Source organism: Mus musculus, chromosome 12, assembly GCF_000001635.26.
Source record: "Mus musculus strain C57BL/6J chromosome 12, GRCm38.p6 C57BL/6J".
Classification (NCBI taxonomy): domain Eukaryota; kingdom Metazoa; phylum Chordata; class Mammalia; order Rodentia; family Muridae; genus Mus; species Mus musculus.
The window spans coordinates 109,908,128-109,979,850 of NC_000078.6; the positions used below are offsets into that span (position 1 = coordinate 109,908,128).

The 71,723-nt window shown below is 49.9% G+C and overlaps 1 long non-coding RNA gene across 1 annotated transcript, besides 1 other annotated feature; it reads left to right on the plus strand.

The window, feature by feature from the left end:
• Positions 1-13,773: 13,773 nt before the first annotated feature.
• On the plus strand, positions 13,774-39,351 carry Gm34554. Its single transcript, XR_381936.1, has 3 exons — positions 13,774-13,866; positions 34,282-34,465; positions 39,236-39,351. It is a non-coding gene; the product is annotated as a predicted gene, 34554 (long non-coding RNA).
• Positions 38,377-42,167: an enhancer, noted in NCBI's record as "VISTA enhancer mm1456". NCBI's record gives its function as "enhancer in: neural tube[5/6] | hindbrain (rhombencephalon)[6/6] | midbrain (mesencephalon)[6/6] | forebrain[6/6]" and the evidence as "EXISTENCE:transgenic organism evidence [ECO:0001131][PMID:17130149]".

Sequence of the window (71,723 nt, forward strand, 5' to 3'; positions counted from 1 at the left end):
TCAGCATTTTCTTTCTTTAAAAAATGGGTGGGATTAATATTATTTGGAGATACACTTTGCTGTGGATTAGTGTTGCTTCTTTGATTGGTCTGTAAGCTTAAGGCCCAAACTAGGAGAGACAAGGTGGTTATTGCCCAGGCGCTTGCAGGACTAGAACATGGAGCTTCCCCTGATATATCTATGCTTAGGCAATAGGTCGCTGGCCACTCAGCTCTTATATCCCATGAGGCTAGTCTCATTGCACGGGATAGAGTGAGTGTGCTTCAGCAGCCCGAGAGAGTTGCACGGCTAAGCACTGCAATGGAAAGGCTCTGCGGCATATATGAGCCTATTCTAGGGAGACATGTCATCTTTCATGAAGGTTCAGTGTCCTAGTTCCCTTCCCCCAGGCAAAACGACACGGGAGCAGGTCAGGGTTGCTCTGGGTAAAAGCCTGTGAGCCTAAGAGCTAATCCTGTACATGGCTCCTTTACCTACACACTGGGGATTTGACCTCTATCTCCACTCTCATTAATATGGGTGGCCTATTTGCTCTTATTAAAAGGAAAAGGGGGAGATGTTGGGAGCCGCGCCCACATTCGCCGTTACAAGATGGCGCTGACAGCTGTGTTCTAAGTGGTAAACAAATAATCTGCGCATGTGCCGAGGGTGGTTCTTCACTCCATGTGCTCTGCCTTCCCCGTGACGTCAACTCGGCCGATGGGCTGCAGCCAATCAGGGAGTGACACGTCCTAGGCGAAGGAGAATTCTCTTTAATAGGGACGGGGTTTCGTTTTCTCTCTCTCTTGCTTCTTGCTCTCTTGCTTCTTGCACTCTGGCTCCTGAAGATGTAAGCAATAAAGCTTTGCCGCAGAAGATTCTGGTCTGTGGTGTTCTTCCTGGCCGGTCGTGAGAACGCGTCTAATAACACATTATGAAGGGGGTGTCATTTTGCAGGATCTCGGGTGAGACCTATGAGGTGGCCTGAGAGTTTAAGACATGTGATGGTGGGAGCAAAATGTCCCTTGTCATGCCAGGCCCACTGGGACACACATTACCGATCAATCATTCCAGATGGGCGCACAGGTCCCTATGGCTCACACAGTTGATAGCCCTGGGCGCTGTCGAAGAAGAACTTTTGGGCCATGTCACTGGCCCAAAGAACTCTGTGTCTCATGGTTTCGTTCTGTTACAAATCCCCCCCCCACCCCGAGGATCTTCAGATGTTACTGCTCTTTCTGCTCCTCCAGGAATTGCCTGTTCAGAACCATCTGTTTTCCCACAGAGTGCTATTTCCATTCAGTTTTAACAGGTCTGTTTGGTGAGGGTCTCATTCCTTTGCCAATCATAAGCACTTGGAGTGTCTCCTCCTGTCTCCCAGGCACCCTTGTACTCTAATCTCCTGTCTCCCCATGCTCAGAATACCTCTGTCTGCTAAAACCCAAGCTGTGTGTCCCCCACATCTTTAATCCAGATAAGATGAACATAATCTGAAGGACCAACCTACAGTGGGCAAGAGAACTTGAGATATCTTGGTTGGCTGATCCTTCAATGACAATGGTGTGCAGAAGGCCATCTCCCCAGTCCTCACTGTATCTGACTGGCAGCCAGACCCTGCACATGTACAAAGATAGGTTTTAGAACTCTTGGCAACTTTTGAGCAATTTAAACGTGACACTATGCAGACCTTTAGGACAAAGGTTCTAGGAACACCGGGGAGGAGGCACCGTGGCTCTGTCTTCCACTGGGCAGGACATCTTTTGGTACAAAGTTAGAAGAAGATGAATATAATTTATACAGTGCTAGGAGCTCCAGGGTATCCAGAGGGTCACATATCCACGAGAGGAGGAAGAGAGTCTGTGATGCTCTCTAGGGATCCAGGGACAGTGTGGGACCCACGGGAAACAGTCTAAGTGGGAGTCTCTGAGGGTCTGAAGAGCTTTCCTGATGCTTTCTTCTTTTGAAGTGAGAGTCGAAAGTAAGGTACCAAACACAGGGGCTGCATAGACGGCTCAGTTGGTACAGTGTTCAACACACAGGTGTGACAGCCCGAGTTTGCTCCCCAGAACCCACATAAAAGGCTGCCTAGTGGCACGCGCCAGTAAGCCCAGCACTGGAGGATGGAGCCAGGAGGGCCCATGGGGGCTCTCTGAGCAACTAGCTGAGCCTGGCTGGAGAGTCCTAGGTCCCAGAGAGAAACCTTGTCTTAGAGACTAACTCCTGAGGAAGCTCCTGACCATTGTTGACACAAGCCTCCACATTGCTAATGTATACACACACACACACACACACACACACACACACACACACACACACACACCATACAAATGCTCACCTGTGCACACAACCTGCATGCACAGTAAAAAAAAAAAAAAAAGATTTTTAAGTGCAAAATCTGATTTTAAAAAGTATAAAATGAGGCACAGTAGTAGGCTCCTGTAACCCAACACTCAAGAGGCTCCAAGCAGGAGGGCTTAAAGGGAGAGGCAAGCCTAGGTTCTGTGTAAGATCCTGCCTGCTGTGAAAGAGCGATGGGCGGGCGGCCCTGAGCAGGTACTGCTCCTCATTCCAGGATCTGGAGGCAGTACATGTGATGGTGATTCGGTGGATGCTATTACCTCTGCCTCCCCCGCGTAGGTGCTCTCGTTGAATGGGGAGTTGAAGCCTGGGCAGCTGTGGGTCAGGGGACAGGAGTATTGGACATGTAGTAGAGGTATCGTGATCTCCCAGCAGCAGGGATCTATCAGCTGCAGTAACTGGTGAACAGAGCTAGATGAAAATACGAAACACATGATGGATGGACAGATGGATGCATGGATGGATGCATGAATGGAGATGGTGGCCACTGACTGCTCAGAGCTCATGCTAAGGAGGTGGGGGCGGGGAGTGATTCAACCCTTCCTGGAAACCCTGCTGTGGGGCCTTCATTAACCAACAAAGAGAGAAATGAAACACTTTTGCAGGCCTGGTCCATGACTTCTCTAAGGATGGGAAGTCAAAGGTTATGCGACTGAAGGCCAGTAGCAATCTGATTAATTCCCTTGGACAAAGCCTTTAATCTAACACAACAGCAAATTCTTGTTTTTTCCATTAAAAACAATACCCGACCCCACGCCGGTTGCCAGGGCCTTAATGAGATCCCTTGCCCCCCGGGAGGCTGAATTGGACCTTTGTTCTTCGCAGCACGGGGCTCAGAACATTCCCAGTTTGGCAAGCAGAGCCAATTGGGGGCCTGAGCTCTGATGAGGATTGTGAGTCTGGATGTGACATAAAGTCCCATGGAGTTCACAGTGACCTCGGTTGAACTGAAGATTAGTACAACTTCTTGGGAGAAGGTTGTGGGGTTTGCCCAGGCTGCACCTGGGCACAGTGCCCTGTGGTAAAAGCCCTGGGGTGGGAGAGAAGAGGCCCGGGCTCCAGCTAGCAATTGTGATGGCACCTCTCTCACAGGGAGCTCTCAGGCAACCTGAACTTTCCCGGGTCTGCTGTGTAAGGACTAGCTTCTTAGGAAGGCGAGTTAATCAATCAAGTCCCTGGGTACAAGTACCCAAGCTGGGAAGATCGCTGCGAGTGGCTGTGTGACACGGCGGTCTGGGAGAGGAGGTGCAGGAGAGCATGCCCCATGCACAGAAGCAACCAAGGGGAACATTAACAACGTTACACAGGAAGTGCTCTGGCATCACGTGATCCACAACATGGGCCAACCTCCAGCAGAAAACAGATCCCAGTAACAGAGACATCAGCTGAGCCTGCTTCCTTGTTGGCCAGAAACTTCCCTAGTTTTAGCTGGGAGAGTCCCCACATCCTGGAAAAGCCTTCCATCCTAGACAGGTTGGGCCCGCAATCCCACCTCTCTGGGGTTCGATAAACAGTGCTCATGGTGAAGTTGAAACTGGGTACAAGGTCGAACAGCAGCACTCAGAGGCTGGGGCACCCCGCACAGGGCTCTCCACAGGCTTGGGCACAGTGTACCTTCTTAGATAGCCTGAGAGGATGATCCGGAAGGTTTTTTTTTGTTTTGTTTTTGTTTTTTTCAGAATCTACTGAGAACGGAGTGGTGTTCAGGCGGAGAGGAACCACGACCGGAGAGTGCAGTACAGAAAGCCATCAAAGATACCATGAGAGAAGCCAGTTAGTTGAAAGACTGGAAACCGCTCACACAGGGGACATGTGGGACACAGAGAAAGCCTGGAAAAAAGCACGTCTATCCAAATGTGTCACAAGGCTGAGATGGTGTGAATGGCCTGTGAAGGGTCACGAGGTCCCAGTCCTTAGCTGCTCTCCAGCCCATTTCCATCCTTGGGAGTACCTTTGCTTTCTAAATGAGCAGCTTCTGTTTCTGTCCCTATCCATGTGTCCCTAGTCCCATTCGTTGTCTCTGCATATAATAAGCACCTTAAAATCTCTGAGGTGCCCTCTGAACTCAGAGCCATGCATGTAAACCTCCCATGGCCTCTGATTGCCCCTGGCTGGGAAGTTTGCTTTGGTGGCTCAGCTGGGCCACTGCCCTTTCTGGATTGTGGGTACCCTCATCCACACCAAATTCCCTTCTGGTCACCAGAGGTCCCTGAGGTAATATTATGTACTCCACTAAGAGCCAAAGCGAGCCTACCTGACCGCATGACCCCACCTGACTTCTGCAGGCCACAGAGGCCAAGCCAGGTAAATACCCCCCACTCCTGGCTCTGCTGTTCAGCTTCGTGCCCACTGGACATATGCCAGTCATGACCTCGAGGGCAGGGGCCCCAGGACCTCGCCTACCTCATAGGGATCCTAACTCTTTCTTTCTCTGTTTCCTGCATGGCACAAGGCCACAGGGCAGCTACCAGGACAGGCCACGAGTCTGGGACCTAAAAAGTCACTTTCGAGGCAGTTGTTATAGTGGCCGTAATTCCCAGGGGGAAGTCGCACCTTCGGTAATGAGGTGTTGTGGCGGGGTATCCAGGACAGACCTGGACAGCTGATACAGCTCTAAGACAGATTCTCCACTGTCTGGCTCCGCCGCCTCCCATTTGGCACCAGTAGGCCCAGGAGAGTGCTCGTGGGAAACAGCCACAGGCGGTGGGTGACCTGTGAAATCGGGAGCCGCAGGAAGAAAACATCTTGTCACTGAGAAAATATGCTTATGCTTATTGGAACAGCATTTTTAGGCTCATGTAAAATAAACATATTGGGTCGAACGTTGCTACAAGCCCTGCATTTACAAAGAGGCAAGGCTGGAGGTATGAAATTGCGGCCGGGAATTGCCAAGTCTGAAGAATTACGGCAGGATTAGCTTCTTGAACTGCAAATTGGAAAATTCGGGGATGTGTGGCACCACCTCAGAGGCCCGGGCCTCTAAACGAAATTTATTATTTCTGTAAAATCTGGAAATAACATCTTCAGGGATAACAAATATACAGTGAAAGCATGATTTTGGTTTGGATATTTGGTCTCCATGCAGACGTTTTTCATTTAAAAAGGGCTTTATAAAAATGATAAAAATGTTACAGTTTGCTAAATTAAGTCTGAAGTAGCTCTATTTAATAATATGATACATTTTAATCTTTTTTTCATTAAAAAAAAAAGCCTGACATATTGAAAAGAACTTCAGGCCTGGACACCTTTTAAACACAAAATAATTTTTAAAAGAAATATTGTTTCCTATATTGCATGTTGTTTTGTGTTGACAGTTGATGCCAAGTGATTGGCACCTGAGACCCAGCACTCAGACCTCCCAAGCATATAGGTACGGCTGAATGGCGTTGGATTTTCTAGTTTTCCCTTGCAGGGTACCTCTGTGTCATGAGATAGCCCCTATGTCACTGCCCCTCAGCTCCACGGTGTAGCCTGCTCATGGGAGAGGCATAGAGGGAACAGAAAGGGAGGAAACTGTCAGTAGAAGCTTAACATGAAGCTCTCCGTGGAGGGTCTTGCCAGGGAGCAGTGGAGAGGACCTTCAAGGGTTTATAGACAAGGTACTTTGTGAGGGTAAGTTCAATTTACTGAGGCTGCTGGAGGAGGTTGGAAGAGTACCGGAGTCAGGCTGTAGTGACACCATTTAGGACCAAATAACAGAGAGAAGAATGGGAACAAGATGGGATGCAAAGACGGGGAGATGGATGCATCTACCTCTTATGGGTTAGTAGATGTTCTGTCACCACTAGGTTTTCTTGGCCTTTCTTCTAAGAATCCCACCCCCCAGGTTTATATTCCCATGTCAAGGAACATGGGAAGGACATGGTTAAGGGAGAATCTGTAGAAGTCACTGGGAAGGAAGTTCTGGAACACTACACTGCCTCCTAGGTAGGATGGACAAGATCATCTGGGGGCTCTGGGAAGGTCCTGGGTGCTGGGTGCCCGAGGAAGCCTTCAGTGGAATCCGAGACCCAATTCTAAGACCTGATGGCATGGAGAAAGAAGGTTAAATTTGCTCCCAGACGTGGCGATCTTTGTTTTGGGTTTCCTTCTGAGCACAACTAACGGGAGACCCAGAAAGACCCAGTGTGCGACAGAAAGCACAGGGTAAAGGCTTGAAAGGCTTGAGCCATCCACATTTCTCTTCCGGTCTGCCCTGGGATGACACCTTTCGTCCTTGGCCCTCATGCCTGTTCCCTACGGTGCTGTTGACACTGCCTGTCTCTGGTGCCACTGTGAGAATCAGGCGGTCCTGAGTTCGACTTAGCACGGAGGAAAGATCTACTAATAGTACGGCTTAGGGTGTTCTCAGTACTCACAGTTGGCCTTTATTCACCTGCCTCATCCTCCAGGGTCCAGAGCCCTAAGCACAGCCAGGCTCAGACTCCCTAGATGGACCCTCTGGACCCTGGCAGCATCTGAAGCAGGAAATGGAGGAACCCTAACTTTGGAAAACTGGCAATGTCATCAGTCTGGAATGGTGCCAGTCAGAGACCCATGAAGCATCAGGGTCCCGAAAAAGCCGGCAGAGATGATTTAGTCTCTGGTAATCCATGGCCATTACCATCTGCTCTTTAATGACCTTATTAAAGATGCAAAGGGAAGCCATCCCAAGCTACTAAATAGGATGTGACTCAAGTCTTGAGAGCAGGGTGGCCTTTGGGTTGGCAGATATAGAAATGTCACCCCTAGAGTCAGGTCATAGCAAGACACCTGACAAAGGGACAAGGGCAGAAAGAATTAGGTTTGTTTGGTCCCAACCTTCACTGCACCTCATCTGGCTTGGTGATTGGTTCACCATCAGTGTACTGGTTTTTGGTTTTGTTTTGGTTTGTTTTTTTGTTTTGTTTTTTTAACCTCAGCCAATCAAGATGTAGATTGAGCATCAGCTGAGCATCCTTCTCCAGACCACACTTTCACCCTGCAGGCTGGAGGGTGAATTCTCTTCCTCCTGGCTCTAGGTGTAACCTTCCCTACCCAACTGAGGAAGGGGAGTGGCTTCACCCAGACTCAAGCCCCTGGGCACAATTTCTCTGTAATTTAGATGAACGGTCTTCTGTCTCCATCTTCCTCCCATGGCTTCTCCAAAGCCCAAGTCAACCCAATGGCCCCCAAATCCAGAGACAATCTGTTTTCTTACCTCCGAGTACCACCGGAGGAGTCTCATTCTAAGGATGATTCTCATGGAGCCAGAGTGGGTCTCAGAACCACGATTTCCCAGACCAGAGCTGTCAGACACATGGTTATTATACTTGTAGAATTTGCTTGAGGCTCACCCTGTAGACCTCCTGGGACCTGAAGGAGTCCTGTCGGGAAGTACACCTTGTTTCTTATTGCCTTGATACACCGCCCCAGAGACTCCAATACTTGGAGCAGAAGAAGGAGGTCCCTTCACCTGCCCTGCACCCAAACAGAATGCCTAGGAAGGAATGAAAGGAGCCTCTTACTCCCAATAGTGAACTTCCCAAGCAGGACACCCCACTGGCACCCAGCATCCTGTAGCCTAAGGACATGAGGCCATTGTTTCTACGCAGAACAGATCTACTGTCTGTTCCTATTGGTTTTGGAACAAGCCTGGACCCCACAGGTAGACTCCATGTGGTATTGAAGCCCCTCCAGGGACTAGGGATGGGAGATCATCCCAAGAGACTGAGTGGAGCTTCTGGAGGGCATAGTTCCCATCATGCTCTTGGAGCTGCATCTCACTGCCAACCTCCAGGGGAGCTGGACACGTATGGAACCGCTGTAGTGAAAATGACCTCATCCAGGATGCTCCAGGATCATGTCCAAGTCTATGGAGTACCCATACCTTGGTTTCTCAATCTTCACAGCAACAGCAAGCCAGGCTCATCAACCGTCCTGTGGAGAAGAAAACGGAAGTTCAGAGAGGCCCGCAGAACTACCCCTGGGCTGGCTGCCCAGGCTCAGGTCCTCTCAAGAAGACCCCATTCTCTTGATATTCTGGTTCAGGGAACGTCTACTTGGGCATATCAGATTTATCTTAGGAAGATGTTTTTTGTCTATCTCTGTGGGAGCCCAGAAGAGGTTCCTCTGTAGGCTGACAATGGCTTCTCAGGAACAGTCAGGGAATCAGTTCCACAAACGCTTTCTCCTCTGTACCAAGTGCTGTGCCTCCATGGTACACAGTGGCCATAGGGTTTCCATTCCAGCAGAAGTGTCCAGATTGCCCATCTGTAGGCCGACAGACAGAAGGGGCTAGGGATCCGACTCTACTACCAAGAGAGGTCGCCTAGCTGAGAGCCCTGCCACCCTCACCTTGCACACAGCCTCCCAGACCCAGGGTGATGTGTGCTTATAGATGGTGGTCACCCCCTCCTCCCAAACTCTCACTGAGAGGTGGCACTCCTTGACCTTTCAGGTCACTGGGATTCATCCTGAGACTCCTCCTGGAGTCAGGATAAATGGAAGAACCATGCGACCTAAGCAGATTTGCTATTTCCCAGCCCGAGCTTCCGGATTCCGGGGGGGGCCTCCCTCTGCCTGAAGTTTTCTTCTCACTTCCTTGAGGGTGAGGGTCCACCAGGGACAAGGGGCACACCCCCATCTCAGCTGGTCAAACAGACCTAAGGTCATCAGTCCTAAGACCCCTATGTGGCCCCAGAGGAGGACCCTCTCAGGGACAGTCAGCTTGGTAATGCTTGGTTACGTAAGGGCAAGAGAAACCACAAATTCCACAGAGAAGCCCTATAAGAATGGGCAAGCCTCAGATCTCAAGGAGTCTGCCTTCACTCTCCTTCCCCCAAATCTGATAGTCCCCAGAGTGCAGATGGCCAGGAGAGTCAGGCCTGGACTTGTCTCCAGAGTTTTCAGGTGTAGGAAAGGACCATTTGGCTCCTGGAGTGCAGTGGTCGATAAAGAGGGGCATCTTTTGATACCCTGAGCATCTCTGCCTCCTTTTGCCTATGCAAACTGTGCTGACGTGGGATGACTCTCTTATCCACGTCTCCAGGTGCAGCACCCCAGGCTCTCTGCCTCCAGGCCACAGACTCCAGCCTGGAGACTCCATTCATGTCACAGGCTGTGCCCCTCCTCTGGACAAGATCCCAAGCTCCAAGTGTGACTTGGTGGTATCACTGACAGTCAGGAGGACTCTCCTCCTAATGGAGCCTCTTAGGGCCCCACACAAGCTGTTGCCACCCCCTTTCCCTCCAAACTGCTAGCTGGTTTTAGAGCCTGGGATGTCTGACATGTTTTCCCTACATTTGCTTTTCATTTCAAAGTATAAACCTGGCAAGAGGCACATGGATCCTGTCAGAGAAAGTTCTATGTTTTTCTCCTCCTTCTGTCCCTCCCAAGTATCCCCCTCACAGGGCAGGATGGCTCCAGAGCTCCTCCTGGGTGGTTGTTACTGGCCACAGAGCTCTGGGCAGCGCCAGACAGGCAAGGCCCTGGCAGCCCTCCGTTTCCAGTTGGTTTTGCCACAGGGTTTGTTGTGCTGAGGGCAATCTCAGGCTCCTTGGGTTTCAGTAGTGTGTTGACAGTGCCCACGAGTCACCCCATTTATCATGGGAAGGGCAGGGGCTCCACCCAGCTATCTACCCTGACTGTTTACTGGGCCTGGCATCCCTCTGCAGGAGGAGCCTGCTTCACCCCGTGGCTGCTACCTTGGCATGCTGTTGCCGCTCCTTCCCGGCTGCTGTAATCCCAGTCTTTCCCATAGCATCCAATGAGGACAGACCTTTAGTATTTAAGTCAAAATTCTCCCTCCCCACTCCAAGCATAAAGAGGAGGGAACATGAGGGTCCTACTCAGCTCAGAGCCTGTGAGGCCAGCAAGGCTCAGGCAGAGAGGACTCCTGACTGGCACACAAGCCACACTCTGCTCTTGGAATCTTGTCCAAGAGGAGGGACACAGGCTGTGACATAGATGAAGTTTCTGGGCTGTGGTCTGTAGTTTCCGGGTCTTTACACAGCCTGGGCATCTCAAGTTGTTTGGCCCCACAGAGCCTCAGTTGTACCATCCCTACAATATCCTCAGGATGTTCCAGAGGCAGAAGCGCCTGGTGCGTTTGGGATAAAGTTGAGTTGCCTCCAGACTGGAGCTGCTGATCCCCACTCTGCTGAAGCAGACATTTCCATGCACCAAGGCTGTCTTCACACCTAGTGGACCAGGAATACTGAGTGAGCTGATCTGGGGTGGGCAAGAGCATGCTATCAACTCCTTATGGACAAAACAACTGGGACTCAGGTCAGGGGCAAGCCACAGCCACTCTCAGGATGAGTCAAGGGTCTTCTGCTACCCAAGTCCAGAGCCTCAACCAGAACCAGCACTTCCAGGCCAGATGATCATCAGAGGAGAAAGGATCAACCCTGTGTCCACTCTTTACCAAGAGACATGTCTCTCCCACCCCCTACACTGAGCCTAATCCCTAGGCTGTGAGTCGAAGTGCCCTGAATCCAGCCAGAGTCTCATTTAACACTTAGCCAAGACAGGGAAACTGAGGCTGGACAATCCCAAAAGCAACCAAGGAGCCTCATGCTGTGGCGGAAGGGCCCAGGCAGCAACGGGGCCCCCCTGGCCAGCTGCTGGAGACAGCAGCAGGCTTCTGTCATAATTAAAGGTCAGACCCAATTGCCCAGGCAACAAAAAAGACACAGTGCAGTTCCTGACCTTTCTCGGCTAATAAGGAGAAATATTTGATGTCGTAAAACATTTCACTATTAAAGCGACCAGGAAAATCTATTCAGAGGCACAGCCGACAGGCTTACAATTAGCATGCACGCAGACCCAGACAAGTGCTGGCTGCTCACCCTGCTAGAGGGGCAGCTCCTGGACAAGGATGATCCAGGCTTGAGGGCAAGACTCTGAGGTTCACATGTCCTCACCAACATTTCACCTTGCTCTGCTTTTGTGGTGGGTGCTGGGGGTTTGAGAGAAACATATAGCTTATATGTCACTCTGTGGATCTGGAGGGTTGGGGGACATAATGGTGACTGGAGTGGAGTCTTAGGGAATGCCATCTGGAAGGAGGACAGGGCATAGTGGCGGTAGTTCTTCAGGGTAGAGTGGAGATGGGATTTTCCCAGAACCTTCTGGATGCTAAGGCACCATCTTATAACCAATGTTCTGCCTCTTTATCAGGGCTTGGAGCCCTGGCATGGCACACCCCTTAACATAAAACCTTGGGGAATCACATGAAAAAAAAATAGGTTTAACGGTGTATGTTGCATGGTGTACGGTGTTTGACAGTGGCATGTCATGTTGCCCAGGTGTTAATTGTATTGAATGGCCTTTCTTGTCAACTTGTCAAGCTACAGTCATCTGGGAAGACAGAACTTCAGTGAAGAAAATGCCTCCATTAGACTGACCTGTAGGCATGCCTTTGGGACATCTCCTTAATGAATGGTGTGAGAGGGTCTAGCCCATGGTGGGTGGTGCCACCCTTGGCCAGGGGGTCCTTGGTAGTACAAGAAAGTAGGGCAAAAGATGGAGAGCAACCACTATTCCTCCAAGCTCCCTGCTTCAACTCCTGTCTATAGGTTCCTGCTCAACTTGAGTTCCTGCCTTGGACTATAAGGTACAAGCTGAAATAAACTCTGTCCTTCCCAAGCTGCTTTGGGTCATAGGGTGTATCACAACAATAGAAAGAAACCTAACAGTTGCAGAGTCAAATCCCCCTTCCCAGGGTCATGTATGGCGGGGCTTTCTCCCATCCATAGGTTCACCCCCTCTGCCCCCAGAGCTGCCCCAAACCTCCTTGCCTGCTTCTCTTCACCTCCACCCAGTTGTCTATCACCCTCTTCCTTCAGGTGAGTCCCCTGCTCTTCCTTTGCAGGGCTGCAAGGCAAAGAGAGGCTGACCTCCGGACCTGGCAGAGCCCAGCTGTCCCAAGGCAGACGAGAGATGAGTCGAGCAGTGAACGGGGAAAAGCCAGCTCTGGGCAGGGCAGTGCCGAGGCCCGTGTGGCTTCCGAAGGATGGAATCCTTGTTGAAGGATGTCTCCAGAGAAGATGCCTGAGATGACCAGACTATCCGCTGGTCGTGGAAGCATTTCTGCGTGTCCAGCTTGCATATGTGGAGTGACAGCCAGTCCTGCTGCGTCTCAGACACGGGTTGACAGGGATGCCCAGGCCATGGGGGTGGAGCTGCATGGAGGTAGAGCTGCATACATGGAGTCTCAGCTGGACCTTCATGGGCATCCTGGGCCCAAGAAGGACTTTTTCCTCCCAGTGCCTATCCCAGCGACATCCTGCCCAGTAAGGATCCTAGATTCTCTCCACACAGTGGCTCAGTCCTGGGGATCCTTTTGGGACCTTCAATTCAGCACCCCATTTCCTTTAAGCCCACCCCCACAGCACCCCTCCCTCAAGTCCCCTGCAAGCCAAGGTTCCTGAATCCACCTGTGCCTCTGTGGCATTTGCATATACTTGCAAACTTGTGCTCAGGGAAAGTCATGTCCTTCTCAGCCCCTGGGACTGACTCTCTCTCTCTCTCTCTCTCTCTCTCTCTCTCTCTCTCACACACACACACACACACACACACACACACACACACACTATCAGCAACTGGAAGGCCAGGCCCAGATCATTTGCTATGATCTTTGTGTGGTGTCCTCACATAGACTTTCTATTCTTTCCACTACGAAACCCAGGGTTGATCGTGGGCTGGAAAAGACAAGACCCAGGGATCAGGAGAGCAGGCCAAATGGCACCCCAAATGAAGGAGGACACATAGGTTCACCGTCTTGGGCCCCAACCAGACTCAAGTGTGTGCCCTGTGTCTGTCTCCCCTACCCTCCCACCTCTCCCACCACCCACCTCATCTCAGCAGTGTGACAAGGCACTGTTCACAGACCACAAGCTTCATAGCCCAGCCCCCGTGACAGTGAAGGGGCCCAAGAAGAGGTACATGGGTCCTGAGAGCTCCACATTCATAGGTGGATGCTGCTCTTTACCTCAGGAGGAGGTTAGTTACCAAGGGTCTTTAAAAAAAAAAAATACCTGTGGCCCTTTTGTGGTCTTTCCCTTCACAGCAGGGGTAGAATGTACTTTAAGGCCCTTCTTAGGGGAGGCCCCTTGACCTCCAGAGCTGCCAGAAACCTCTTCTGTTTTGTTTTATTTTGAAGCAGGGTCTCATGTTGCCCAGGCTGGCCAGAAACTGGATATGTAGTTGAGGGGTGACCCTGAGTGACAGACCTTCCTGCCCTTTCCCCTGAGTACTGGGTTACAGGAGTGTGCTTCCATGTACCTTCCGCCGTTCCTAAGCTCACCTGTTTGGAAGCCCTCAGACACCCTCCTTTCTCAGGAGACAGCTGAGAGAGGCTGTGTAAGGCTACTGAAATGGGAAATGAACCTAGGCTGTGCTGACACGGGTGGACATTTTTCTGTCTGGCTGCTGGGGGTTGGGTGAAACCCAGGTCTTCCGTTACTAAGGTAACCCAAGGAGGTTAAGATCCTCCCTTCAGGAGTGAAGGACTCTGGAGTTCAGGGAGTTTACATCCCGCCCAGCTCACCTCAAGCTACACAGCAGGTAGGGCCCGGTCTCCCTTCCTTCCTGGAGTTCCTGCTCTTCCTAGCTGTGCTCCTGAGACCTCATTTCCCTAGGACAAGATGGGGAAGCCGTGTTCACAGCAAGCTCATACCACCCATTCCGCCCCTCTCCACCCCTAGACCTGGAGCAGGTCCGAGGCCTCAAACCTGCAGAAGGCCTCCTCGGGAGCGGAGAGCTCAGCAAACCTGTGATTAATTTTCCAGGCCTCATTAGTTCCCGAATCTCACCCTCTCATTATGAGGCGGTGAGGCAGTGGGTGGTGCGCAGTGGGGCTGCATGCCTGCCTGGCGCAGAGAGTGGCTACCAGAAGGCCTGGTGCTGGTAATTGCCTTTGCCCAGCCTCGGATGGGCTCATTAGAGGTAATGAAATCAACAAGTCCAGGGCAAGAGAATTGCAGGTCCCTCAGGGGACCAATGTACAGGCAGACATTCCGCCTTCAGAGGAAAGTGTCCCAGGAAGCCAGGGCTGTGGAGAGTCATGTGGGCCTGGGGCCCAGGGTCTCTGCCCATTCAGGGGCACAGGTAAAGGCAGGCCCTGGTCAAGCTCTGGGGATGCATGGTACAGTTTGGGGCTTGGTTCCAGATCCTTCTCTTTAGGATCCCTGTCAGTTCTCCTTGATAGGAAGGATAGCTGGATACTCCTTCCTGTTCCCGGTACTTCTGCCCAGAAGTCTGTGCAGGTTGTCCCCACCCGCCGGCCCTGCTGTTGTTTCCAGGATGGGCAGGGCTAGCTTTCTTCCCTGGCCTCAGTTTCCAGTCTTTGCCCTTCCCTAGTTCTCCATCTGTACAGAGTCTTATAGAACAAATATGGCTTCCCAACATGTTGAGGTCCCCAGTGGTAAGCTGTACTTCCAGTCTCCCAACCCCAGGTCTAGCCTTGGCCTCTGGTCACATGACTTTCCTCTTGCCCCCTTTCACCTATCTTAGCTCAGCTGTCCCTGTGCCTGCAGTTTTCTTAGCTCCATGGTGAAGAAGACATTAGAACCACTGCCCCAGTTCTCCATTCCCAATCAGCCACCCACAGTGTGTCACCCACCAAACCTTTCTTCGTGGTGCTACTTTGGCCACACTATCCTCTCTTCACCCAGGAACACAGATCATCTCTTCAGATCACTAATAAAACCTAGCCTAGGCCTTGTACACAGTAGGTGCATCATAAGAGCACACTGCTCTGAACTGACAGTGCCTTTTCTGTGCTGTCTCCCTGCATTTTGCTCTATGACTCCTGCCCAGAGCATCCCTCTCCTAAAGGGTTGCCATAGTCTCTGAGTTCTCCACACTTCAGCAGGAGGGAGAGGAGGTGCCAGTGCTGAGCCCCAGTGTCCTGCTGCCCCCAGCCCTGTAACACATATGGCCTTGGAGAAGCAAGCTGTGAGCTGTCCACGTCTTGGTCCCTGCCTCAGCCCACCACTAGGATCCTCCTAGGAGCGTGGATAGGTTGGAGTCATTGCTTCCTGTTTTGGTGTGTGACTAGTTCTCTCCTGCTGTCACAAGTTGTCACATACAATGCCTATGACTCTACAGATGTATCACCTCACAGTGTGGGGGATGATGACTAAACCACCTTTTACTGGCTCATATTGAGAAATCAAGGGCTTTGTTCATTCTGAACACTCAGAGGAGAATCTTTCTGATTTATCTTGGCCTCTTGAGGCCACTCATTCCTTGACTTCCGGTTCCACCCCATCCTCAAAACCAGTGGTGACCTGGCAAGTCCTCTTCTGGCATGGATCTGACCCTGATCCTGACCACTTCCTTCATATTCTGAGGATCCACAGAGTTACATGGAGCCAACATACAACCCAGGCTTCATCTAAAAGACCCCGAACTAGACCTCTGCCATGGAAGGTCCTGTGCCTTGTGGAATTGTGTGCACCAAGTTTTGAGAGTTGAGCCCTGAACACAGGACCACAACCTAGACTCCCTGGGCACTGTCTCAAGAATCCTGGAGCCTCTGCGGAATTTGAATAAGACATCCTAGGGGCATGCAAGGGAGCCCTTGCTAGGATATGGGTCTTTCCCAAGTCCTAGAAGCCAGGAGAAGCCTCCAAGAAAAAAGGGGAGCCCAGAGGATAGAGACGAGCCAGGGCCAGAATCTGGTGTGTGTACTGGTCAGTGCCCTGGGCTGAGTTGAGACAGCCCAGCTGATCCCAGCAGTGGAGGTGGGCACTTGCTGAACCCTGGGTTGGCCGGATGGACCGCTCATGCTCCTTAGATCACGCACTGGTCTGGTGCAAGATGACTGAGCTAATTGAGTCTGTGATACTGGATGATGTTCACAGACCTATGCAGTGATGTGGCCATGCTCAGTGCTCCCAGCACGGACACCGTGGGCCACTGTCTCTTCTCCAGTGCTCTCAGCAGATACTGTGTTTTAAGACATACTCTTGGAGGTTCTTAGGGTCTGTGAGCCTCCTCCCTTCCTCTACCGTTTTGTTTTTGGTCAATATAAGACCAAGCAAGGCCAGCCCTGTCCAGAGATGAGCAGGTATTGTGTGTCCTGGAGCAAAGGGGACAAGAGTTTCCAGTTCCTGCCTTGAAGGTGACCACAGAGGACAAGAAATAAGGACATGATGTGCATTCCATGTCCTGTGTGCACCTTGTGACTTCAGATGGGTGCCGGCCAAGGGAACAATCTTTACATTCCAGTCCTTAGGCAGGAGGACACAGGCACCTGAGGTACTCTCTTTAGCATCTAAATGCCACAGGCTAATGGTATGGAGTGCAATGGTTTGAATGTGAAATATCCCTCAAGATGACTAATGTGTTCAGGGCTTTGTCCATAGCTGGAGCTGCTGTTCTGGGAGATTCTGAAAACTTTGGACAGAAAGAGCCTATCTGGGGGAACAAACGTCAGGGGGAATGGGTCCTTCTGGGTATCTTTTCCCTGGTGACTCTCTCAATCACTCTCCCCCCCCCTCTCTCTCTCTCTCTGTGTGTCTCTGTCTCTCTCTCTCACACACACACCACATAAACACATATACACACACCCCGCACACAAATACACACACATACATGCATACCCTGCACCGTACAACACACACGTGTGTGCACACACATGCATGCTACACACCACACACACACAAGACACACATGCACAGCACAGCACACACACACACACACATAAGACACACATGCACAGCACACACACACACATAAACACACACATGCAAACCACACATACACACCACATAGGCACACATGCACATGGACATGCACACACACATATACATGCACACTCACACACGCACACATTCTCACCCATGCACCCCCATCACCATGCTGCTCTGTCCAGACATCTGGGGTCAAGCGAAGAGACTGGACAAACTGCCTGCAACTTAGATCTAAGTGGCAATGACTGCTTTGGGACAAGGGCTGACACATAGTTACCCTTTTAAAAATGAGGTTTGATAGGAGAAATGGCCTCAAGACCATTATGGAGTTTGAGGTGGGAGAATGTTAGAAAGGCATGGTACCCTGACCCTCACAGGGAAAGACACGTTTCCTTTTAACACCTAGATGGAATCCTAGCAGACATAGGTAACTTACAGGACTCAGAGCACACTGCTTGCTGCCAGCAGGCTAAACCCTACTCCAAGCTCCTCCATGTTGCATAAATGGTAGTTTTCTTGGCTGCACATTGCCCTAATGTACATCATTTTCCAAGCAGCGTGACTCCATTTTGAGGGAGCAGGATGACTGGCCACTGGATAGACCCAGAAACTGTGTCAACCATCAGGTACCCACCAGCATACCCAGCCTTATCCTGGGAGTAGAGAGGGAGCCAGCCTGTCTGATTATTAGGAAGACTTGAAAGTGTGGGGACACTTGGAAGATTAAGATCATATATGGCAAGCCAGGACTAAGAATTTGCCATCCATACCAGACTAAGAGGCAGGTGTTACCCTCTCACCTAAAGTCCATAAAGCAATGGCCAACTAACACCGAGACTGCCTGGTCCCACACCAACCTGTCATGTGCTGTGTGCTTGAGGGGGTGGGGACTCCCCCACTTGGCTTGGTCCTCCTTGGATGCCTGCCCAGCCACCTGTCGTCCCCCCCCACACACACACACTGGACCTGGTGGCTGTTTCCTGGCAGCATCGCAGATTCCCGGCTCCAGCAGCACCCTCCCACACTGCTCTGCCTTGTTAGTGTATCTATAGGGACTCTTTCTCCGCCACTTCTTAAGCTTCTTGAACCCAGCTGTAACTCTTTACCTTATAGACATTCTATGACCGGTATATACATGTGTAGGTATATGAATACGTACATATACTGTATGCTGTGTGGTGAGAGCTAATCTTTTTTTTTTTTTTTTTTGGTTGTTTTTGAGACAGGGTTTCTTTGTATAGCCCTGGCTGTCCTGGAACTCACTCTGTAGACCAGGCTGTCCTTGAACTCAGAAATCCACCTGCCTCTGCCTCCCAAGTGCTGGGATTAAAGGTGTTTGCCACCACTGCCCGGCAGTGAGAGCTAATCTTGGGAATTAAGACCTAAAGAAAGAAGTTACATTCACCTCAGCCAGCTTAGCAAGATAGGTGAGTTTTAGGAAAAATTGCTGTCCTTGGCACCACTTAACCTTATAAATTTATTGTTATTCTATATGTTCTGACACTGGAAAGATAGCAAGTTTGTTTATGTTTCCGGCGTGCTATGCCCGGAGCACTGATCTTGCAAAGGACCAGAGTTCAGTTCCCAGCGCTGTTAGAAATATGTTCAGGATTGCACAGACCACCAACCACTCCAGCGGAAGTGTCTGGGCGAGGCAAACCTTACTCGTCATGAGGACAGTGTGTCACAAGAGGGAGCACTCTGATGGGAAGCTGAACGTCATCGTCATTCGAATGCCTGTGACGACCATGTCCTTTCCACATTGGCTGGGATCCAACCTCACACACAGTCTTTCACGATTAGTTGGTTTTAAAAGAATTGGAAGAAAAAGGAAGAGAAAGGAGGAGGAAGAAGAAGAAGAAGAAGAAGAAGAAGAAGAAGAAGAAGAAGAAGAAGAAGAAGAAGAAAAAGGAGGAGGAGGAGGAAGAGGAAGAGGAGGAAGAGGAGGAGGAGGGAGAGGAGGAGGAGGAGGAGGAGGAGGAGGAGGAGAAGAAGAAGAAGAAGAAGAAGAAGAAGAAGAAGAAGAAGAAGAAGAAGAAGAAGAAGAAAGAGAGAAGAGGAAAAGGGAGGAGGAGAGAGAAAGGAGGAGGGGAGAGGAGGGAGGAAGGAGGAGGGAGGAGGAGGGAAGAAGAAAAGATCAGCCACTTTAGTCACTTAAGAATACAGCAGTGATTTTGTGTAAACAGAAGTTTTACCAGGTTTTGTGAAGATATTAAAACATTTATGTGAGTCTTACAAGATGAAAAATAATAAAGATTTAAATTATTTCTCATAGGCACGAGCTTTTCAGTGTCTCATAGAAAAGAGTACTTAGTGTTTCTTATGACACCTGTGTGGCTGGCTCACCACCACCTGTAACTCCAGCTCCAGGGAATCAGTCACGCTCTTCTGAACTCTGGGGGCTCCTGTACGCATGTGCACTCACCCCCCCCCCCCATGCAGGCATAATTGTTTTAAACATACAAGGAAATCTCTTTTTATTAAGAGATGGGGTAAAGAAAAGGCAAAAAAAAAAAAAAAAAAAAAAAAAAAAAAGGCAAACGTCACGGACAGGATAATGGGGCAGATAGAGGAAAGAGCAGAAGGTCCCTCAGAGAAATCCCAGGAAGGAAGGGAAAAATGTCATTTATTTATGAGTGTCTTAGTCACTGATCTATTGCTGTGAAGAGACACCATGACCAAGGCAGTTTATAAGAGCAGCATTTGATTGAGGCTTCCTGACAGTTTCAGAGTGTGAATCCATGATCATCCCGGTGGGAAGCAGACAGTCGTGGCGCTCGAGCCATGCCTGAGAACTTTGTGTCCTGATTCTCAGGCAGGAGGTGAAGAGAAAATCTCACTCACCTGGCCTGACACCGGCTTTTGAAACCTTAAAGCCCACCCCCAGGGACATACTTTCTCCAACAAGGACACACCTCCTAATCTCCCAACCCTACACAGGACACCAACAGGAACTAAACATTCAGGGACTGACCCTGCGAGGGCTAGTCTCATTCAGAACACCGCAATAAGTTTGGGGGGAGCTAGTGGGAAGTTTAGTTCAGCATGGCATACATGACGAAGAGCACAGAGGAACCAAGCACTGGTTAGGATTATAAACTAAGGGCTGCTGTTAGACCCCAGAACAAGGCTTCTTAAAGCTCTGTCTCAAGAAGAGAAGCTAGAGGGGTGTGCATGGCCCCATTTCTTCAGCCTGTGTGGTTTATCTTCTTATAGTGGCCAGTGTCTTTTTTTCAGATATATTTTATTCATTTATACATTTGTGTGTGTGTGTGTGTGTGTGTGTGTGTGTGTGTGTATACCATGTGTGTGCAGGTACCCCATCTAGGCCAGAGAAGAACACTGGAGCCTCCAAGGGAAGGGAGTTGCAGGTGTTTGTGAGGCTCCTGGGGTGGGTTTTGGGAGATGAACTCAGGTCCTCTGCAAGAGCCCCAAGCATCCTTCACCACTGCGCCATCTCCACAGCCACTGCGAGCAACGTCTTTAAGGGATAGGCCACGCTCTAACAAAAACCAGGAGCAGAAATGAGCCCTTGATCCCTTTAGCTGTTTCTGGCCTATATTTGATCGCAGCCTCTATCAAAATGACACCTCTTCGCAAACATTCTATTTCCTGCTAATGTCTGAGCTCATGTCTAAGCCCTTACTACTTCAGTGTTGAGAGAGCTGCTGGTAGGCACCTGGCCCTACCACTCCCTGCACCATGCTTCACCACAGAGGACATACATTCGTCCCACTATCCACGTCTACCCAGATGGTTGGCTGCGTGGTGCTGCTGTCTGTTCCCTCTCAACATGGTTACCTAACTATAATTTCGGACAGATTACTTTGGCCCAGTAGCCATGGCAACCAACTAACCGGAACAATACAGAAGTAGTTAGGTCTGTGTTAATGATGTGGAAGCCATCGACAGGACCTAGAGGAAAGAGGAAAGGGAAGCTCACAAGTAAAGCTCACAAGTAAAAGCTGCCTCACCTACGATGGCAGCTTTTACTTCTCCTAGGCTGTCATCCGTGATAGAGTGGGACTTTGTGGTGATTATGGGGGTCACCCATGCTCTTTAAGTAACCCAAACAGACTCACTGGTTCCCAAGCTGAACCTCGGTGGAATGGTTTGTCATTGGTGTCCCTATCTGGGTTGAGTAGATGTTTGTTCATGTCTCCCCAGGAAAAGTTTACGCAACAAGTACCAAGTATGTGGGCTGCCTTCAGTCATCTGCAGAGTTCCTGCTCTGTTAGACTATGGGCAAGTGTCTTAGCCCCTGCCTCCTGAGCCTCAACTTCCTCATCTGTATAATGGGGTCAGATACATCTGCCCACCAGAGCCTTTACAGGGACTGACTGGATGAGGCAGACAGAAGACGGTTGCCATATAGCGGGAATGTGGCATATGATAGCTGTCACCTGCCTAAAGCTGGTCATCCACATATATCCAGTAACACTCACTTTGGTACCATAGCGCCCCAAAGACTGTTGGAAAGGACTTAAGGAGGAAAGAGATTCTGGTTCGAAACTTCAGAGTGCATGGCAGAGTGCCTTAGTCAGGGCAGCGGAAGTGTGGGGCACAGGCAACAGAAAGATGGGATAGAAGGGAAAAAACATAGCCTTCAAGAACTAGCCCCTAATGACAAATGCCCACCAACTAAGCCCCACCTCCTAGGGCTCCCAGTCTCCCAAAATAAGTCCCTTATTTGGGAAACCTAAAACCGCTACAGTACATGGGTGGTTTCAGCCCTCCCGCATGGTTGTCCCCACTTTCTCAGTCTCCACTAAGATTTTCCATTCCACCTGGCTTTGTTTGTTTGTTTGTTTGGTTTTGGTTTTTCGAGACAGGGTTTCTCTGTATAGCCCTGGCTGTCCTGGAACTCACTCTGTAGACCAGGCTGGCCTCGAACTCAGAAATCCGCCTGCCTCTGCCTCCCAAGTGCTGGGATTAAAGGCATGTGCCACCATGCCCGCCTTCCACCTGTTTTTTATCGATAAACATTTCTCATTGTATAAGTTTATCTTTTAGAAGCATATATATCAGCGGCTCCTTATATCACAGCAGTGTGTAATTCTCATTGCGGTCTGGCTCCCAAGCCTTTCTTTGCCTCCTCTTTGCTGTCAGTTACTCATTCCCACCTCCTGTCAGCCAGATTCTTCATTCTTTTCTCTGTGAAACGTCCTTCCCTGCACACTTGGAGCTAGTGGCTTTGTTCAGTGCCTTTGCCCTCCCTCAGCATCCCCAAGATCAGTCTGTGCTTCTGCCTAAGTCAGAGAACCACAGTCATTCCTTTTTAACGGTTGAGTAATATTCCATCCTGTGGCCATTCTGTTTTCTTCATTGAGGGACACTTGGGCTGTTCTATCTTTTGATTACTGTGCATTCACAGTAGCTCTGCTAAGAACATCATCACTCGAGTTTTAGGGTGAATGTGCTCCTGGAATTGAGTGTATTTCTATGAAATTATTGATTGCTGTGCCAACTCTATGTCCAAATCTTTGCAGATCATGGTCAGGCTACTTTCAAATTAAAAAAACAAAAAACAAAAACCCCAACCACGCTGTGCCTTTAAAAGTTTATTATGCTTATCTATGTATTTATATGAGGTGGGGTGTGTATGCCACAGAGCATGTGTGGAGGTCAGAGGACAACATGCCAGAGTTGCTTCTCTCCTTCCACCATGTTCATGATGGGAATCGAACTCAGGCCCTCAAGTTTGGCAGCAAGCACTTATACACATTAAGCTATCTTGCTGACCCAAAGCTGCACCTTTTAATTTTCTTAGCAGTCTTCCATTGGGATTCTAATGTCTCCACATGCTCACCCAAACTAGCTGTTTCATGCAGTTATTTTTCTGCCTTGCATTTATGGCAGCCCTAGAGGGCAAGAAATGGGGAACCCCCACTGAGCTGTGATTTGCACTTCCTTAAGCATGCGCATGACAGAATGCCTTTCCATGCACACTGCCTGGCTATGTGAAATAGCCTATGTGGACTTCTATTTGCACTCTTTTTAAATGAGTTACCTTTGTGTGTGTGTGTGTGTGTGTGTGTGTGTGTGTGTGTGTGTGTGGTATAGTATGAGTATGCACATGAGCATGTATGTGATCCACATTACATTTGGAGACTTGATCTTACTCTGAACCCGAGGCTCACCCATTGGCCAAACTGACTTAAGGAATCCCTCTGTCTTAGCCTCCCTACCAGCAATAAATTTGCAAGTGTGTGTGTGTGTTGTATATGTATGTGTGTGGGGTGTGTGTGTCTGTGTGTTGTATATGTATGTGTGTGGGGGGTGTGTGTCTGTGTGTGTGTCTGTGTGTTGTATATGTATGTGTGTGAGGTGTGTGTGTGTGTGTGTGTGTGTGTGTTGTATATGTATGTGTGTGTTATATATGTATGTGTGGTGTGTGTGTGTGTGTGTGTGTTGTATATGTATGTGTGTGGGGTATGTGTGTGTGTGTGTGTATGTGTATTCACACACACCTTTCATGTGGGTGCTGGGGATCTGAATCCAAGTCCTCATGCTTAGATGACTGGCTCTGGCCCTTCAACAAATGAGACATCTTGTTATAACTCCAGTTATTATTGTCATCACGGTCATTGTCTATTTCTTCTTCTTCTTCTTCTTCTTCTTCTTCTTCTTCTTCTTCTTCTTCTTCTTCTTCTTCCTCTTCTTTCTCTTCTTTCTCTTCTTTCTCTTCTTTCTCCTCTTCCTCCTCTCCTTCTCCTTCTCTCCTCCTCCTCTTCTCTACCACTACTTCCTTTTAAATCAACTTCTTAAGATAGGATCGGCATTCCAAAGCTGTGTACCACACAGCATGTAGTATCCATAACTTGATGAGCTTGGAGAATTATGCACCCAAGAAAGTTTCACCACAGTCTACATATAGTAAGGATGTTCTTCACCCCTGCAAGTTTCCCCTGTCCTTATTACTGTTTGTGTGGACATGTGTGATATAAATACTCTCGAGCGCGCCCCCAACTCGCCAGCAAGAACGACGCCACAGCAGGATCCTTCTGCACACGTTTATTCAGTCCTGTTTCTTCTTTCTCTATATCTCCCTTGTTTATATCTCCCTTGTTTATATCTCCCTTGTTTTTATATCTCTCTTGTTTTTATATCTCCCTTGTTTATATATCGCCCTTGTTTTTATATCTCCCCCTTGTTTTTATATCTCCCCCTTGTTTTTATATCTCCCCCGAACCCTGGGCCTCTCACTCTTTTATACTCTCAGTTCCCATCCACGCACAGCAGGCCACGCCACCTCACCAGGCACGCAGCTTCAGCTAATCAGGGCAGCAGGGGCAAATCTCCACCAAATTGGATTCACCTGTATCCTGGTACACCTGCGCAGCACTCAAGATGTTTGTGTCTTATATGAGGAAGTCAGGTGCAAGTCATATGACTTAGCTGCAGTCCCTGGCGCCTTTGGGACTGCCGCCACACCCGCTCCCCACAATTCCCCCTTTTTTCTTTTTTGGCAGAGAGAATGTCTGTAGATAGCCCCCCGCAGCCATGCCCCTTACCCGTCCTTGGGTGACAAACAGCATTGGTTTGATCCCTGTCTTAGGTTGGTGACATGCCCAGGGAGTCTTATCACTGACTACCTCTCAATCATGCCAAGCCACTCCTGGGGAGATTGTGTTTTGCTTGTGGCAGGTGCATCAAAAGGCCAGGATGTTGATTAATCTATGGCCAAATCTTAATTGCTGCAAGCAAGCCTCATGGGTGAAGGTAGAGGTCTGATCCCCAGTGTGCAAGCATAGGGGCCCTACACAAAACCATCTCTTAGGCTCATCACCCAGAGAGGTCTTGGCCAGCTCCCGTGTCGTTTTTCCTGGGGGAAGGGAACTAGGACACTGAACCTTCATGCAATCAGACGTGCCTTCCACAGGATGCCAACAGCAAGCTATCCTCTGTGCAGTGCTTAGCCTCGCACCCCACGGCATAACGCAGCATAATTTCTTTTAGAGCGGCAAACCGAATCTGAGGAGATTGTCCTGCCTCCACTGCAGCAAAAGCCTACGCTACCATGGCGAAAGTGCGGGCCGCACACTCTGCACCTAACACATGTGCCAAACACACACACTATTACAAGCATACATCCCAGGGCTCTCATCCCCGCTCATCTTCCCTGAAGCAAGGGATAGATGGCCAGCGGGGCTATCTCTTTAAGGGGAATTCAGGGATCAAAAAGCGTGGAAAAATTTGAACGTCATGTCGAGCTGGTATCGGCTTCTGGAATACCGAAAGGATCTCCCATCTCTGCTCCATCGTTTGTGCTTGTGGGAATATCCACCACATCCACAGGGGCAACTGGATCAGGAGCCTCATTCTTGTAGCGTCTCACCAATCTCTCCGGCACCCAAAGAGGTTCTGTCTGGTCCTGTGGGAACACACAAACAGACCCTCTCGCCCACGTCAACACCTGATCTGGTCGATCCCAGGGGGGATGGACACAATACCTCGTGGTGATGAGACCATAACCTCAATCACCTGTGTGACCATCTGGGGAGTCAATACGCCAAATCTCCGTACAGAAGGTCCACCTATAGGTGGCTGCTGAGGAGGCATAGGGAGAGGACGCAGAAGCTAATTCGCCTTCCTCCTCCGCCTCGGCTCTTTTGTTTCGTCCTTTCTGTTCACCTGATTTTACTGTGTCTTCTTTCTTTTTCCTTTTTCTTTTTAAGCCCTTCTCCTTTTCCGACATACTTTCCTGTTGCTCTGTAAGGATTTTCTGACCTGTCTTGACTGCCTCTCGATTCAAATAGTAACAGAGTCCATATATCAGAACAAACAAGACCAAAACTATCAGACCTACCCACAAAGGGTCAATAGGAGAAAAAAGCATAACTACACAGCGAGGATCTATTGATCACTACACTGAGGTTATCATAGTTCCTTAACTTGTCCCCAAACCGGGAACCTTAACTTGTCCCAAAGCCGGGAACCTTTCGTTACCTTGTGCCTGCTTCCTGGCAACTTTATGCTTGCCTCTATTTTATCCGAGGTCCTTCCCAAACTCCTGGGTTACTTTGTGCCTACTTCCTGGCAACTTTATGCTCACCTCTATTTTATCCGAGGTCCTTCCCAAACTCCTGGGGTTGCAAGTTTCACTCACCGTGAACTTACCCTGCCGGCAACCACTAACTGCTGAAAGTTCTGAACTCGGTGGGGGAGTCGGTTCCCCGTACCAATTGTCGCGCCCGCTCTCGACCAGCAAGAACGACGTGACCACCAGTCCTTCTAACAGCAGTTTATTCCGTCCTCATCTTTCTTCTTTCTCTTCATCAGTACCGTTCCCCAGCTGAAGAGTTCTGAATCCACGCCGGATCCTTCTCAACAGTCTGTTTCACGGGAACCTTTATTAACCGCTCCTTCCCCGTGATGCAGTTCTGAATCCTCCCTGTAGCAGGGGGTCTTCGCTCATGCCTGAAGATGTTTCTTTTCCCGGGTTTCGGCACCAACTCTCGAGCGCGCCCCCAACTCGCCAGCAAGAACGACGCCACAGCAGGATCCTTCTGCACACGTTTATTCAGTCCTGTTTCTTCTTTCTCTATATCTCCCTTGTTTATATCTCCCTTGTTTATATCTCCCTTGTTTTTATATCTCTCTTGTTTTTATATCTCCCTTGTTTATATATCGCCCTTGTTTTTATATCTCCCCCTTGTTTTTATATCTCCCCCTTGTTTTTATATCTCCCCCGAACCCTGGGCCTCTCACTCTTTTATACTCTCAGTTCCCATCCACGCACAGCAGGCCACGCCACCTCACCAGGCACGCAGCTTCAGCTAATCAGGGCAGCAGGGGCAAATCTCCACCAAATTGGATTCACCTGTATCCTGGTACACCTGCGCAGCACTCAAGATGTTTGTGTCTTATATGAGGAAGTCAGGTGCAAGTCATATGACTTAGCTGCAGTCCCTGGCGCCTTTGGGACTGCCGCCACACCCGCTCCCCACAAAATACAACATAAACCACTGTCTTAGCATGAATGGCAGGCACTGTTTTCTAGAACAGACTCATCTTGCTGTGCTTTGCCATCTGACTGATGTTTTCTGTGCTTCCCTGCACCTCACCCTTTATTTTATGGATGGCTTTGCAGGTGACTTAGGGCCACCGCCTAGACTGCACTAGGGATGCCCAAATGGCTGGAGATTGTTCTTATTATTCTCAGTGCTTCCTCAGGCTTCCCAGCATGCCCCTCTCCTGCTAGAAGGGAATTTCTGGTAGCTTGGCATGCAGGGAGGATGACTGGGAAGGGTATGTGTGTGTGTAGATCGGCAGTGGGTCAGTAGGCTAAATGACCACTGCTATCAAACTGGGCAGTAGCATCTAATTGGCCGGGAGCAGAAATAAAACAAAGTGGTCAACGTGGGTAAGCCTAGTGAGCAGGGTAGAGTGAAAGAAGGCAGATGCAGAACATAAAGATGACTCAACAGATAGAATTAAAGGCCGGAGAGGAGACTGATTTGAGAAACCAGTTCCCCGGTTACAGAGGTTGAGTTTGTCTCTTCTGAAGCTAGGCCAACCTTCTACTCATAGCCAGGACATCAGACTCTCCAGCCTTTGGCCTAGGCATGCCACTCCTCTGACCCCTGGGGTCTTGGGCCTTCAGCTCTACTTTCTTCTTTCTTGCCTGGATTCCTAGTGCTTTGATGGAAAGAAGGCAGGTGGGTGGGCGCCCTTGCCTGCTTCCAGATCTTAGAGGAAAAAGCTCCCGTTTCTCACTGTTGAACACAGCATTAGCAGAAAGATTTTCATACGTGGGGTTTACAGTGTTAAGCCCTTCCCACACCTCACATACTGAGAATTCTTGTCATAAAGGCTGTTGTGCTGTGTCCCGTTGAGACAATTATGTGACTCAGTCTCCATTCAGTTTGCATGCTTGTCCTGTTGACTGATTGGCAGATGGAACCATGTGAGCCACCCAGGGCAATCCTGCCTAGTCCTGGTGTGCAATCCCCTTAATGTCCTGTTGCACTCCGTCTGCTAAGACTTTACTGGGGACTTCTGCATGTGTGTTCATCAGGCATACTGACTGGCCTATAATTTGCCTTTCTTGTGTCTTAGTCAGGCTTTGGGGTCAGGGTGACACTGGTCTCCTAAAAATGACTTTGGAAGTGTCCCCTCATCTGCTTTTGAAAAGAGTCTAAATTCTACTTTAAATGTTGCTTGTAAGAAATTCACTTGAGACGGCTAGGCCCTGGGTTTTCTTTGTGCGTGTGTGTATGTGTGTGTGGGTGTGGGTGGGTGTGTGTTATTTACTAATTTAAGTTCCTACCTGTCATCATCCTCTTCGGGCTTTGTTTCCTCTTGATTCCGCTTTATCAGATTGTATAATCCTGGGAGTCCACTCGTGTTTATTAGCATAGGATCACCTCTAAGAACCCCGCATGCTCTTTGTCAGCGGCCTCAGTACCCGATATGGTGTCTTCCTCCCGTTCTCATTTCTGATTTCCTTCATCTGCCTCTTCTCTCCCCGCCTTTTTTTCTCTCAATCTAGCTAATAGTCTGGCAGCTTTCTGATGTCAGAAACCCAGCTTTTAGCATCCTTGCCTCCCTCTCCCTTTATTTCTGTGGTAATCTGTCATTTCCCGTTAGCACTGTATTTAGTTTGTCTCCTCATTCCTCCAGGTATGAAGTTAGGTTATTTGAGTGTGTTTCCCCCTTGAAACACATGCATCCATCACTGTAACCCCCTACCCTCATCACAGCTTTCTGCTGCAGCCTGTAGCTACTGTGATATTGTGTTTTCAGACAGTTTTCTAATTTCCATTTCAATTTTTTTTGGCCTCATTGTTATTCAAGAGTGTGCTGTTTAGCTTCAACGTATTTGTGATTGTTTTCATGTTCCTGTTGTCTCGGATTCTGCTTTCATTCCATTGTGGTTAGTAAAAAGAAAAAGAAAAAAAAACTTGGACCGCTTTCCACCATATTGGGTTTGTTCAGACTTCTTTGGTGACCCGGAATGTGATGTAATGTGGAGCATGTCCCACATGGCTGAGAAGAATGGGAACTCATATTGATGGAGGCTCTGGGCCTCTCTGCTAGGTCCATCCGGTCTATAACGTTAGCAGAGTCTGCTGTTTCTCTGTTGGTTTTCTGTCTGGACTCACTGGGGAGATGGAGAGATAAAGCCATGTCCAGGCTCTGCCCATTGCTCCCTTTGGATCACAGCTGTTCCCTGGATACATCCAGGTGACCTGACACCTCTGTTCTCATTCCATGGCTGATTCTGTGATAAAACACCCTGGCTATCTGAGACTGTGACACACACTGCCTCCACCTGTGTCAGGAGGGGAGCATTCTCATCTTAGCTGGAACTCCTAACTCTACCTGTGCTTGAAGACTTCCCTGGTTTGTTTCAGTTGTGTCTTGTAGTTTCCAGGGAACAAACCCTAAACTTCTCTGCTTAAATTCATTCATATATAGTGGTCCTATCACAAATGGAAATGTTTGCTGAATTTTCAGAAATGTTTGACATTGCTATATATAAAGGAAATTAATTTTTCTACTGATCTCTTACCCTGCCATCACCCTGTCATCTTGCTGAACTCATTTATTAGGTCTGTATGTGACAATTCATACATACACACGCAGAACATGCATGCATGCATGTAACTGGGATCTTTAACACATAGGACCAAGTAATATGTGAGGAGGAGTATGGCTGACTGCCTTTTACCTGTTTCTTGCTTAATTTCTGTGGCTGCTGTAAGGTCTGGGTAGAATAAGCATTCTGGCCTCCTTTGTGGCCTCAGCAGGAAGGCTTTTTCATCATGATATAAGCCATGGGTTTCTTATGGCAATTTATCAGCTTGAGAAATAGTCTTCTGTCTCAAGTCTGTTGAATGAAAGGTTATCAGAAAAGATTCCGAGCGAGTGTTTGACTGCATCCTGTTCCGTGTTGTGTCTCGGTGGGGACTGTGTGCTTAAGCCTTTATTCTATTAACAGGATGTATTACAGTGATCAACTTTTGGATTTCAAAACAAATTGCGTTCTGTGGATAAATCCCCCTTTGTCTTGGCAGATGAGCCTTTTGTACACTGTTGGATTGATTTACTGGTGTTTGCGGAGGACTTTAGCTACAATTGTATTCTGTCATGATGTCTTTGGTTTTGGTATCATGGTAACAGAGAAAATAAGTTGGAAGCTGTTCCCTTCGCCTTATCTTCTCCCACACCTCCTCTTCTTCTTCAGGAGATAGTGTGGCTGGGGGCATTAAACCTTCTCTAAGTAATTTTGTAGAAGTCACCAGAAAAGCTCTCTGGTTACTAAGAATCTTTTAGGAGCATCATATTGCTAAAATTATTAATACAAACAATATGGTCCTTTGTTTTTTATATAGGTTTATTCAGATTTTCTATTTCTTCTCTACCCAGTTTCAGTCAGTAGCTTCTGTCTTTCTAGCATCTCGCGAATTTCTTTTGGATTACTAAACTTTGGGTATGTAGAGATTTATTGCATTCTCCCATGTTTTTATAGGGTTTCTCCAAAGATCTATTTTAAGTGTGTGTGTGCATGTGTATGCATGTGTGCAAAGCCAGAATAGAGCCTCTTCACATGCATGTGCATGCACACATATGCATTTCCAAACACATGCAAATATGCATGTCCGTAAACACACACAACAAACAAACAAACAAACAAACAATGTCTTCAGAAATACGTCAGAACTTTTCAAAGTTCCTATGGGTGTGTGATTCCCCAGTGTTTCCTTTAAGCACTTGGCTATCTTTTTGTTTGTTATCAACTCTTTAGGTATGTTGTGAAGCTAAATGTGGCTACAAACATTTTCAAGAAATGTCCCAGGAAAAATGCTGTTTTTGAACCAAGAGAGCCTTAGGTTGAGCCACAAAATGGCTGCTATGCAAGTGGGGTCTTCTGAAAAGATCGATGCCATGAGTGGGTTCTTCCATAATGAGGGCTTGAAGAGGCTCCACCCTTACCTTCCAGGCAACCCCAGCCGGCTGCCATTCACCATGAACATGGGGAGGGTGGTTTTCAAGGATACCACAGAGTGGGACAGAGGGACGTGGGAATAAAATAAGTTAAAATACTGCAAACTCTCACCCTCACCTCTATCTGAGGCACTATCAACAACTGTTGGCAACCAGGGAAGGGAGAATCCTTTTCCTCCGGGACATGGTCCTGGAGACAATGGCACCCATGCCCTAGGCCTATGTGCGTGTACACATAGCAACACTAAACAGATTTAGTGGATGTGTGTGTGTGTGTGTGTGCTTGTAAGAGAGAGAGAGAGAGAGAGAGAGTCAGAGGAGAAAGTGGCAGACAGATGGGGAGAAACTGAAAGGGAGAGAATGAGTATGGGTTTGATTAAAAATTATATACATGAATGATACATGGTTTTTTTTTTAGTTTGTTATCAAGAATCAGTCATTTTCTTGAGTAAAATCTTCTAGAGCAGATAACAAACTTTTAGCCAATTTCTAGAAATCTAAAGCTGCTGACACTGCTAGTTTTTGAAGGGTGTGATATATATTGTGTGTATTGTGTGTCCATGTATGTACAGGTACACACACACCACACACACACATATGTGGAGGCCAGAGGTGGACAACAGATGTCTGTCCCAATCACTCTCCACTTTATTCTTTGAGACCGTGTCTCATACTGAAGCTGGAGCTCGCGGACTCAGCTACACTGTCTGGCCTGCTGACACCCAGGATTCTCTTGTCTCTACCTCCTCAGCATTTCAGGTCACACCACCAAGACTAGCTTTTGTGTGGGTGCCGGGAATCTAAACCCAGATCCTTGTACTACAAGACAAGCAGTTTACCAAAGAGTGGACCCTGCCCTGGTAATTGGTCTCAGTGTTCTTGTAGAGAAGTCTGACAGGTCCTTGCTTTGCCAGCTCTGACAAGACATTACCATGCTGCCTCTGACAAGCTCCTTCGTCCTTTCAAGAGGAGACCCTGGGCAGGCCCGAGGCACAGCCCACTGGATGACCTGAGGCAACTTCATAGATCCCTGTCGGTTTCTTTTTCGACAACAGTAAAAAGAGATGTTCCACAGAGATGGTCTCCAAGGGCTTTCTGGCCTCAAATACCCTGGCTCTGTGCCTTGCCTAGAGGCATCTGGAAAACAGCAAATCTTTGTGTTCTCAGCATCCCCTAAAGCAACAACTTTCAAACTTCTTTCCCACAGTCCAGGTAGAAATAAGAAAACACACTGAGGAACCTAGGTTGACACATGTATTCAAATGTACTACATACAGGCTGAGGATTCTAAGCCCCAGCTGCAGCGGGGCACACTCTGGTCCTTCCAGCCTGTTCTATAACCCTTCCCATACCCCACTCTGCACCCCTGTAAGTAAGAAGGAGGCTTGGCAGTTCAGAGCACAACATGAGCTGTTCTTATAGAGGACCTGGGTTCAACTTACAGTTGTCTGGAACTCCAGTTCCAGGAGAGCTAACGCCCTCTTTTGGCCTCTCAGGCACTGCATGCGTGAGGTACACAGATATACCCACAGGAAAAACACCCACACACATAATGAAATAATTTAAGGCCGGGCAGTGGTGGCGCAGGCCTTTAATGCCAGCACTTGGAAGGCAGAGGCAGGCAGATTTCTGAATTCGAGGCTAGCCTGGTCTACAGAGTGAGTTCCAGGACAGCCAGGGCTACACAGAAAAACCCTGTCTCGAAAAACAAAACAAAAGACAGATAAAAATAATTTAAAATAAAACAAAACGTCAATAAGTTGCTTGCTGCTCATAGGCCACTAAAACAGCTCACGAACCCATTGAGCATCATTGTCTTCAGTTTCTACGACTGAAGACCCACAGAGAGGAGATGGGCACACAGAAGCCTGAAGTCACGCTGAGGCTCAGAGTGCCTGGTCATTATTGGGGGTAATGCTGGTTCAGGGGCCTAGAAAGAATAAATACTGGAACATTAGGAACATGGCTTCCTGGTGTCCCCTTGGGTTCTGAGCAGGGGCCCCTATCAGAACAAATAAAAAGACTCTTTCATATGGGTGTTTTCTGACAGGCAAGTCTTTCTTGATATGAACAGGACTGTGCCCGTCCCTTAAGTTTGAGCATTTAGATCCTAACAGATAATATGAAGGTTTTAGAAGACCAGAGTGTTAGGGAGTGATTGGACCATGAGGGTGGAGCCATCTTATGGGGCGGGGTGGGAGTGGGGGTGCCCTCGTAAGGAAACCTATAGGTCTCTCTATCTCTTTACCTACCCTCTTCTGGCACAGGCTTCATAGAATTCACAAGTGAAGCCACTATCTTGACTTCCTGGTCTTTCCCTTGGGAGAAGCATATTGTTATTATTGCCAATGATGTATTATCTTTAAAAATTATCGCTGCGTGTGCGTGTGCGTGTGTGTGTGCTTGTGCGTGCGTGCGTGCGTGCGTGCGTGCGTGCGTGCGTGTGTGTGTGTGTGTGTGTGTGTGTGTGTGTGCATAAGTACTGCTGTACACTTGTAAAGGTTAGAGGATAACATCATGGAGTTGGTCCTCTCCTTACACCTTTATGTGGTTTCTGACCCAAGCTGTGCAGCAAGCATCTTTACCTTCTGGGCCATCTTGCCAACTTATTATTGTTTATAGGTCTATTCAGGCTTTCTCTTTCTTCTCCTGTCAGTTTCAGTAGTGTATGTCTTTCTAGCATGGTTACCCACAGTGAAGAATCACACCACTGACACCTTGATGTTTAACTTTCCAGCCTCCAGACCCATGGGGATTTCTGTTGTCTGGGACAACCTTTCTAATGGCGTTTTGTTACAACAGCTCAAGTTGCCAGGTACACCTGCCCGGTCTTAGGTCTCCAGAAACACCCGGCCACCTGAAATACACACTAAAGTGTCCCTTGAACCATTCATCAAAGCTACCACTATGTGATGGCTACAGGAGAAGACACATGGTAAAGAAGGCTTCCCCTGGTCCCCAGATGGCACCTGTGGGAAACACTTCTTTTTATTAATAAACTCTTTCTTTCTCTGTCACATGCCTGCAAATGTCAGCACATCTTGAGGCAGAATGGATGTTATTATGGAGAGTCCATCATTGTCCTCCCTGCCCCACGGCACAGACAGGGAGCCTATCATGGTGGTTGAACTATCCTGGTTGTCACTCAGGGATAATCAGTGTTTCCCTACTTTCAGATCAACATTTCTTGGACTACAACTGCAACCCAAGGAAAGTTATTACAAAAACATCCCAGTAATTGCTTCAGTTTCTTGACACTTGGAAATCACAGCATTCTCTGTCTCTCTCTCTCTCTCTTTTCTTTTAATTTCTTTTTAATTGACAACAGCAGACCTCAGTTGAAGGCTCCATGATCTCAATGGAAATGTAGCTTTCCAAGACGAAATGAAATCTATGAAACGCCACCAGCGGCAGTCACAGCTGGCTCCATCTTACGTACTAGCAGCCCACACGCACCCAGAGACATCTGGAAGACGTCACATCTACCTAACATGTGGGCCCTCTAATTAAAGGTAGGAGGGGGCTGTTAGTTGCTGCCTGTGAGGCAGTCACCAGATACAGATGAGGCAGGACAGGGGAGGATCCTGTCTGTGAAGGGCACCAGTGCAGGCAGGGATGACACTATATACTCTCCCAGGTCAAATTGATTGAAGAGTCCTTATTGCTTTAGCTCTAGGTCTCTACTAGGTGGCAGAGGTCAATACTTCCACAGTCTGAGGTCAGCCCTGCAACAGCAGCAAGGTCATTTGACCCCACTTTGACTTGACAAAATGGAGACTTAGTTTTGTTGGCATTAGTAGGAAGCTTAATAAAGAGAGCAGGGGGCAGCCTCACACCTGACCTCCCCACTCCCAGAGCTCCTCCTTAAAGATTTCATAGGTGTAGCCTGCAGTTTTATTAGGAACGGTTATAGGCCTCTTGACCCACAAACATCTGCATCACACCTTGGAAACAGCCCGAGAATGTGGTAGTTGTGTAGCTGGGTCTTCTCTAAGTGGGAAATGTCTTTTGCTGCATTGCTATAAATAGCTTGTAACATTCATCCAGAGATGACCACATTACCTTGTGATCTTTACTTGGGCATAAGTCCCCTCCCCTTCTCTCCTAGTGAAGAAGGGACTTCTGTGGACAGCTGTGACTGCCAGATGAAGTTTGGTGCCAGTCTTGTCTGCTCACACAGCTGCCGCCAAACCCATGGCCTTCAGAGTCATGAGTGAGAGGATGTACAAATTCAATACAGTGCTCTTCCTCCACAGAGATGATCGCCATAAAATCTTTTAGGTGCTACCTTGTTCTCAGAAGGCCTAGGAGAGGCACAAGAGTCCCACAAGCCCAACAGCACCTCCCAAACACAAGATGAATGCCGCCACCCCTTGTGTATACAGCCCATGCTTGGCTACACCACTTCTTTTAATGTCCATCTACCATCCTCCTAGCACCAAGTGGCTCAGAATTATCTCTTAATGAAATCTTTTTAAATACAGAGAAGAAACTGTATACATCCACCTTGCATGGTCCCAGTGCCTTTATTCTCATGTCAATGATCCATGCAGTGGTGAGGCTTCATTCTGTTCTGCTGGAAGTGCTTCTATTACCAATGTTTACTGATCACAGTATCTTTCAGCATTATGTGTCTAGAATTCCTCCCCCCACCCAGACCTGGTCTGGTCTCTGAGTTCAAGTTTGCTATGTAGCCAAAGATGTCCATGAACCCTGATCATCTTCTGTCTCCAGCTCCCAATAGTCCAACTGCAAGTGCGAGCCACCCAGATATTTTTGCTGGGTATAGAGATAATCAGTTTGAAAGGTAGTTTTGCTGGGTATAAAGTCAGTCATTACTTTTCTGCCTGTACTTAATTAAGGTGATTACCCAGCATCCTTCTCACTCAGCACTGTTGGTAAGATCTATGTACTCCACTCCTCTGATGTAGTGACTGATTTTTCTCTGGCTACTTCTAAATCCTTTTCACCATTACTGATTTTATCCAGTTCATCTAGGGTATCCCCCATGTGCTCTTCTTCATGTTTCACATGCCTGGGTTCACTGCCCTTCTTAGACCTCACTGGTTAGAGTTTTCACCACATTTGTAAGTTTCTACTGACATTTTTCCTGATATATTTCCCATCTCCTTGTCTTCCATACTACTTCACATAGACACTGGGCCTTTGGAAGTTATCTTGATGTTCTGTATTCTTCTCTCCTCTATAATGTTGCATTTAAAATCATTTCTATTACCGCATCTTCAAGTCGATTACTCTTCCCCTCTGAGCACTTAATCCTCTGCTAATTTCATGAGATTTTTTTTTTTTTGCTCTCAGATGCTGTTTCTCACCTCTTTACATAGGGCTCACATCTCCTTTTATTGCCTTTGCCTGTGTTTCTTTTTGCTTCCTGAACACAGAGGACAGAGTTATAAAATTGTTTTTGGATCCTACCCGCTGATTCCATCTCCTATGGTATTTCAGAGTTAATCTGGATTCATTGAGTTCTTATGCAATTCTATCTTATCTTATCTCATCTCATCTTATCTTATCTTACTAGGTCTCCTGTAACCCAGGCTGGCCTCAAATTCTCTTCTGAGCTGGGATGACCTTAAGCTTCCGATTCTCCTGAGTACTGAGATTATAGATGCACTCCCCTGACAGTTTATGCAGTGCTTGAGGAGCACAGGGATTCATGGACACCAGGCTAGCACTCTACCAACTGAGCCGTATCTCCAACTCTGCTTCCTCCTCTGGGCACATGCCCTGCTCCTTTGCATACGCGGGCTATCTATTTTTCACCTGGTTCCCAACCTTGTATTTACTGTTAGGGAATAGATGTTTATATTCCTATAAATGGTATTAATCTCTGTTCTCAGACATAGTTAAGGTACTTTGGAAACTGTTTCATTTACCCATAGCTTCCAGATGGGCCCAACCTTTTGCCATCAAGATACAAACTGTCATCTATGAAGCGTGTGCTTCAGAACTCTTTAAGCTAGATATTTCTAAAATCACAAACAGGTCTTCATTCATCATCTCTTAAGTGAGTTTAAAATTTTTGTGCTGTGCCTCACTGGCAGCAGAGTTCTCAGGTGCATGCGACCCACAGGCTGTGGACTGGATACAACTTGAGGAGCTCTAACAGGTAGGATTCAAGTGTCACTTATCCACCACTGGGCAGCATCTACTCCATACCCTTCCCAATCCCTGGGAATGTACTGAGAAGTAGCTGCCATTGTCTTCACAGCTGGTAGGAGCCAGCACTGTCACTAGCCCTGTGTGAGCCCGCTACTGTCGCACCTGAGCTGACCAAGCTCTGCTGAGCTCTTAACTCCCAAGAGGGACCATCTACAAGTACATCCCTCAAACATCCTTCCTTTCCCATCCTTCCTAGTCCTAGGACTGCAGCTGCATTGGCCTCCACAAGTCCCCAGTTCCATGAGAAAGACCCCAGGCTCTGTCTGGGCCCCCCTCCTAGTGGCATGCCTGGAGACTCTCCTGGCTGCAGCCCAAAGCCATGACAGGGCTCACATGGCTTACTCCCCCCCACCCCCCCACCCCCCGCCCCAATCTCAGGATTACTGTCTTGAACTGACTTGAACTGTCTGACAGTCCATGTCTGACAATTGTTATTCCATGTGTTCTGTCCAGATTCTTAGCTCTTGCAGAGGAGAGGCTAAATCTGGTCTTTCTGACGTTATTTTGGCCCGAGGTAAAAGTTCATCACATGTTTATTGCATGTCAAACTGTGACCGGGGTGCCAATAGTTACTGAACACCAGGCAGACTACACCTAGATATCAGGATGTTCCAGACAAAACTCTATCTCTCTTCTTCCTGGGTCAAGTATGGAAGGGGAAGAGGGAACTGGTCTGGACTGGAAAAACGAAAAAGAAACTTTCAGATGTCCGTAAGTCTTGTATAATCTGTCTGGAGGTAGTGGCGGCCACAAGAAAAAGATGTCCTGCTGCATTTTTATACAAGAGTGAGGGTGTCTCACCTGGTATGTGAGACATCTCTCTTTCCTTGTCCCCCTACTATTTACAGCCTCCAACTCTGTGCTATTAGAAGTGTCTCAAAGAGACCAGACCTGGAAAGAGTCTTCAAGACATTTCATGTGATGCCCGAGTCCTGGGGGAAAACAGAAAGGAAAGAATGGCTTGGGAAGGCTTGTTCTCACAGCCTGCAGCCCAGTGCAGCCTAGCCCAGTGGTAATTAATTGGTATACATGCTCTCTGAGTTGACAAGTGTTTATTCTACAAAATCTGGATCTTGGATCCAACAAGAAAGTGCATTTTTCCTGGTGAGAGTCTGGTCTGATGAGGCCTCTTGTGACAGGGCGGCTTGCTGGACAGCACATCCTGGTTGCAGCACGATTTCCTAAAAGCTCAGAGTTTCCACAATGGGTCTTGGGGAGTCCCCACCCACATCCAGACCCAGTGCAGCTGGCCTATCCTAGGCAAGGTGCTTCTGTCCTCCAGGGGCCACCACAAGTCCACTGCTGTCAGTGATGAGAGGCCCTGGTCATAGCATTGCTCTTGTGACTGTGGGATCTCTATCCTCCTAGGCTACATGGCAGTTGTCAGCTCCTCCTTGTCTCAGAGACACTCCATCCCATTCCCAACACTCCTTGTTTCACAGGAGGATAGCCCAGTGCCTCAAGGACAGTGTCACCCAAGTAGCCTCTATGCAATGACAGGGTCCAAAAGTACAGCCCTCATATTGGGATTAGTGCCCTACGGAAAGGGCTGGAGACTCTTACCTCTTTCCCTCCAGTGAGGACTCAGAGAGACAGAGCTACATCTCAAAGAAGGCCCCAACCAGGACCCTACTTTCCAGCTCAACCTTCAACTTCCAGTTGCCAGAACTGGAGGTAGCAAATGTCTGGTGCTTATGGGGCCTCCTGGCTGTGGATATTGGCTATGGCCACTGATATTGATCTTTGGTCTCCCTCAGCCCTGCCCAGCCTTCTTCAGCCTTCCTCAGCCCCACTCATTTCCCTTTAGCTCTGCCCTCATCCTTCAGTACTCCCTCTCCTCAGCCCCACCCACTTTCCCTTAGTCCTGCCCCTCATCCCTCAGTGCCCTCTCTGCTCAGCCCCACCCACTCTCTTCTGGCACTACCTTGCAGCGGCCATTGCCTTAGAACCTCCACCTCCAGCTAGTGTGTCTTCCTGGGAAGCACTCTTGAGTCCTGTAAAAGGTAGGCTAGGAGACCTAACATCCACTGAACCCCCTGGGGCACAGACACCTACAGAGAACTCTTACAGGTTCTGCCCACTGTCTGTTCTTGTTTCAGAGATTCACCACATGGGCCAGGAATCGAAGAGCTCCAGGTCTATCTCAGCCACCAGAAATCAGGATATCCCTGAAGCAAGCATACTTTATTAAAAAGATATATTTATTTTTATTTTATGCACGTTCATGTTACACTTGTATGTGTATTGCATGTGAGCCTGATGCCCGACAAGGCCAGAAGAAGTCGTCAGAGCTCCTGGAATTGGAGTTACAGGTGGTGGTGAGCCACCATGTGCGTGACAGGAATAAAGCACTGGGCTTCGGGAAGGGCAGCCAGTGCTCTTAACCCCTGAGCCATCTCTCAGCCCCCAAACCTGGTTTTCATTTGGGCATTTTGACCCCAGCTCACTAATGTCTGCCAAATCTTGCAGCTTTTCAGTTGCACAAGAACAACGTCTTATAAAACCTTTGTACAGCTTTTCTAAAACTTTAAAAGAAAAAAACAGAACAAAAAACTCTGGCCTCCTCGTTCCCTTCAGGCACAAATCCTAAAGGATGCAAAAAAGCAAGCCAAAAACAAACAAACAAACAACCAAACAACAAGAGAACCCCATAACAACAGCAACAGACTTCTTGGTTGAAAGTCAGGCCTTGGGTGGGGGGTGATCAATTTCAGGTGAGGCCAGGACTGCCCCAGAACCAGCTACAGGGATCTGGGCGTCAGAGGGGAAGCAGCTGAGACACATGGGAAAACCTACGCTATGGGATGCTGGAGATTGCACGCAGCCTAAGTGACCAAGACAAGACCCCAGAAAGTCCCCTCCTGCTCATTTGTCTGTCAGCAAGTCTTGATTGTGAATCACAAATTTTGTCCATCCTTCACTCTGGGATGGAAGGACTTGGTGATTTTTAGCCAGGCAGGCGGTGGACAGTTCCTTTCCTTAGCCCTCTGCACATTGGGTGGCTTTCCATCTGCCCCCTGTCACCCCACACCTCAGGATCTTTATTTGTAGACTTGTTCACAGAGCAGTTGTGCTGAGTTAAAATTCAGTTTTCAGAAAGGCTGCCTAGACGCCCGATGGGAGTGTCATTTATTAACATGTGAATGGCCCCTGTCGCTGGGAAATAAAAAGAAATTTGACCTTGCCAGTACAGCCTGGCCCCTTCTCCCCACCCCAAGGAAAGCCTTCCTTAACCGTCTGGGCCTAGCGCTTTTTATGATGCAGATTTGGAAGGGAGGACACAAAGAGAGGGTCGGCCGGGACAGAGGACACAAAGAGAGGTGGCCGGTTTGCAGGAGGAGGGGGGTAGCGAGGGTGGGAGGCGAGGGAGAAGTGGAGTGGGGTGGGGGACTGACAACACCTCTCTTGTGGCTGGGGCTCTGCTTTGGTGTGGAGAAAGAAATATGGAGGAAGGGCGGCAGGAACTGGGAACAAAGTCTGGGGTGTGCATCCACCTCTGTCACAAAGAATCCTGAGTGAGAGAGGGGTGGGGTTGGGGAGGCGGGGATCGAGGAGGGCTTCGTGCCTGTGCCGGGAGTTCACTGCAGGCTCTAAGCAGGAGGCCAGGTGTGTGTGTGAGCCTTGTTGGGCTCAGTCTGCCATTTCTCGGCCTGCCAGCAGGGCGGGTTCCAGCTCTTTCCTTGGTTCCTGGTTGCTCTGCCAGTCGGTTCAGGCCCGTGGGGTTCCCTGCCCCACACTCACTCTAAAACCTCCTCCCGGAGATCGCCCATGGTTCCTCGGGCACCGAGGCTGCTTGTGCGCACAGAATGATGGCTGGGGCAGGGACTATATTTGCTCCTTGGGAAGAAAAGCTAGACCTGCTGTGGGAAGGTTCCACACATAGTAAGCCAAGCATGGGGCTGAGTGCAGAGAAGGCCAAGGCCCCTTCCCAGGAGAAGCTGTCCAAGCGAAGACCTGCCAGCCGAGTCCACGGGGCAAGAATATATTGTCCACTGGCAAAGGAATACGTGGGAAGGGAGATGGTGCAAACATTTTCAGCATGTGCAAAGGCCCCGGGGCAAGAAAATGTGTATCCTGTAGCTAAAGACTCCAGTATGGCTGAGCTGTTGTGTATGGAGCCCCATGTAGAGGGAACGCTGGTTTTCTACTGTAGGATCTTGTTTGATGCTTGGCTTTTGACAGCTACTACAGGGAGCACTGAAGCCCAGAGGGCCTCTCGTTTCTTCCTCTGTCAAGGTGCGTGCGTTCGTGCGTGTACTCTGGGACACTGAGGCAGGATCCCTTCTTTGTCACAAGACCCCCTTTGCCCTTCACCCCCGACTTTGCCCCAGCGCTTGACCATGAAGCCGGGTGGCACAGCCGGCTGCCTGTGCCTGCTTGAGGACCTGTGGTTGCAGAAACAGCTGGAGGGAAATCAATTTGTTCTTTGCTACAGTCAGACATGAACCAATTAGAGCTGCCCCATGGGGCCTCTGTGCTCAGGGAGAGAGAACAAGCCCGGGCCTGTTAATCCCTGCTCCCACCTTCTACCAGCCAGCAAAGTGAAGGGTGCAGCTGGAGGAGGGCCAAGCCTGCTCCCTCCTCACCGCTCCCCTGGATCTGTGGTTGACCTTTGACCTTCCACTCCATGCCCAGCGTCTGGGTGATTTCAGAGGTGCCTTGGGGCTATGCAGAAGTGGTGGCCCGAAGAGCACCCACCTCAAACCCCCAACACCAGGACTGGCCTCCGTTCTCAGAGCATCCATCCAACCCACCAACTCCACCCATACTGGACAGAAGAGGTGCAGTGCACAATGTAACGGATTTCGTGTCTCTCTTTGTGCCACAGAGAGGCCCAGGGAGGGGCACACGCATCAAGCATGTTGAGGAGGCTCAGCCAGGAGCGTTCAGGGTTAAAAAAGACCTCCTCAGCAGGATGCATTTGGGGTTGGGGGCAGGAGCTGAGATGTCCCTCTTCGAGGCTCCCTCATGCCAGCCCTATCAATGTCTGTGAGAACTGGAGTGTGCCAGCTTCCTGCCTCCTTGTTGTCCAATGTCCAATGGGAACTTGTGAGAGTCCGCTGTCAAGACAGTTCTTCCTCTGGCCACTCACCATGGTTTTCTGCCCCTGCTAACCTCATCCCTACAAGCTGTATCTATGTCCCTAGCCAGCGCTAGCCCACCCTATGGCTCCAGGCTGTCGGAAGTCTCTGGATATGAGCCTCCCCTGTGAGGCCCCCTTGGGGGCTCTGAGCTTGTTTTCCAGGAAACAGCACGCGCAGGCCAGAGCAGTTCCTGCTGCTTCCTGGAACTGGCCTTCTAAGAACTGGATGGGGGGGGGGGACTTGGGGTGGGCAGCTACAGAGGGGCTCTCTGCTTCCTCCAGGTAGTGTGCAGGTATGTGTAGAGAGTGGCCTCTGCTGTCAGGCAGCAGGGGATACCCTCCCAGCTCTGCCACAGGCCCTTCTCAGCACACCCCTAGCCTGAGTTTTTGGGGTTGGGGGTGTGACCATGGGGTAGGGCATCTGTTACTGAGCTCAGCTGTCTCCTGTTGGAGCCACTTCATAAGCGCCTCCTGCTGGTCAAGTAAGCCCTTGGGCAGATCCCGGTACTGGGTTTCATCTCGGTTTAGAGGGAAGATGTCATGTACGTCATAAGTCACCTGTGTGTGAGGTACCAGGTGTGCTAGCTAACTGACACCCTGGTGTCAAAGGGGATTGTGAGCTCCGTGCAAAAGGTCGCCTGGTGCCTGCAGGAGAGAGCTGATGTGATGATGGCTTTGTGAGGGCAGGAAGGCACACAGCTGGGACAACAGAAGAAAGCCTGGGGCCTCTGGAGACCTGAGGCTGGAGGTCATCAGGGGTCCTGGAAGAGTCACTGTGGAGGTCAAAGTGGGAATCCGAGAGGCTGTGAAGGAAGATATCAGTGCACAGTGGGGATGCTCAAGCTTGGGCATTGTGCCTGAAGAAGGTTATAGGGGAAGGCCAAGCCTAGCCTGACCCAGAGAGGTGGTTGCAGGCAGACTGCAGCTCGAGCAGGGACAGGGCGTGGGATCTGAGGACCAGGGCTTTGGGGTGCACACAGCTGCTGCATGCCCTGCTGAGCAGCGGGGTCTTAGGCTGGATTCCAACTCCTCCCTGCTCTGGGGAGCAGCTGCAAACCTCAAAGTCCACAGCAAGGGTGGGGAGATGGCCTTGGCCCAGAACCTGTGCTCAGAACTCACAGCTTGGAGCACAGGGAAGGGGACCTGTCAGCGTGAGGCCTGACTTTCTAGTAATCTCTGTCAAAAGAGAAACGACAATAGAGTGAGGCCGTTCTAGGCGAAGCGCACAAAGACACCCAGGGACACACGTACTAGGGAGCACCACTGGGAGACGCAAGTGCACACATTACAGAGGTTGTGGGCGTGTAGGCACTTGGGCTGATCCTGGTACAAGATGCAACACACGTTCACCAGCATACATGTGCATGCGGAGATATGACAAGTCAATCACACTCAGACACATGACCCTAGCTGCTAGGAGACTATCCCTGGCCCTGACATCCCAGGGCCTAGGTGTGGAAGACAGGAGGACTCCTCACCCTCCACAGCCGCCTCCCGCTATAGGAGAAGCAAGAAGAAATAAGGACAGTCGCAGGCACTGAGAGAGACTTGCTTCCAAAAGAGGCTGTGAAATGGGTCTGAGGAGTGAGCACCCTCTGCGGTGCAGCCTGCCACAGCGCCAACTCTGTGGAAGAGGAGGAGTAGGAGTTGGAGAGCGGAATGAGCGTCAGCTGGGACCCACTTGCCTGCCTGCCTGCCTGCCTAGCTGGACCCAGATAAGGATGAGGCCTGTGGGGAACCTCACAGGCAAGAGGGCCTCTCCAGAGCACAGCCAATGTGCGAAGTTTGAGGGCCCTGAGTATCTCTTCAGGGTTGGCTCTGAGAAAGGTGATAACGATGTCGAGTTCAGGAAGGCGTTCTCCAGAGGCCACAGTGTGGGGAGACCAGAGCCTTGGACAGCCTCCATGAGCCTGTGGGTGGTAAGCATCTGTATGCCAGGCCTGGATACTCACTCACACAGGGCTTCCTGCCTCCTGCTCCCTGGACTTCTGGGCCTTCCCTGAAGTGGCAGTCCCCATCCTTTTCCAGCCTCCTTCCACCTTCTCCGCAGGGGTCCCGAGCACAGCCCCTCACCTCCACAGAGGTGGCTTGGCCAGGCCTTGGAATACTTCCCACCCCAGGGGCCTGCCATACATACTTCAGTTTCTCCCAGCTGCTGCAGACAGACCCAGTGGGCCCAGCCCGGCATCCATTCTGCCTGTTTTGTTTGTTCTATCAAAAAAAATAATTTAAATGAAAGTAAGAAAGAAAAACCCACGGGGAGATCCTTGTAAACAGAATTAAATCCCACTCAGGTTCCAGACCGTGAGTCATTGTTGGTTTGCCGGGAGGACTGTAGGCTCTCTCAAAGACGCCTAGGTCTCTGAGGACATGGCTGCAGACCCCTGAGGCCCAGGGTCCCTTCAGCCTCTTCTTCTGTCTTTTGCCCTTCCTGCCCCTGCCCTTTCTTTGCACTCTGGACCCCCAAGATGTACCACAGCTCAGCCCCTCGTCTTTGGGCTCAGTCTCTGTTAAAATAGCCTTTCCCTAACTGGATGGTCCACTTTTGTGATCCTCTTCTTCCTCCCTCTGGCAGTGAGGGGACCTTCTCTATAGAGCTGCTTACTTTCTTCAAGTATGCAGCTGACCCTCCAAGTCTACATAGTCCTTAACTTTAAAAAGTATTTATGTATATGTGTGCCTGCATGGCTTTTTGTTTTTTCTTTTCTTTTTATTTATTTTTTTTTTGTACTACACGTTGCAGGTGCCTATGGAGGCCAGAAGAGGGCGCTAGATTCCCTGGAACCGGAGTTGCAGGCAGTTGTGAGCCACCATATGGTGTTAAGAACTGAACCTGGGTCTTCTACAAGAACAAGTGTTTTGAAATGCTGAGCCATCTCCCCAGTGCCTACATTAAAAACAAAAACAAAATAAAACAAAACAAAAACTGGACCAACTAAGTAGAACATTTGTTTGTCTTTGTTCTTCCAGACAGGGTTTATCTGTGTAGCCCTGGCTGTCCTGGAACTCACTATGTAGACCAGGTTGGTCTCAAACTTAGAGATCCACTTGCCTCTGCCTCCCTAGGGCTAGGAATAAAGATGGGCACTGCTGCCACCACCACCTGGCTGCCATTTCTAAAAATGTTATATGTCAGCTGCCATTTAAAAAAAAAGATTTACTTAATGTATATGAGTACAACATCCCTGTCTTCAGACACACCAGAAGAGGGCATCAGACCCCATTACAGATAGTTGTGAGCCACCATGTGGTTGCTGGGAATTGAACTCAGGACCTCTGGAAGAGCAGTCAGTGCTCTTAACCTCTGAGCCATCTCTCCAGCCTGTCAGCTCCCATTTTTAAAAATTTCATACGTGCAGACTTTCTTCTTATCTTCCTGTTCTACGAGATGGGGTTTACTGACCATTCTGGCGCCATTCACACACTAGGCCTCAGTAGTTTAAATCTCAGTAGCCTAGAGCATTCAAGTAAGGGAAGGTATCTACAAAAGTCCATCACAAACACTAGCCATCTCCTGCCAGGATGGTGCTCTCAGGGGAACCCTCTAAAACTAATCCTTGATAGGTAACAAGAAAGGACCACACTTGGGTGGCTCTCCCATCCTATTTGGTATGCCTCTGCTCTAGACAATGAGCCCCAGACTGTCTAAGGCCTACTGCTGCCTGACCTGGGTCACCTGCCTCTACCTTCTTGGCATCACGTATGGCTACTCCTGCCTGGGCAGAGGTGTGGGTGTACAGATGAGGGAATACTCATACCCAGGAAGGGTTTGGCAGGGATAGGAGAATTCTGCTTGCGTGGGGGATATGTGCACATGAGCCTCTTCCCTAAGTGACAGTGGACTGTGTTACTTTAGATGCACCCCTGAAAATCTCTCCCAAAAGGCAGGGAGGAATTCCACGAGACCTGTCTGAAGGTCAGGGACTTGGGGTCCTTCTCATTAAACCCCAGTTCAATTAAGCCACATCGGCACCCAGCACTCTGGGCATCTGGCACCCAGCGCTGTTGTCATCTGTTGTCCAGGAGCCAAGAGTCGCAGCCTAACCTGCAAGGTCAGAGGCACAAGACCTGTGTTAACCCCAAAGCTTTGAGGAGAAAGATCACCAACCTAAGTCATCATGGCCAAATTCATTAAAGCAAGCTTTTAAATTCATGTGCACGGGCTGTCTCCCCCTAAAGGCAGGGTTCCAGAGATCAACACTGGACCTAGGGAAGATAGGGGGGGTTTATAGCTCAGGGGTAGGGGGTTTCCAAATGGGGGATTTAGCAGGCAAAATAGGCAGGATTACAGGAGCAGAACATAGCAAGGCGATGAGAACTCTGTAGTCATAACAACAGGTGGTTCATAACAACCTTTAGAAACAAAGACGAGGCTGTCATTTCCTGAGACAGGCAGTACAGAATCATTTGTAGCTAAGGTTCCAGGTGGGGCATAGCCCAATTCTTGAGAAACAGAGGTTTAATCACGAACAGGAATGAGCCTAACTTGTTTTTACTTTCGGGATGGCTTTTAAGAACATGATGGAGGCAGGCTGGTTTAGCCCTTGAGACTGCTGCGTAGCCATAGAGGAGGGTACTGTACTCTGTGTTCTGCCTTTGCCATTGGGGGGTGGGGGGGCTCAGAGAGAAAGCATGGGAAGGTGAACTGAACCTTGAGCATAAATCTCCTGCCAGGGCCTGGCTCTAGTGCCCAACATAAGCAATATGACCACTCCTCCCTCCACATCCCCCAAATGGGCAGTGGGAAACCCTCTGTCTTCCCAAGGGGCAGTTCTGTGGATTGGAAGGGTGCCCTTGGCTCTCACTGAGGAACCTCCTGAGAAACCATTTCACGAGACTTATCTTGCCCTCCAGCCACTATTGAAGATCTCATCCATCTTAGCTTTCCGTCTCGAGGGAGCTTTTGGGAAGGGAACTCATCTCCCAGGGCCCAGGCTGGGAAGGTTTTGTGCTCTCTAGAGCGCCGGATGACCACTGTCTCTGATGGAGCCATCCCCTAATGAAGCTGTGCAGAGAAGCAGATCCACTCAGACACGGGACAGTTGTCTCCAGGATGGAGAACGCAGCCTGTCCGCTTTCCCCGGGAGTACCACAGATTCCCCGAGTGCCCTGACAGGAACAGTATGCAAGGAACAGCCAAGGCAACCGTGGGTACTGATGGCTTTTCCACTTTTGCTTTGGTGGTCAGGAGTCTCAGAGACAAATTAAAAGTGCCAATCAAAGCCACTGGCCTGCATCTGCTTCTTCCTGTCACTCAGCTCTTCTTCTCCCACACATTTGCTCTCTGGGAGTGCTGGAACATTGTAGTTCACTCATTTCTGCTGAGTCCTCCCTGGAGACCGAGTCAGACCTTCTGACCAAGCACACTCAGTCAGTCGACAGGTTCTCCAGCCTGGGAGTGAGGATTTAAAAAAAAAAGACAATTAGACAAAACTGTAGCAGGACACCAGCTGGTTCTGAGGCCGAGACAGGCTTATTTTTTCCCAATCTGATTTTAATTACATGCAAGTATTAAGGGCGGGCAGTACAACCGAGAGCAAGCAAGACAATAAACACAAATAAATAGTCAAGGAACAAACAAGACAATAAACAAAATCCTGTGGCCACGCCCTCAACCAGTGTTTCTAAGAGCTTATCAGGATCATCGAGATAACTGAGCCTACTTCCCCGTCCTAGCCCAAAGTCATATTCATGCCTGAAGCCTACTTCTTTGCTCCACCCTAAAATCCGCTTCTTGCATGAACTTACTTCCTTGTCATGGCCAAATGTCAGGTTCCTGCCTGATGCCCAATTCCCCGTCCATGGCCAATGTCAGATTCCTGCCAAGCGGCCCCCAAAGGCTCTCCACACCTTCTCAAAGTAATGCTGGGCTTCAGTAATGGCTAACATATACCAGCTATGAAACAGATGCAGCTATATCCCCCGGGGCCCCATGTGGACGGACCGCCAGCCCAAGAAGCGAAGTTTACGGCTTCCTTGACCTCCATTCCCATCCCGGTTCACACCTACAACCTTCCTGACCTCGAAGGTCTTAGGACAACTCTGTCCTCCTAGGGACACACAGGAACCTCCCTTCCAGGATGGAATTTCTGACTCAGATGGTGGGATTTCAGGTCCTGGCATTTTCTTGGGGGTGACTTGGAAGCCAAGTGAAGACAGAGATGGTTCGTTGGTCATATAGCACGATGGTGGTCTGGCCTGCTCAAAGGTGGTGCTCTTTATTCCTCCAGCCCAGAACATCCACACTGAATCCATCCTCAGGTTCCAAGCGAGGTCATTGCCTCCCACGTGGAAGATTCCAGGTAAACACGGGTTGAGTTATCACCATTGACTGTGTGTCTGCTGTCCTGGCTGAACTAAGATGGAAACTGTGGGCAGCTGGGTGTTCTGCCCACCAAACTTCTCAGCAATGTGGGAAGCACCACCCCACGCCAGCCCTCCAGGCCACCCCACAGGGCAGTAAACACTGTGGCCAGACTTCTGGGCGGAAGCCACCAAGCACACAGAGGAAGCCGGCTTGTGAGGAGGCTTTGAAAATGAACTGTTCAAAACAAGACTTGGGGCCTGGAGGTGGCTGAATTGGTGACGTGCAGGCCACACAAGCTTGAGGAGCTGAATGCTGTAAGAAGCCAGGCAGTGTGTACCTGCCACCCCAGCAGAGGAAACGAGAGGATCCCGGGGGCTCACCAGCCAGCCAGGCTAGCGGACCTGGGAGCTCCAGGCCAATGAGAGACCCTTGTCTCCAAAATTAAGGTGGGAAAGTGACTGAGAAAGCATTTGACATTGACCTTTGGCCTACACACACACACACACACATACATACATACACATAAACATACAAACACATGAACACACGCATGAACACATACACACATGAATATGCACACACAAACACATGAACACACACACACACACACACACACACACACACACACGCATGAACATGCACATACATGCAAACACACAAACACATGAACACCCACACACACAGGAGAGGGTAGGGCAGCTGTACAGGCAGCATAAGGGGACAGGGACAGTGGCCTTGGTACATCCATGCTATTGCTCTTGCTGTTGCCCCTGGCTTGCTCTGAGACTCATGGGAAACAGCTCACTCAGCCTAGAAGTGAGGGAGAGTTGTGCTTCCATGTCAGAAAACCTTGGCAGCTTCAGAGTAGCTGGCAAAGCCCAGGAGACACGCGGAGGAGCTCTCTGAGGAGCTGAGGCAAAAAACAAAACAAAACAAAACAAAACAAAAAAACCCAGCTACTGATGTGTAATGACTGCGGGGCCTCCTCAGGAATGTCTCCCCTAACACCCCCTTTTGCTGCCACCTTCCCTCACATGGCTTGTTCTTCTCTCTCTCTCTCTCTCTCTCTGTGTGTGTGTGTGTGTGTCTGTGTGTGTGTGATTGTTTGCAACAGCAGACAGGTGGACACCTCCTAAGGAAAGCCACAGGCTACCCACATGTTCCACCCTGTCCCTTCTGTGTGTGCCAAGCCACAGGGCATCTCTTCTCTCTGAGCCCACCCTGCCTGGGACTGAATACTGAAGAAGACAGGGGGCAGTATCTCAGAGCCCAGATGAGCCTCCTGCCAGGTGGATCCATTGTCTCAGGCTGGGGAGCGGGGGCGTCTAGAACAGGAGCATCAGTGGGAGAGCACCAGGGACCTTGGGACAGGGTAGGGAGACTGAATGCAGATAGATGGCCACTGGGTGCTCATGCCTAAACACCTGGAACTCTCCAGGAATTTGCATACATTCTCTCCCTGCAGACTCTCAAGGGTTCAGGCATGCCCCATTCCACAGAAGAGGAGATTTGCAGAAAGCAAGAGCCCTGCCTGCAGTGAGGCCCACTGTGAGCTAAGTACAGGACACAGGAGAGTGTTAGGCATTGGCCCTAGGAGGTCTGGAATCTGCAGGGGAAGGACATGGGGGACATTGATGCAGGGGTGGGCCTCCTAAGGTCCTCGAGATTTGAGTGCCACCCAGTGTGTATGCAGAAGGGGCGTAGAGGAAGAACAGGGAAACCATTCCTAATTTTCTGTGTGTCCCTGGGTAAGTCACTACCTGTCTCAGGGCCTTGGTTTTGCCATTTGTAAAATGGGTACTGGGACTGGCTAGGATGGAAGACTTCCTGGCACTGCAGTCTAGCAAGGGGGACAGTCAGTGCAGCATAACCCATCCCAGGGCCAAAGCTGAGGCTGAGCGACCTTGATGGAATGTGGAGCACCCTCAAAGCGGCACTGGACACTGGGCTCAGTTTTGGAGATAAAGAAGTAGGCTGGGTAAATTAATCTGAGCCTGTGCGTGCGTGCGTGCGTGCGTGTGTGCGTGCGTGCGTGTGTGTGTGTGTGTGTGTGTGTGTGTGTGTGTGTGTTGGGAGAGAAAGAGATGGAGGGGGGAGTCCAGATGGGTGTGGCTCTGGACATTAGGAGAAAGCCCAGAGTCCAGCACTACCTTGATCCTCACTCACTGTGAGTAAGAGTCTGGTATGCACAGCTCCCTGCCGCAGGGCCTCTGGCGGGAGGAGGGTGGATCCCTGCCAGGTCTCCTGGCTAGCACTGCCCCCCAGTGGCCGTCCTCCGTGCCCAAGGGCCTGGGGCTAGAGTAGATGGTAAACCAATCACAGGGCTCCACTTACCACCCAGGCAGGAGCGCATTTACCCTCTGGGAAAATGAAAACATTTCTGGCCTGAGACCTCCAGACCCACGGAGTTTCGGTCAGCTTGCAAACGGACACTCCACCCTGCCTAGGGGAGAGAGGGGCCGCCTCCGGTACCATACCACCAGGAGCTCAAAGAAAATGACCAGCACCCCAAAGTCCTCCACCTGAAGATACCTCTGCTCTGCCACCAGCTCTTGGTGGCCTCTGCTAAGTCATGCCCTGGCAATAGTTCTCAGTCATTTCCTGAGGGGTGTCAGAGCTCAGAAGCAACATCTTGTGAGCTTAGCACTTCAGGGTCTGATGGTAAGGACCCAGGAGCTGTGTCAAGTGACTTCTCAGCATTCCCCCATGGAGGGACACCCTCGGGCCTCCTCTAACACTGAGGTGAACTAGAGGGGGGAACCCAAACTGAAGCCTCCAAGATTTCCAGAAGCAGGAACCCACCATGTAGCAGTGGGGGCTAAAGGCCAATTCCCACCCAATGGGGCACTTTGTCAGGATCACTGGGGATGAGGGAGTTTTGGGAGCAAAGAGCTTGGCAGTGAGAAGTGGAGGGACCCTCATGGTCAGAGATGCAACAGAGGATGGGGTCAACAGGTAGGGAGAGTTTTCAATGGCTGGTCAGAAGTCAGCCTCCTTTCTGGATTCCTGAGTGGCATGTCAGGTGTCCAGTTATATGCAACTTCCTGATAAGCAGTCATGTTTGGAACATGCTAGCACTAAACACTAGAACCCACACTAACTAGTGATCTGCATTGTTATTTGTTAGATCTGACAGCGATGCTAAGCTTATCTTTCCTTGTTGTGGGGCTTGCCTCTGCTCAGGGCAAACCTCCCTTCTCAGGTTGTTGGGTCTAAAGGGTCTGGAGAGCCCATTGCCTGGATCCTGCAGATGACCTCAGTCTGCAAGGCCATCCAAATGAGAGGGAGTGTCAGCTCAGACCCTGGCCATCTGTTGTGTGTGAGGAGCTGGCCCCTCAGGTGTTTGGTGTGGATATTCCCTTCTATTAGGTCCAAATAGGGAAGGCTTAAAGAGCACTCCGGGGTCTCTGCTTCCTTAGTGAATCTTAGATCTTACCTCCTGGGTGTTGCTCCAGGTCCTTCAGGTAACCCCATATCTCTGCCCCCCACCCCCCACCCCATGCCAACAGGAAAAAAGTCCATTTGGTGGTTACATCCTAGGGCAGCTGCCTGAGTTCGAGACCCCAGACCTGGAGTGGTGAGCCTATGCACTTGCATGCAGCCAGCACGCCCTTGGAAAGAAGATCGATGGACAGCCTCTCCTGGGGACAGAGGTGCACAGCAGGAGGGATGGTCATCTCCCTTGTCTACTGATACACTCGCAGAACCTGGTAGGCCCCGAGGCACACCCTGATGCTCTCCCTGTCTCCTAACCCCACCACGGCCTCCACAAAGAGTTCCCAGTCTAGCAGGGTATTGTCAGGTCAGGGTTGCTCATGGAGGACAAGAGAGATTGCTTCACACTCTCCTGAGGCAGGCCTTGGGCAGTGGGATTTTCCCTCACTGCTTCTAGACTCAGGGAAAGGCACAACAAGAAACCTCTGTGGCCTCTGACTTGATCAGTCTCAGGGATCAGAAGAAGAAGGGGTAGAGGGGGAACGGCATGGCAGCCAAAAGAACCCCAGGGTCACCATGAGGCCTGTGGAGCAGGCCAGAAAGCCCATGTGCATAGGAGCAGAGGGTCTTGTGGTCTTCATCACAGCTCACTGCAAAGCTCAGTCACACTACAGAAGAGATTACTCTAAGGACACATTCATGCATGAATGAAAACCTGCGTTCCATCCCTAGAACCCATTCGAAAAGTACAGCTCTGGTGGCAAACACCCTTGTAATGCCTGCCCTGGAGGAGTGAGAAAATCCCTAGGGCTCGCCAACCAGCAGCCTGACTAAATCAGTGGGCTCCATGTTCACAAGCAACATGAATGACTCCTGAGAACAGTGTTCAAGATTGGTGTCTGGCCTCCACGCTCGTGTTCACAAATGTGCATGCACACACTTATACATGCACACGAACACACATGCCTTCCACATGTGTGTGCACACAACACACACACACACACACACACAGATATTCAAAGACAGAGAGGGAGGAGGGAGGGAGGGAGGGAGGGGAGAAAGGAGGAAGAGAGGGACAGAGAAAGAGAAGGAGGGAGAGATAGATATGTAAATAAATTAAATACTACAGAACATCTTGCAGACAAGTAGGTAAATGTGAACACAATATCTGTGTCTTAGTTAAAATAGTCATCACATCACAGCGAGGAAGCATAACTGTGACACACGCTGTGATGCAGATGTCCTTTTCCTCCTAGGCCAGCAGCCCAGGACACAGGGGACTTTGTGGCATATTCTGGGACCAGCAGAAGTGCGCACACACCCTTGTGAAGCATACAGCCAAGCTGTGAGTGCCTACGCACCCCACCACTCACTCTGCTACAACCCTTAGCACTGACTGCCTGGACAGTTGGCCACTAAGTCTAGCTGCAGTCTAAACAGAAAGAGAGATGGGATACATTTCTGAGAAGGAGTGGGTGACATCTTGACCCCATTAGAAAGACAGAAAAGTTGGCTCTCAGGTTTACACTTTGGGCTGTGGCTAAGGATGACCATACCCTGCCAAGAAGTTGCTGAAGTAACCCAGGGCACAGTGGAGGGGTCAAGAAAGAAGAAAGGGAACATGAGAAAGAGTGGGCTTATAGGTTAGCTGTGCTTCTTTGTGGGCCTGGTAAGCCCAGACACAGTTGAGGATCTCAGGATAGCCAGTGAGCGCTGAGAAGCTGGGTCTAGACTCGGGGATGCAGAGACTATGGCAAGTCCTGCTCCTGAATGAATCACAAAAGCTGAGTCCAGTTTTCCGAGGAACATGTCCCTTGGCACCTGTAGAGAACACACCCAGTCCCTGGTCTTACCTTGGAGGAATAATTGAACACTCTTCTCCCCATCTCTAACTTTCCATCTCCTTCCTCCCTCTTTCTAGACCTCCACTTTATTTTAAAGTGCCATGGCTCAAACCCATGGTTTTGCACGTTCTAGGCAGATCTTCTATCAGCAGGCACAATTCTCAGCTTTTGAGAGACGGGGTCTCCCTCTATATCCCAGGCTAACCTTGAACTTATGATCCTCCTTGATCAGCCTCCCAAGTATCTGAACCTAAGGATGTATGCCTCCAAGCCTTCCCACCTCTACCTAGAAATGGAGAAAATCTGTACTGAAAACTTTAAGTAAAGAATGAATTAATTGCCCTGGTGGTCCAGCATCCTGAAAGAACCAAGTTATTTAATCAAAAAGACCGCTCTTTCACTTCAGGAGCCAAATGCAACAGAGTGTCCTGAAAAGATTATGATGGTAACCAGCATAAAAGCAGGCCACCTTCTTGTGAACAGTGCCAGCTTTTCCAGGGTGTCCCCTGTAACCCAGTTCTGCCTGCTCTTCTTCTCTGGGTTATTCTTCACCTGTCTAGAAAGCAAAGACCTCTCCAACTCTGTCACTGTCAGGCACAGGAAAGGGAAGGTCACAAGGAGTCATTCAATTAGCAGGTAATTGGTGGAGAAAAGTCCAGCGCGTCGTTCACAGGAGCTCAGAACATTTACTTTGGGTGGGAGTGGGGGTGGGGGTGGGGTGGGGTTGAGTGAACTATGAAATGTTGCTTTCTTTCTCCCAACTAGCTGTGAGTTTTCTGCAGCCAGAGATCAAGTCATGGCTTCCAGGGAGAACAGCCTCTGGTCCCCCGTCCACACACAGTTGAGAAGAGGATGGATACAAGATGGATACATTGTATCTGCTAATAGCTGACTGTATCCAACACTGTCTGCTAAATACAAAGTTTCCAATAAACCACTTGGGTCAAAGGGGATAGTACATCATCTCTTTCCAACAAACTAACTGTTTCCCCAGCTATTCAGAGATTTGTGTCCACTAGCCACTCCACAGACTGTGGCTTGTATGTCAGGGGCTTCAGGTAGAAGCCTAGCTGGTTTCTGAGGCGTAAGTAGTTCACAAGAGACACTTGATGAACAAATGAAAAAAATCAGCAGGGGGAAAACCCTTATCTCGGGCTACATTGTGCCCATCTGCCTGCTTCCCTAAGACCACAGCTGCAAGACTGCAGGAGACAAGGTTGATTTTTCATCCCTTAAGGCTGGCGCGATGCTTAATGTTCAATACGTTCTCTCTTTTCTTGTCTCTTCTTTTCCTTTTGATATCTGGGATCAAACCCAGGACCCTCCACATGCTGAAGATTCTTCCCCAGTACAATACACATTTCTTGGCTGAATGAATGAATGAATGAATGCTTTCCTATAAAGGCAGGTGTATTCCATCCTTTCTACAATGCAGATCACCAGGAGCTGGGAGGATCCTTACCAGTCCAGTCTGATGAGAACTTCCCAAAGGATCCTGCCTGGGCCTGATGCACATCCTCTCTCCATGCTTCCTAAAAGTTTAGCAGGCAAAAGTATACCTAAGGCTCTGACTCTTCTTCCTGGCCCTCTCTTCCAGTCTTGGAGCTAGCATTTTGTGTCCCTGGTTCCAGTGTTCTGAGCTCCCACTGTGGCTGTACACAGGCAGCTGAGGCCACAGCTATTGGTATATCGCATGTCTTGTGCTCTGAGAACCCAGTTCCTGAGAGGTGCCATTGGAACCCCGAAAGGCAAATTACCAAGTGGCATTTTCCTGCTCCCATCTCCCCTTCAGGTGCCTCGGGTCTTTTGAGCTGATCATTGAGGTTCCCTAATAGAGCCCCACGGAGAGAAGGTCTCAGCAAGGATGGAAAAGTTGCTCCTGATACAGGTGGCCAAGGCTCACCGATCTGGGAGAGTGTCCCATCCCTGTCTTGAGCTAGGTGAGGCAACACTGTCCTCTCAGCTTCCGGTAGGCATCTAGGGAAGCTGTTGTACATGCGCCTGCAGCACGTGGATAATAGATACATCTTGCACCTTGGTGGCACTCGAGTGTTACGATGCACCATCTGAGTTTCTCCTTCCTAGGCTCAGCTCACTTGATAAAGGGCATAAGGAAGGTGGTACCTGACCATACAGACATGGTGGACAAAGACCCTATACATAGTCACATCCTCTGTGTACCCATCACCACCACCACGTACAACCACACCTGTGAAGCCCCCACATCTCTTTTGTCTGTTTTTTTTTTTAATAAGAAAGTCTATTTCAAAAACTTTCAAATTAATCATTAAGATAATTGCAAGTCCCAGCTTCAGGGCTCATTGGAATTTTAAGTGTGTCCTAGGGGTGATGAGATTGCTCATTGGGTAAAAAGGCAAACAACACAAGCCGCATGTCTTGAATTTGATCTCCAGAGACCAAGGAAAAAGCCAGATGTGGTGGCACACACCTGTAATTCTAGAAGTCCTACAGCAAGATGGGAGATGGAGACAGGAGCATTGCCTGGAATCTCAGAGGCTGAGTAGTCTAGAGTACACAGCACAACAGCCACAAGAAAGACCTTGTCTCAGCAGAGACCCCCCCTCAGTAAGAGAGACCCCTCAACAAAAGACCCCCCTCAGTAAGAGAGACCTCTCAACAAAAGACCTCCCTCAACAAGAGAGACCCCCTTCAACAAGGTAGAAAGCCAAGAATGCTCAAATGTGTTATGCTCTCTCCACATACACACACACACTCTGACTGACTGACTGACTGACTGACTGACTGACTGGCTGATTGATTGATTGATTGATTGATTGATTGATTGATTAAAATGCATTTTCCAGATCCCCGAGGCATCCCAGAGGCTCTATGAGCTCCAGAGATATACAGCCATGGGGATTCCAGAGTCCACTTCCTAGCTCCATTTTCTGGAGATTGTCCCTTAGTTGTGGGAAGAGGAGGAAGAGAAAACACTGGAGTGGTTGAAAGGAACAGTCTCCAGTGGGGACGTGTGTGCCAGTGTGGCAGGAAGGGATGGGAACAGTCTCCAGTGGGGACGTGTGTGCCAGTGTGGCAGGAAGGGATGGGATGCGAAGTCAGGCTTCAGTGCTGTCTGCTTTAGTCTCCTCACTCCAAGAGCTAGGGAGGACGTATGGGATCGTCTCATCTGTGGAAAGCTAAGGGGCCACTGTGGTTTCAAAATGACTGCCCTACCCACATGGACACGCCCCCATCCCAAGGACACTTCACATCAGGGACTTTACAACTTGTGGTTAAGTTATGGATGTAGAAGACAGAGGTCAAAACTGGATGTCTGGAGCCCAAAGTATGTCTTGTTTGCTTGTTGTTTTTTTTAAATTTTTTCCTGAGATTGGTTTATTAATTTTGTACATAGGATTTTTTTTCTACATATATATCTATGCATCTCATGTGTGCCTAGTGCTGGAAGATGAGCCTGAATGATCCCAGAGTTCCCAACCTGATCACCAACATCCCCAGCATCCCCAGCATCCCCAGCATCCCCAGCATCCCCAGCATCTCCAGCATCCCTAGCATCCCCAGCATCCCCAGCATCTCCAGCATCCCCAGCATCCCCAGCATCTCCAGCATCCCTAGCATCCCCAGCATCCCCAGCATCTCCAGCATCCCCAGCATCCCTAGCATCCCCAGCATCCCCAGCATCTCCAGCATCCCCAGCATCCCCAGCATCCCCAGCATCTCCAGCATCCCCAGCATCTCCAGCATCCCCAGCATCCCCAGCATCCCCAGCATCCCCAGCATCTCCAGCATCCCTAGCATCCCCAGCATCCCCAGCATCCCCAGCATCCCCAGCATCCCTAGCATCCCCAGCATCTCCAGCATCCCCAGCATCCCCAGCATCCCTAGCATCCCCAGCATCCCCAGCATCTCCAGCATCCCCAGCATCCCCAGCATCCCTAGCATCCCCAGCATCCCCAGCATCCCCAGCATCCCTAGCATCCCCAGCATCCCCAGCATCCCTAGCATCCCCAGCATCCCCAGCATCCCCAGCATCCCCAGGATCCCCAGCATCCCCAGCATCCCCAGCATCCCCAGCATCCCCAGCATCCCCAGCATCCCCAGCATCCCCAGCCATGGTCAGAAAGTGAGCCGGAATGAAGGCGTGTCAGAGAGATGCTGCCTCACAACTGACTGTGGAGATGCAGGAAGAGGCCCCGAGTCAAGTATCCCAGGTAGCATCTAGAAACTGGGAAGACAGAGAAGTAGCCCTTCTTACTGGAGCTTCCAGGAAGATGCAGCTCCTGTCGACAGCTTCCTGTCAGCCCAGTGGCACTCTGTCAGGCGTCTGGCATCCAGACTATGAAGTAATGCACTTGTGTTGTTTTAAGCCACTGGGTGTCTGGCAATTTGTCACAGCAGTGATCGGAGCTGAATTAACTCCTGTGTAATCATACCCATGTGTTGTTGCAACCGACACTGCGGCCACACTCTGCCTCTTATGTGCTGCTTTGGGGTTTTTCCTCCCCAAAGATAACTATGAGCCTAGCAGCTGTGGCCCCCCATACTTCTAGGGGCTGAGAACACAAACACTCTCATTTGGTCTAGTGGTCATACTCACTCACTCATTCACTAGTCAGCAAATGACACTGAGTGGCGATTTTCGCGGAGCTGACCTGGATTTGAGAAGAAGCAGGACCATGAATGACACCCCAAGTCCCTCCTTCTTGCATATGAGTGTTGTTTTCACGACCCTTGAAGAAGAAGCAGACCTGCTCAAGGCATCTCCAGACTCCAGGAAGCCCCAGCAAGAGGAAGAATAAAGTTCTGCCTAGCCATACATTAGAGTAATTGATCCTCAGCCATAAAGAGTAATGAAATGTTGGCACTGGTTGCAATGATAAACCTCAACAGTGTGATGCCCAAATAGAGAAGCCAGACCCCAAATACCAAATGTTGCACCATTTAATCTGCCGGGAGTATCCGGAATAGGCGCGTCCCTGGAGCCAGGGTAAAGACTTGTAGCTGCCAGATGGCAGGGAGGAATGGCGAGTGACCTCTCAAAAGCTTTTTGTTGGGTTGATGAAGAAATCGGAGCTGGATGTCCCCGAGGGTTGCACAACGATGCGAAGATATCCACGCCACCGAATTCTACACTCTAAAGTGACAGAAATGGGCCAGGCCCAATGAGAATCATATGCATTCTCTACTGCAATCTCAGTGACTCGAGAGGTTGGAACAGGAGGATCCCAACATGCAGGCTAGTCTGTGTGACAGAGTGAGTTCAAGTCCAGACTGGAGGACTCAGTGAGAGCCTGTCTGAAATTGAAAGAGTCAAAAGATGAAGGGACGAGGGGAAGGTGGCTTAGTGGGTAAGGCCCTTGCCGTACAAGCCTGAGGATCAGAGACTAAATCTCCTGAACCCACACGAATGTGAAAAGCTTGGCATGGCCACACATGCTCAACTCCAGCACCAAGGAACTGGGAGTGGAATCCAGGGAGCTCATTACTTGTCCAACCCAAGTGAAGAGCTTGAGGCTCAGTGAGAGACACGTCTCAGGGTAACAAGATAGGTACTGATAGAGGCAGACCCTTGACATCCTATTCTGTCCTCTGAATACACACTCATCTTTCCAGCTCAGCAAATGACCACGTGCTTTGTCCAACATCCATGAACCCCCTAGGCTTGCTCCCTAGTAGTTCAGAGTTTAAATGGCAAGTGTTCGCTCTTAACCACTATGTAGTGAATGAGGCAGTACAATTCACGTGTTCCCCTTGGTGGAGGTGTTTGGTTAGCTGTGCAGTGGAGACCCAGGGATGCTGTGGAATTCTGGATCTCAGACTACAGATATGCCACACCTGGGAGGTACCTGCTAAGGGCCAGCCACCGACACCAGGGTCCTCGTCCTTCTGAAACCGCCATGGTCACGGTGGTAGCCAGCCTTTTCCTCATCTGAACCTGATCTGTAGTGCCCTGGGTATCATAGCCTACCCCGACCGCTGCAGAGAGTTCGTGCCGGAGGGGGGGGGGGGCTTTCCACTCAGGTACACGGCAGGCCCGAGAAAAGAGAGAACAGAGGAAAGAGAGATCCATGGATCTGAGTAGGCAGGATGTGTCAGCTGTGGGGGGAAATGGAAGAGTGATCAGGGCGACTGAGTGAGCACAGAGACACAAAGCAACACTCTTCTCTCCACACGCAGCCATATATTAAGACACTACTGAACGCAGCATTTCCCCAGCCTTGAGTGGCGTTGACCATAAACCCTTTCAGGATTTTTAACACAGGTCTGGAAGAGAGAGACCAAAGTCCTAGAGTGAAGATTTGCCTCGGTGGCCCAGCACTGAATAAATAAGTTACGCTATTAAGTCTATTTGGCATGCCCCTTACTGGGGTCCAGACATCACATCCAGGTGTTACCCAAGCTCCCCACCAACTTGGACCTGAAAGGACCGACTCATCTTTGGAAGATGGGCAGCATCCACCCAGATGGGCGCACGCTGGGCCGCCCTGTCCAGTATCCTGTGCCTGCTGGCTGCTTTAAATAAAAACAGCCGTGTTTCCAGCCAACGTAAGGAGGGTGGGATCAATCGGGTACACAGAAGCAGATTACCAAGCAGGTGGCTTTGGGCTAAAGATAAATTGTGTCCTCATGTAACTTGGGAAGAGTGGGATGTACACAGCTCCTACTGTGCAAAGCAAGATTGTTTAGCTACTTCTTTCTGCTGGGGACCAGGGCTGCAAGGAGCCCCAGAAGACCCTCCCTGGCTGAAGTGCTGTCACACAGGGAGATGCCCTAATTCTCACACTGGAGATCATGAGGGGTAGGGGTGGGGGTGGGGGAGACAGACTTGGGTTTGAGAGTCAGGGTGGGTAGGACAGGAGCCTGCTTCCCTCTTCTCAGGGCCACAGCTGCACAGAGCAGAACAGGGCAGGGCAGAGCACATCCACATGTAAGTCTCTGCTCAGGACTTGGGTGTCACATGCTGTTCTCAGCAGGCATCATACTTGGGGGTCACCCTTTCTTCGCTGGCATGAGTGAATGTTCCCCATCAGACATCTGGCCTGGTAGGTCTGCATAACTCAGTTGGAAGGAGCTTACCCATCACAGGTTTCTGCAGCTTCAGTATCTACTGCTCCTGGTCTCTGTGCAGACTAAGACTCCTCATCTCTCTCCCCCTCGCCCTCCTCCTCCAGCTCTCTCTCCTCCTCCTCCTCCTCCTCTCCCTCCCCCTCCCCCTCCTCCTCCTCCTCCTCCTCCTGCCTTTCTTCCACTTCTTCCTCCACCTCCTTTGTATCTTTTTGGGGGTGATAATCTTAAATTCACAGGAAGTAGCTAAAATAATACAGAGGTCTCATAGCACCTTCATCTTGACCCCCTCCTCCCCTCTCCGCCCCGTGCAGCGTCCTACATGACAATAACACAGTATCAAATCAAGACGTGACCTCAGTAGCAATTACCTCCCTGCTTCTGGTCTCCCTGGTTACACAAGTTGTCATAGGGGCTTCGGAACAAAGTGTCATGACCATGGGTTTTTGAGAAACTTTGTTTCCAGTGGTTCTGGAAGCTGGGAAGTCCAGGGTCCAGATGCTGTGTGGCCTGACTCGGTCCCAGCTCTTCTTGCTGTGTCCTCACATGACAAAGGGATACGCTGTCCTGAATCTCTTTAAACAAAGCTCATTTACAGGAAGTTCATCCCACAGCCTAACTCTTCCAAATGACTTACTCCAAAATACCCTCACCTTGGGGTCAGGACTCCAACATGGGCTCTGGAGGGATGGATGCAATAGTCAGTGCACACAACACATGTACGCGCGCGCGCGCGCGCGCGCGCGCGTGTGTGTGTGTGTGTGTGTGTGTGTGTGTGTGTGTGTGTGTATGCTCACTTACTTGAATGCAGTTTAATCAGATGCTGGATTGGAGAAGGCAGCATAATTAATACAGAGATCAGCTCTAGCACACAAGGATCTCCCTCACTAGCCCCAGATTATGGGGTTCACTCCTCCCTTCAACCTTAACCCCTAGAGACCCACACTCTAGCCCTTATATCTGTCATGTCTCCTCGAGACTGTGGTGGTGTGTCAGTCTTCAAGATGGCCTTGTCTTATTAGACACAATACTCTCCAGCACCCCCTCTGAGTTGCCTCGTGCACCCATAGCTTGATCCCCCTCTCACTGGCTGACCAACACTGCACCCAGCAAGGACCTTCAGGTCTCCAGCTTTGTGCTATACGCATCAAATGCTACATTTCACCCAGGACTTTGTAGAATGGCCTGGGGCTCAGCAATGAGGCTAGGCTAGCCGGTCAGGGAAACCCAGCGCTGAGATTAAAAGCATGCACCACCATGCCTGGTTTTTTATATGGGTGGGAGTGGGGGTGGGGGTGGGGGTGAAATCCAGGTGCTCATGCATTCTCAGACACTTTCCTAACCGAGCTGAGTCCCTGGATTACACATTTAGTTTGTTGTTATTATTGTTTGTTTTGACACAGGGTCTCTCTGTGTATCCCTGGCTGGCCTGGAACTCACTCTGTAGACCAAGCTGGCCTCAGACTCATAGAGATCTGTCTGCTTCTGCCTCCTGAGTGCTTGGATTAAAGGCGTGGATCACCACACCTGCCTATGTTTAGTTTTTAAGGAACCTGGCCAACTTTTCAGGAATGAATGCAATGCCCTTTGCCCATCAGCTGTAGGCAGGGGCCCAGTTTCTCTGCACCTCGAAAAACATTCACTGCGACTAAATCTTTGCTTTGGAAAGCGCTGGTCAGTTGTCTCTCACTTTGGGGACACTGGATGTTATTCTCCAAGTTGCCATATTTCTGAGTTGTCTGGTGTGTGTTCTATTCTGTTCCTGTTCCTCTGAGTATGTAGCTAAGAGCACTGCACACAGGCTTTGGGGTTTATTACCCGCACCTGCTTGCTATGAGTGTTCTCTCAGGGTCAGGTACAAAAATCTGACCATTCCTCTTAGCCTGTTCTAACTCGACTGTGACTTTGTGCTGTCCTGGTGGTGATCAGTATCCCAGGTCGGAGTCCCCAGTTGGACCAGGGCTCTGCAGGCAGTTTTGAAGCCCGTGGCTTGTTGTTTTACCCTCTGACACGGCACCACAGGATGCAAAGATCATTACTTCTGAGGATCCCAGTTCTTTGTTTGTTTTGTTTTTAATAACCTATGCTTTGGGAATCTTGGCTAACAACTGCTTGCCCAGCCTTTAGACTCCCCAAATTTTCTCCTACATTTCTTCTCTAAAACTTCAGTAATTTCACTGTTAATCTATGAGCCTGTTTTTTTTTTAATTAATCTTTATTTTATTTGTGTATGAGTGCTTTGCCTGTATGTATGTCTGTACTTAGAATCGTGGGTGTGCCTCGTGTCCATGGAGGCCAGAAGAGGGCATCGAATCCTCTGGAATTGAAGTTACTGATGGGCGTGAGCCACCATGTGGGTCGGAAACTAAACTCAGGTCCTCTGGAAGAGCAGCCAGTGCTCTTAGCCAAAAGCTGCTTCTTCCAACCCCTGTTTTCTAGAAACAGGTTGCCATTAACCATCAAAGGCTTCCAGTTCTCTCCATCCCTGCGATCAGTTCTGCGCTTTTCCTGAGTCTTTGCTTCCATTGTTCTGGCCTCTCCATGCCTAGACTATCTCCAGAAACATATCTGCCACCCAGCCCTGTCCAACACCCTGTCACCACACATAACCCTCTCTGAGTCTACATCCTCAGACCCCTATCTCTGACCACATCTTCTCCCCCCACCCCCACCTCCTTCCCAAACTCTCAACCACCAGCCTGCCCGCCTGTGTTCCTCAGCGGGTCCTCAGAACCATCTTTGCCTCCTGCAGTGGCTTCTGTTCTCTACTTCCTCCTTGAAACAGATGCTTATCAGAGGGAGGCCTGGGAGCCTGCTGAGAGAGAAGGTGAGTCCTCTGACCTCCGTCCAGCTGAATCCATGGCAGGCACTTCAGAATCACTATCTCTGGCATTTTTTTTTCCATGAGGACCCCCAGGCCTGGGTTTCTCTACCCACGAGGACTGGGTCCGAGTCCTGTCACTCCTTGGCGCCTCAGGGTCCTCTGCCTGGGGCAGAAGAAGGTCTAAGGGGCTTTGTGTTACTCGAGAGAAATATGGATGGGAACACACAGGATCAAGGATAAGCGACACAAACCTGGAATCACCTGGGAGGAGGGAGCCTCGACTGAGGAATTGCCTCCATCAGACTGGCCTGTGGGAATCTCTGTGTGGCATTTCCTTAATAGCTGATTGTTGAAGGAAGGCTAGCCCACCTAGTACCAGCCTTGGGCAGGTGGACCTGGGTGTATTAAAAAGCAGGCTGAGCAAGCCAGAGCGGGTGCAAGCCAGTAAGCAGCACTCCTTCACGGCCTCTGCTCCCGTTCCTGCCTCCAGGTTTCTGCCTTGAGTTCCCTCCCACCTTGACTTCCTCCAATGGACTGTGACCTGGGATGTATAATGTTTAGCCGGAACAATCATGTCTAAGTCACTTTAAACTTTAGGATGCATCTGGGACCTTCTGGGACCTTCTGTGACTGCCATGTATTGGTTACTCTCTGCTCTTCAGTACCTCTCAGTGTGACCTGCAAAACAGCCCAGAGGTCATGCCCTTCTGCTGGGAACGGGTGGGTCTGAGCCAGCTGGGCACTGGCTCAGATCTGAAGACAGGATAGGGACAGTAATAGGAGTCTGTCCTGCTGGGCACTGACCTGGCATTGTCCTCTCAACCCTAACCTGGAAGGCTGCCTTCCTCTCCTTGTCTGAGTTTTTGAACAAGGGATACCACATCTTTAGACGAAACCTGACTGTCACCCTGGAGGCCACAAATAAGGTTCCCAGACAAATAAACTAACTGAAAACTATCATAAGGAGCCTTAAATTAACAGGATGTCATTTTACAAGTACCTCACAAACCAGTGGGAGATGTAAGCCGGCCTGGGGTGACTCAGCACTTTCAAGTGTCTTTCATTACATAATACTGCTAATTTTTTTTTTCTTCAAATGTAAGCAACGTGCTTTCTTCCTAAACATTGTGTTCTTTGTTCTGCAATTTGGAAAAATGAATTCCCTTTAAAGCAAGGCTTTGCTCAACCACAGGACAAGGTGGCAAGGCTGGATCAGAGCTGCCCAGCCCCAGCCATGGAATGGAGATGGTTGCTCATACAGAGACCCCATACTCGTGGTTCCAGAGACCTGTGGTAGCTGGATGGAGGGTAGGTGCTCGGGATTGATTTAGGGCCCTTGACATTCACTGGTTACAATTTGGCCTCGTCTTCTCCCTGCAGAGCACAGCTGTGTGCCAGGCATGGGCTACAGCCAGTCAAAATTTCCTGAGTACTTACAGTGTGCATCTACTCTAGACTAGGCGCTGGAGGGACCCCGTGACCCATGCAGTCCTCATAAGTGTGGCCAGGTGGGCAAGGGCTTGCCCAGGATACCGTGGGGGTACTTGAGGTTCAACATCCAGCCTGGGGCCTGAGAAAACTGCAGAGGGCCAATTTTACAGAAAGTCTCAAAGTACAACCCTGGGAATTGGGGAGGGTGTGTCAGAGGAAGGGCTCCCGGGAATTTCTGGTATACAGCAGTGAAGGCAGGATTCAGGGGCGACGCCACCCTACTTTCCCCAGGCTGTAGTTCCTTGGGGAGACAATGCTCCAGGAACCAGATGACTCCGGTGCAAACCTTGGCTCTCAGGTATCCAGAAGGGTGTGGCACCAGAGAACAGAACCACCTTAGAACTATCTGGAAGGTTCTGGAGCTCTACAGCAAGTTTCTCATGGGGGAAGGTAGACGCATGGGAGTCACAGGCCCGACTGGGTTTGAGCAAGAAAGCCCCAGTACACAAATGCTACTGACATCTGCTGACAGGCTCTGCCACTAGAGAGATGCAGAGAGGCAGGGCAAAGTCCGATGACATGGCCTAGTTACAGGTGGCTGAGTGTAGGTAGCAAGGAGACTGTGGACAGCCCCTCAGGAGGGGCCCAGGGACTTTGACAATGCAGGAGGGAAAGAGGGAAGGATGCAGAGCCAGGTCTTCACAGCGAGGTGCTGATGAGGTCCCAATCTACTATGCCTTGGGTGCTGTCCTGTGGAGAAGTCCCACTGGGAAGGGAGGGGGGGACCAGATAGGCATTTGGAAGGAGCAGTTGACTATTTCTGACTCCTCATTTGTCCCTTCTGACTGTCCACTCAGTCCTCATTTTCGGCCTATGTCAGGGTCAGAGGCAAAATAACCACCCTGACCATGCCATTTGGGACACGCAAGATGCAGTCCGAAGACACCTGAAGCAAGACCTACACTTTGTGTTCTAATAGCCTAAGCCCTGGCAAGGGCCACATGTCACCTAGAGGCAACCCAGCTTGAGATCTGGGCCTATGGGAAGCCCAGGGTTATATGTGGCACCTCCCCTGCCTCACCACCCAGGCAGTGAGACGACCCCAGCAGGAGGGGGAAAGCAAGGCTGAGGAGGGCTCAATTGGGGGGAGGGAGGGTGACGGGGAGGGAGGGTGGTGGGGAGGGGTTGGTTTCAGAATCTAGGGAGGTCGTGAAAAACCCACACCCTGTCCTGTGTTAAGATGGCCTGGCCTGCCAGTTCAGCTCCAAATGTCATCCACATGGTCACTTGCAAACAGCTCTACAAAGCAGCCTCCCAGCTCCCATCATGCCCTGTTCTTCTGTGCACATAGACCCAGCCTGACGAGAGTCAGCTTAGTCCACCAGGAGGTGCAGATGTATGCTCTGAGTCCGGGACTGTGGGAAAGGCTTCATCAGAAACGTTTGCTAGGTGCCACAAGGGAGATGGGAGCCTTCAGAGCAGATGAAAGGAGAGAGCTGTCTCTTTGTTGTCTTATTGGTCTCTCTGTGGAGAGACACCCTTGCTGTGCTAACAGGCAGCTCTCTTGGATAGAGGGGAGGAGGTCTGGGAGCCGTAGTACCTGTGCTTGCCCCAACTCTTCTGTAATCACACACACACACACACACACACACACACACACACACACACACACACAAGGCAGAGTCCCTTTCTCTGGCCCTTTCTCTTAAGTTTCTCCTTCTGAACAAAGCTAGGGATACAATCTCTTTGGGACCCCCTCCATCCCCACATTAATCACTTTGGTTTCCGGAAATCGTGAGGATGGAGCATAAAGGAGTATCTGTGTCTAGCTCCTGCCCCTGAGGTCACTGCCCAGCCACTTTCCACAGCCTCAGCAGCATCCCTTCTATCTTAGTGGCCTCTGTGAGCCTCCAGGGGACCCTCTGAAGAGTAGCAGGCAGAGCTGAGGACATGACCCCCACCTGGAAGACAGCGTTCTATCCTACAGAATGCTGCCAGGAGGTATGTGGGCAGAGCGGTAGCGGGATGTGTACTGAGGCCTCCCCACACTGTTTCCCGTGTACCTGCCTACGTGACCAGAACCTCTCAGAGGCTGCTCTCTGTGTGAGCCCATCCTGCGATCGACCAGGCTCCACAGAAGGGAAAGCAGGCTTTCCAGTGCCTGCTGGCTGCCCAGGTGGCTGAGAGCCCATCTTCAGAGCCTCTGGTGGATCTCACTTCAAATCTGGGAGCTCAGACCTAAGTGAAAACCCCAAGCATGGAACAAAGCTGCTACTTAAGAGTGGATGTCCTTGGGTTCCTGGAGGTCAAACCTTGACTTGATCCAGACTGGAGAAAGGCCCTATTATCCCAGAGCCTTGTTATCTGGGAAAGTCCCAAGGTGTCGAGGTGGGAGAGGTCAGCTAGTGGCATCCATACCAGCTCCCTTTGGCTCATGGTCTCATGAGCCAGGTTTTCCGGGATGTGTGACCAGCAGGAGACCGCCTCCAGACAGCTCCGATTGTCCACGCCGCATGGCAGCGTATTGTGCAACGGCCCACTGAGTTATCTCTCCTGGGTGCCAGGAAACAATTGTCCCATCTGGCTTGCCATCTGGGCCCAGAGTCCATGCCAGCTGGGCACTCAGTCCTGAGCCGTCTTCCTCTGGATGTCCAGTATCACAGAGCATAGAAGTCCTGTCCGCCCACATTTCTATGCCCCACAGTAGGCTGCCCATCCCATGAACATTAACCTCTCACCCCAGCTTTATGCCTCTGACACTAAGGAGTCCCCCCCCCCCCAAGCTTCTGGAGCTGGGCACAAGGCAGCCCCAGACTCGGGGAGATTTCTGAGGCTCTCAGAGCCAGCCTGAAAGCCCCCAGGCCTAGGGAAGCGCGTACCTAGCAGTGATGACCTTAAGCCACTCAGCTACCTCTTGTACTTTCTTATTCCATACTTTCTTTGGGTAAGTCCTGGTCCTTGCAAGTACTGCTCTCTTTCAGTCTTGGGTGTGGGTGTGCTGCAGGAGAGAATAGCAGAGAGAGGAAGCCAACACAGGCCATCAGAGGCCATTGGTGTGCCCAGAGGGTCAAGCTGCCTGTAGAAGGAGCTGCCTGAACCCAGAAAACAGACAAGTTCCTGGAGGAATGGTGGACGTTGATGATTAAAATGGTCTCCCAAGGGCCAGCAGTGTGGGGCTGGGTAAAGACCTGAGTTAGGATCTCCAGCACTCGCATTACATAGCTGGGCACGGCTGTGCAATCCCAGCTTGTGGGGTGGAGATGTAGGTAGAGCCAGAGAGTTCAGTGAGAGACCCAGTCTCAAAGCATTAAAGTGGGCAGTGGTGGAGAAGGACACCTGATGTGTATACCCAGCCACACACACATGCACACACATGCGTGGGCCATCAGTGGTAGGGCAGGGGGTGAGGCCGTGTCAGTGAGGTGTTTATTTTCTAATGCTGCCCTAACAAAGCACCGCAGCCAGGATCTTTAAAATGCAGCGTGGTTGTCCTATTGTTCTCAAGCTGGAAGCCCAAATGAAGGTGTCCATAGGATGGCCCTTTCGAGGTCTCTTCCCTAGCCTATAGCAGTCACCTTGCAATGTGACACATGGCATGGGTGTCCTTCTCATGTTTATGCTGCCCTCTTGTCAGGACCACAGCCGTGCCCACCAGAGCAGCCCCATCTTACCTTACCCACACTCCATACTCAGTCTTGGTCTAAGAAATCAGTAGTTTGAGCGTCAACAAGTCAGCCAAAAACAGGGACTGAAATATTTGTCTACAGAACGTGAAAGGGGACGAGGAGATGGATCACTCAGTAAAGTGCTTGCCGGGCAAGCAAGAGAACCTGAGTTGGACCTCCACAACCCATGTACAACAAACTATGCTTGGAACTCCAGTGTTGGAAAGTTAGAGACAACCTTGCTGTCTATCCAATCTAGATAAAATAATGGCTTCCCATGTTTGAGAGGGAGACCCTAACTTCAAAACACAAGACAGACATCTCCCAAGGAAGGGCACCCACCTCTCTGGCCACCACCTGCATGCCTAGACACGCTCACGCATGCGCGCGCGCACACACATACACATACACACGCACACGCACATGCACACGTACGAGCACAGGGGAACACACAAAGAATTCGAAAATGTAAAAGACTATGGAACATAACATTTATAAAAAAAAAAACTTCCTCCCACTTCCTTGGGTCAGCGAGGGCTGGAGGCTGTGGGTGAACCAACCAGACAAGATAGCCAAAGAAGATGTGTTAATCAGCACAAGCTTGTAGCAAGTTTCAGGAGCTGATGGATGGGATCGCACTTCATATCAAGTGCATTAATCTGCTCTGAAATCAGCGAAGTATTCATCATGATGAAGCCGATTTTCCAAGAAAATTGAATAATTGCAGCCCAGGTGGGCGGCCCTGAGTCAGCCCTCATTATCTCCCGCCCTCCACGGGAGGCTCGAGGGCCCTCAGCAGCTCCTTAGCCCTTCACTGTGATGGATTCCTTCCCCATGGACACTCCGGGAGGCTCTTTGTCATGCCTGGAAACTTCGGGATTCGACAGCCCCATCATCCTGAGAGCCTGTGGGCGGCTGTCATATCCTGCACACTCTGGATAGGAGCCTTCTTTGTGTCATGACAATGGCCCATCCCAGCAGACAGTGAGGGTCTGGAAAAGTTCATCACCAAGTCTTAGAAGTTCTAAATAACAGAGGACAGGATAACAGATAAGAAGGGCTGGGTCCCCTCATTGATACCCTGTCTCTGCTCATGCAATCTTCTGTGGCCTGAGCTTGCAGTGGCCTCCAAGCACAGCTCCTGTCTCTTATTCACCCCACACATCCATGCTTTGTGAATTCGTAGCCTGTGTCCCAGATCCTGACCATTGGTACAGACCTCATGCCAGCACTGCTGGCCTTGAACCCCTGGGGGAAACTCCAGGGGCACAGACAATTGCTCTATGAAAGTCACATGCTTTCTATTATCACGGTACCAGCAATGTGGGAAATTGGCCTTCCATCAGAGAGATGCATGAAGAGGCAGGTCAGTATTGCTTGAGCATGCTTACCCTCCATCTTGTCTTCTTCAGCTCTTCAGCGCTCTTCTGCAAACCCTTCATGATAGTTCCATGTGCAGCCTGTCATGCCCTAGCCTAGAATCTAGACAGGATAATATATTTATAAGTCAGGGTCTCCATAGGACAGAACTGAATACATACATATCACAAGTAGGACTTACACAATTTGTCCAGCAATGGCCATCTACACACTGGAGAATCAATGTCTACTCAGTCAGTCCATAAGACTGATTGTCTCATGAGCTCCAATCTGGTGCTCAAGGCCTGGAGGATTCTCAGAGGCCACGGGTCTTCAGTCCATGTCGGAAGGCTGAAGGAGCTAAGTCCTGATGGCAGCGAAGACAATGCAGATGCACTCACCAGCAAGGAGGCAAAGGTAGGCAGGCAAAACCAATCTATTCTTTTGGACCTCCTTGTATCTGGGTCACTATGACCAGAACGTTCTACCCACCCTGGGGGAGGCCTTTCTTCTCAGTTAATCCTTCAAGAAAATGTCCTCCAGAGGTAGCATGGCTCACAGTTGTCTCTATCCAACTAAGCTGACAAGCAGATTAACAATCACAGGTAGAGGCAGAGATGGTTTTGTAGACATTGCCACTCCCACTTGGGATGGAGCATCATCATTGGAGCTGTGTCATAGCTCCCTTATTTGCATATTTTGAATCATGCACATCAGTCAAGTTGCCGTACCTCTTACTTTATGGCCCAAGACAACTGACTGCTTATTTTTGGTTGTGTTAGGCATTTGGGCCCTTTGTCCCCAATGCTCACTGCCCCACTGTGCTCACTCACAGATTTCATGCATGTTCCTATGTGTGCATTTTACTTTACAGAAATAGAGCTATCAGGTGTGTATGTTCACGTGCATGTGTGTACACACATGTGTGTATGTATGTGTGTACTTGTGTGTGTGCATACCCATATGTGAGTGCATGCGTGTGTGTCTATGTATATGTGCATGTTCGTGTGTGTGTGTGTGTGTGTGTGTGTGTGTGTGTTTGTGGCTCCCAGTCTAAGAATGTCTTGTTGTGCTCAGCAGCTCCTGTTTTTTTTTTTTTTTTTTTTACATTTTTTTCATTCAACAGTATGCCTTAGAAATCTGTCCCTTTTACATGCTGCTGCAAGGACTTCCCATTCCACCATGTGAGAGTCTCCTGGAGTCCTACCTTCTGCTCTGCATCTCACTGTCCTGTCACCCTGTGCGGACACTTAGGCTATCCTTTCCACTAACAGCTACAAGGCGATCTTTCTATGTGCTCCCTGGGTTCTGGCTGTGAGCTCGCCTTCTCTCGGGGTAGGCTGTGAAAATGTCCAAGTCAGGTTCCAAAGCTGTCTGCCAGGCTGGATCAGTGTCTGCCCTGGAGCTCTGGGTCCCATTCTCATGTAGCCTTTCATGTAGCTGCTCACTGGGGAGTAAGAAACCAGAGGCTCCTTCGGGTATTCCTGGCTGCAGAACCGTAATTCTGGAATGGCTGCTTTCCTTACGTCTGTCTAAATAGCTTCTCATTATTTGCCATTCTGAGAAGGTGACCTGGACCACAGTGGAAAAGG